The sequence below is a fragment of the Copadichromis virginalis genome, linkage group LG19, assembly GCF_057382275.1.
Source record: "Copadichromis virginalis isolate Kocher_CV1m ecotype Utaka linkage group LG19, C_Virginalis_male_GT1.1, whole genome shotgun sequence".
Classification (NCBI taxonomy): Eukaryota; Metazoa; Chordata; class Actinopteri; order Cichliformes; family Cichlidae; genus Copadichromis; species Copadichromis virginalis.
Genome location: NC_140636.1, coordinates 30,494,575 through 30,566,663, shown reverse-complemented (window position 1 = coordinate 30,566,663; position 72,089 = coordinate 30,494,575). Strand labels below are relative to the sequence as shown.

The 72,089-nt window shown below is 39.4% G+C and overlaps 2 protein-coding genes across 3 annotated transcripts in view; both read left to right on the top strand.

Annotated features, from left to right (window-relative positions):
* Positions 1-19,511, top strand: part of htr1d (5-hydroxytryptamine (serotonin) receptor 1D, G protein-coupled) — a 24,987-nt gene extending 5,476 nt beyond the window's left edge. The window contains exon 2 of the mRNA XM_085441905.1: positions 15,318-19,511. Within this exon, the coding sequence (XP_085298031.1) occupies positions 16,210-17,367 (1,158 nt within the window). The 5' untranslated portion in view covers positions 15,318-16,209 and the 3' untranslated portion in view covers positions 17,368-19,511. The remainder of the gene's footprint in view (positions 1-15,317) is intronic.
* An 18,363-nt stretch (positions 19,512-37,874) lies between these two features.
* ppp2r5ca (protein phosphatase 2, regulatory subunit B', gamma a) lies at positions 37,875-65,807 on the top strand. Of its 2 annotated transcripts, XM_085440826.1 has the most exons (16): positions 37,875-38,185; positions 38,281-38,346; positions 39,260-39,410; positions 54,496-54,695; positions 57,236-57,346; positions 57,468-57,560; positions 57,737-57,867; positions 57,952-58,011; positions 58,248-58,356; positions 58,598-58,651; positions 58,834-59,004; positions 59,103-59,230; positions 59,609-59,710; positions 59,876-59,948; positions 61,320-61,436; positions 63,227-65,807. In XM_085440826.1, the coding sequence occupies exons 1-16, from the start codon at positions 38,030-38,032 to the stop codon at positions 63,359-63,361; spliced, it is 1,857 nt and encodes a 618-aa protein (XP_085296952.1). In that variant the 5' UTR covers positions 37,875-38,029; the 3' UTR covers positions 63,362-65,807. The 2 variants fall into 2 exon arrangements, with proteins under 2 accessions (XP_085296952.1, XP_085296951.1); XM_085440825.1 differs by lacking the exons at positions 37,875-38,185; positions 38,281-38,346; positions 39,260-39,410 and adding an exon at positions 46,702-46,868.
* The last annotated feature ends 6,282 nt before the right edge of the window (positions 65,808-72,089 follow it).

Here is a 72,089-nt window from a genome sequence, read left to right as displayed (position 1 = left end):
CATCATGGGAATCCCCGGCAGCCTATGTCTATTGCAGCATAACTAAGGGAGGATTCAGGGTCACCTGGTCCAGCCCTAACTGTATGCTTTAGCAAAGAGGAAAGTTTTAAGCCTAATCTTGAAAGTAGAGATAGTGTCTGTCTCCCGAATCCAAACTGGAAGCTGGTTCCACAGAAGAGGGGCCTGAAAACTGAAGGCTCTCCCTCCCATTCTACTTTTAAATACTCTAGGAACAACAAGTAGGCCTGCAGAGTGAGAGCGAAGTGCTCTAATAGGGTGATATGGTACTACAAGGTCATTAAGATGGGGCCTGATTATTTAAGACCTTATTAGAAACCTTGAATTGTAAGAACTCTTGGAAAAAAACAAGGTCCTAGGACTCTTATGCCATCATTAAAAGACCCTTACTCTTATAATACCTTTATTAATACTACTGCAGTAATAGTTTAAAAAAAAGCGAGGCTGAAGTGCAGAGCTAGTGTTGCATGTTATTGCATGAGCACCGAAACAGCTTCACATTCTTATACTGAGTTTAGTTAAACAAAAATGGCGGTCACACAATGAAGGTTAGATACATTACACTTCTGTTCGTGCTTCCGCTCATTAAGTCCAGAAGAAGTGAACAAGTCACTGATCGCAGCGTGCAGCAAAAGGTTGAATGAACTGCACTCAGACAGTTTCAGGCTGAAATGGACTACTGATGGCCTATAATGAAAACAGTTGTGAACACGCTGTCAGCAGTCCAGAAGACAGTGGTCCGTTGAGGATGTCATTTATGAAAATATGCAGTTTTCGATATTCGAATATATCAGGACCGCTCACCCAAATATTTTGTGAGAAAAAAAAACGTTTTCATAGGACTCTATACAGTCCTGTCATAAGCTAAGTACATCTCATTAATCAGTAGCTTGCAGAACCACCTTTAGCACCAATAACTTTTTCTGTATGACTTTCTCAGTCTTTTGAAATTGCTTCAGTTCATTGAGGTTTGCAGTCATTCAATTATGCACACTCTCTTGAGATCCCATCACAGCATCGTAATTATCCTGAACTCTGAACTTTAACTCGAACATTGTAGCACCTTAATTGTTTTGTTTGTGCATGGCATTGTCCTGTTGTGTGACCCAGTTTTGGCTAAGCTTTAGCTGTTGGACAGATTTCCTCATATTTGACTCTAGAATATTTTGCTGTACAGATGAGTTCTTTTTTGATTTAGGCACTGCAAAGAATCTGGGTCCTGTGGCTGCAAAACAAGCCCAAATCATCACCCCTCCGCCGCCGTGCTTGAGAATCGTTATACGGTATAAGGTGTGTTTATTTTTTGCTAAACATGGTGCAGTATATTATGACCAAACATCTCCACTTTAGTCTAACCTGTCCATACTGCCATGTTCTTTTTAGAGAGGCAAGGCTTTCGTTTGGAAACAAGCCATGCTTTTTTAGTGTCTTTCCAATTGTGCCGTCATGACCTTTAACATTTAACATACTAACTGGGGCCTGTAGAGTCTCAAACGTAACATTTGTTTTGTTTTAGTTTCTCTGAGTATTACACAGTCTGACCTTTGGATAAATTTGCTTTGATATCCACTCCTGTGAAGATTGTGGCACAAACCTGAATGGTCCAAACTACCAAGCTGCAAAAAACTTGTGCCTTTAGAGAGGTGGTCACACTTGCTGATGATTAAAAAATACAGTGCATGTTACTAGCAGCACAATGCTACTACTTAACCTCTTAATTCCTAATTCCGAAGCACGAGTGGTGCACTTAGTGTTTCCAATTACTGCACAGAGAGCTGTGAAAACTTTCTTTTTCACATATTGGCTGACCTAACAGACACGTGTCCACATTTATTCAGATATTCTTCCTTACTACTTTGATTTATCAACTCCAGGATCCAATATGAGTCTTGTTTTGAGTTTACGTGCCGTGTTAGCTTTCTATTTCAGTTCCTCAAGTGTCAAAACATGAAAACAGCCAAATGGAAGTTAGAAGTAACAGTGCAGTTTGTTAAACTATGCTGAAAAAATCTATTTTCATTTCTACAGATAGAAGTTATTCTAAGTCAGTCTTCATTTCATGGTACGGGTCGCTTCTTTCATTAAATCCTCTTGTTAGTTTTCATGCTGCTGGGTTTTCGCTTTACACTGGAATTAAAGCAACCCAGAACATTAATGCTGTATCACTGGTAATCCTGCTGGATTTACAGGCGAGATTATTTGAAAGGGAACGCAATCAGTGTGAGATTTTTTTCACTCAGGAAATGACACGCCTCTGTCAGTCTGTCCTCTTTTTCTGTTTATCGTTTTCCACATCATTTCTCCAGCAGCGGAGACAACCCACCACGTTGTTTCAGGCCTTGCAATGTTGTTCAAGTTTTTTTTTTTTTTTTCATGATGATTTCTAACCTCAGTCACCCAAAGTTTATGTCTGTTTTCAGTCTGTTTTCCTGGCTCTCTTTCCAGGCCCTTGATTTCAAATATTTTCTGGTCTTGACTCTTTTGCTTTCCTCACTTCCTCCCGGCCTTGTATTTTTTTCATTGCTGTATCCCTCCTCCTTCAACTAATCTGCAGTCAGGCTGTCGGTATAATTAGAGCTGATTCCTAGGGTTGGGCCCTCCAGATGAAAGCTGTAATTTTAAACCATGAGAATTTGTCACTTGCTATGAAAATGACTGCAGGGGTCATGTTTGATTTCACAGAAAGCTGCACTCCCTGCTCTCACAGCAGCAACCTATCAGGCCATTAGTGGTCAGTGTTTCAAGATGGACTACTTCTTGAAAGATGTCTATTTCCGTTACTTCAGCAGCTCAGGGAAATAGTTAGCTCACATTATCTCAGAGCCTGTAATTTGCTGACTGAAAGCTTCTAAGTTAAAAATGTCAAACAAGCGTAACATAATACACTGTAGAAAAACAGTTTTTAGGTTCACTTAAAATTTTCCTTTTGCTTGAAATTTAAAAAGACAATTTAGGGTAGGAGGAGGACCAGAAAAGTTTAAATATTAGTAGTTTTACATGTTACTTGCTATAATAAAAATATTTTTAATGATATTCAAGCCATAATATGACTATAATAGCTCAAATAATGAAATTCTATGTGTTTTGGCTTCTACAGGGAAAATTCATTTTTGCATGTTAATAATGCAGAAATACAACAACAAGGGCAGACTGAATGCTTTAAATTTATTTATAGGTCCAAACCAATCTAATAGAATAGATCCAAACAGATATATGTGACAAGCATAATTTAAGAGAATTTCCAAGCTTTCTTGTACTTTGAATTTTTACTTAGATACAAACAAAATGTCATAGCGGTCCAAAATCAGCTGGAAGACGCTTACCTTTGACTTCTTTCAGCTGCTCACTTGCCACAAGTGATCACCCCAGTGGGTAGCTTGTACACAGAGATGCTCCTCCTGATGTAACCCCAAAGGGGAATTGTGCTTCTGGAGACACTTGCACCACTAAGCTTATGAAGAGAAAAAATCATATTAAGCAGAACTGAGTTCAACTGATGTGGCCCAATCCAAGTTGTAATGTTGCACCTTGGGAATGGCAAATTAATTTCCTGTCTTAATTCCCAAGTAACACAAAAAATGGGTCACATTAGCATTTATGTTAATTCACGTATTCCACAAAGTCCAGCTCAGCTGATAGCCTTCAACGTATCCAAATGTATCCTTTTAAAGATGCTTTAGCCTTCCCACAGGGCAAGCTGCAAGTCTGCAAGCTGCTTTGCAACCCCCCTTCCATTCAAGCTCTGCCTTTCATGCAGCTGCAGACTTAATCATTAGGTATCATATTCTGTGTGCAGATGAAATGGCAAAGAGGAGTGCTCTTCCTTTCGTGTGCATATGCGAAATGCAGAAGTTCAGGGAGGTAAAGCCAAATATAAACAAATAATATAAACAAACGCCTTAACGCCCACTCACATCCTGGGCCATTCGACCTCAATAAATCACATGATAGGGTGGGGCTAGGTTTCACAGTGGGTTCACCCAAAACCTTGGCTGATTGTGACCCACACCCGTTTTCACACCTTGGCTCGTGTGATTAGGTAGATAGAGACACTCCATAGGGCTTCAAATCTAGGAGTCTCCACCAACTGTGCTTAGAGCTGAAGAAGCTTCTTGGATGAGAGGTGAAACGTCTTCAAGAATACTTAAAGAAGTCCAGACGTTTTTCTTTTCAAGCTCCTTAGACAACGATGACCTGGATGTCTGAGAACCTTCACAGACACATTTTTTAATTTTTTGCTAACACGTGACTGAAATTTCACCACAAACACAGCATAATGGATAATCTTATACGGCATTAATATAATGATGAAAACACACAAACACACCTTCTCATGAGCAGGTGGCACTCCTGAGGCTAAAATCAACTCCATAAGATTGCATGTTTGAGACAGTTTTTCATTTGGAGAATAAACTTGGAATAAGACTGAAGATTTAATTGCGTTAATGTCATTTTGATATTTAAAGAAATGTTTTTGCAGATTTTTTTAAGTTTAATGATTTAGCTGAAAATGTGTTAATTGACACCATCTTTCTGTTAGAAATGTTACTCAAGTTTTGCTCAAAACATCTTCTAAATTAGATAGTCAAGATGTCAGACTATACTGATCCTTTTACTTACAAATAGGCTTACACACATATTTTCTGGGGTTCTGCAATGCTCTATGGATCCATCCAGTTTAATTGACAATAAAATCGATATGCCATCTCTGTGAGAGCTACAGCTGTCTGGGTTTACTCACCAACTAACCGTTACCGCTCCTTTTTAGGCGCACTCCGAAACCATTGTTTTGCTGTCAAAAAGTTTATTTTTCTGCTATTTTTAAACACACCACAACTTGACCATTAAAAAAACTTTATGTACATTATAGGCATGTGTTGAGAGGCTTAAAAAACAATGAAGAGTAAACAAAATGACAAGCTATAGTGTAATAAGAATGAAAGGGATTGCAGCTTTTGGATGAATACGTCTGTAACAAAGCAGCATCACAAAGTCTGAATTCAGTAAATCAGTAGTCACATAAAGTAACACGAAAATAAATCTTTTTTTTTGACATTAGGTGTAATGTAAACATTGTTTCCCTTGCTAAGTACTGTACATTACTATTTGTATTCTCTGTCATGTTTCCCATAGTATTAGGTTATACTTTAGTATTTGGAGTTATGGTCTATCTTTGGCTCTCTTTGCTTTTTTTGCCTCATCCATTTTTTGTCACTATAGGAAGACTAAACCTACTATAGGCTTTCATGTTGTCCTCTTCAGTATCAAACATCCGCTGTTGTCTCCTGGATGGATCGTTGATCCTAACCTCTGGTGAATCACTACCTCTTTACTTTTATGACTCATATACACAGTCTAACACAAAAGATAAAGATAAAAGCACTCCTGTTTGTCACCGTCAGGTGATATGAAATCCAGCTTTAGTACTTCCTCTTGCACTCTCTGTGTGTGTCTGTAACACACACACACACACACACACACACACACACACACACACACACACACACACACACACACACACTGCAAATTATACTGTTGTTACAATTATCTAGACAATTTTATTTATTTCATTTTTTTTATGCCCAAGGTAACAGGCAAAGTGAATAACACTGATTATCTCTTCATCCTGGCACCTGTTAGTGGGTGGGATACATTAGGGAGCAAGTGAACATTTTATCCTTTTGACAAGGGCCAAATTATGATGGTTGGATGACTGGGTCAGAGCTTCTCCAAAACTATAGCTCTTGTGCTGTGTTCCTGGTCTGCATTAGTCAGTACTTATCAAAAGTGGTCCAAAAGAGGAATGGTGAGGAACCAGTGACAGGGTCATGGGTGGCCAAGGCTTACTGATCCAAGATACAAGCTTTTGTAGTTCAAATTGCCCAAAAAGTTACTGCTGGTTCTGATAGAACGATGTCAGAATGCACAGAGTATTGCAGTTTGTTGTGTATAAGGCTGCATTGCTGCAGACCAGTCAGGGTCCCATCTGTCCACTACCAAAACCACCAACAATGGACATGTGAGCATCAGAACTGGACCATGGAGCAATGGAAGAAGGTGGCCTGATCTCATGAAGCATGTTTTACAACATGTGGATGTGTGTGTGTGTGTGTGTGTGTGTGTGTGTGTGTGTGTGTGTGTGTGTGTGTGTGTGTGTGTGTGTGTGTAGCTTACCTGGGGAAGTCTTGGTACCAGGATGCACTGTGGGAGAAAGACAAGCGTGCAAAGGCATTGTGAAACTTTGGGCAATATTCCGCTGGGAAGCCTTGGATCCTGCCATCCATGTGGATGTTACTGTGACACGTGCAACCTTTCTAAGCATTGTTGCAGACCAAGTGCACCCTTTCATGGAAACATTATTCTCTGATAGCCTCTTTTAGCAGGATAATGAGGCCTGCCACAAAGCAAAAATGGTTCAAGAATGGTTTGAAGAGGACAATAATGTACTTGAGGTGTTGACTTGACCTCAAAATTCCCCAGATCTCATTCCAATTGAGCGTCTATGGGATGTGCTGAACAAGCAAGTCTGTGGACTATGGGGGCTCCACTCCCCAACTTACAAGACTTAAAGGATCTGTTCCTAACATCTTTCTGCCGAATACGACAGCATACCTTCGGGGGTTGAGTGGAGCCCATGGGTCAGGCCTGTTTTGGCAGCAAAAGGGGGACCAACACATTATTAGGCTGGTGATCCTAATATTATGCCTCATTGTTGTGGCCAGACTGCTTTGAGCTGATAGAAAGGCAACAGTAGCTCAAATAATAATTTTTACAAAGTATTTAGAAGATTACACTGTGTGGTCTGTGAGCTAAGGACAGGAAACAGACTATAATTTACTTGGGCTGACCAAAATTGGGAAATTGATTGAAGATTGGAAAAGTGTTGCCTGATCTGGCGAGTTTCAGCCTCTGCTGCATCATTCACAGGGTAGGATCAAACTTTGGTATAAACAACATGAAAGCATCGAGCCATCCTGCTTTATATCAGTGTTATGTCATTGATGTGCAATCGACAAACCAAGTGTGTGACACTACCATGGAAATATATACCACACTCTCTGAGGAATGTTTCTGACACCCTACTGAATCAGTGCCACAAATTCAGTTAGTTCTGAAAGCAAAAGGGGATCCACCCTGGTACTAGCAAGGCTGGAGTATACATTAAACTATAGTAAATTATTTATATTCACAGGACATTAGCTTGTCTTTATAGCCAGGCACAGGTACTACCAGTGCACTTCACAAAATTCGAATATACCAAAAGTTTTCTCAGTCTCAGTGTTCCTCCTACAGCATCCTATAACATTTGCATTCTGATAATCTCTGCACCGTGTTATTTTTTTGGGCCAGCTTTCAATGAAGGGCATCTAAGCTGTCCCAGATTTACACTCGTCCTGTTCCACTTTCAAAGGGTCACGTACATTGTATTACTGGTGCGAAGACTGTCTGCGTGTTGATAAAGTTTATTTTGTGCAGAAATGAGGAGAGTACAAAAGTCAGAATTTTCTTTTTTAAACCAGTTTTATGAAGCTGCTATGCAGCCTGTTAAAACTAACCATTTGGATGCCTTTAATTTATAGGAATGAATTTTCTACCATCTGTCACTTTCCTTCTCAGCTACTGTAATATGTCCTGAAGTAGACACAGAAAACTATCACCATACCGCGGGTTAACCTCCTCTTCTTTCCACACTTTCTAGTCATTTTCTGGCACCACAAATCAACATGAAGCTCCTTCAGTGTCCTCTAGTGCCAGTTCACTCCAAGGACTGTGTGGTCCTTGGAGTGAACTGTGTGGGTTATGTTTTTTTTAATCTCTCTCTCTCTCTCTCTCTCTCTCTCTCTCTCTCTCTCTAAACACACACACACACACACACACACACACACACACACACACACACACACACATATATATATATATATATATATATATATATATATATATATATATATATATATATATATATATATATATATATATATATCGTGTCCCACTGATCTATAACTCTGTTACTGTTCTGCACTAAGCTGCTAAAAGACAGTTTTTCCTTACACCTGTTGCAAAGAGGTGGCTCATATAGGAGATCACTGGATATGCATAAACAATTTTTGCCTGTGTGCTGACTATAATGATAGGAAACAGCATCCAAATGCATTGGCAGCACACGCTTGGCTAGAACACAGTTAAAAGGCAGTTCACCTACTCAGATCAAATGAACAATGATTATTGTTTGAAGCCAGGCACGTAGGTTTGAGGAGTGAAATCGAGGAACATAAAATGTATATTTCTTGTATTTAAATTAATCAGGGAAGTTGTTAATTCATGCATTTATTCATTTTTGACTTTCATTATTGTGCACAAGAAAACACTGACTGATGCTAAATTATGAAATCTTTAACAACAAGTGCATAGCTGTTATGTGTACACCTTCTAGGTCTGTGTGTTTTTGTGTTCGTGTCATTGTGCCAGGAACTTAATAAATTTAACTGAGATCAGAATGGCGTTGTCTGATCTATTCAGAGATGGGCAGTAACGCGTTACTTGTAACGCGTTACTGTAATCTGATTACTTTTTTCAAGTAACGAGTAAAGTAAGGGATTACTATTGCAAAAATGGTAATTAGATTACCGTTACTTTCCCGTAGGAACGCTGCGTTACTGCATTACTAAAACCGTGATTTTTTGCGAGAATGTCTCACGACAGTGACGTAAGCGAGTGCGACGTTCGTGACAACAGCTGTGTGCAGATCAACAGTGGATCACATATCGATTGTGGGAGAGAGTATGAGCGTGCAGCGTTTAAAGCGTGGAAGTACTGACCTTACTTTGAGTTTGATTCCATAAAAAGTGACAAAAACATTAGCGTCCATTGTGCGTGGGAAGAAAACTTCTTTTTACAGCGAAAAAAACCCTAAACTTCCGAGCAAGCACCGAGTACCTACGACGTAATGGGAAACTCACAGAGAAACTCGTGGATTCTTCCATTGACCGCGGCACACCTGCACCAGGGTAAACCTCCGCCTACTGCACTCCTGCTTTACAGGTGAAAATAGAGCAACAGGACCGCTGAGTCTTTGACTTTATTTATTTTCTGCTGTGTTTTACTTGCATCTATTTGAAAGACTGAGTGTAAACACAAAAAATATTTTATTTTATGTGCTGGAATGTGTAGAAAATAGGTTTAAATGTTAAACTAATTTATTCAAGTCAGAGAATGTTGCTTATAGTTTAATTTTTACTTGATGCATAAAGTTAAAAGATTAAAACTAATAAAACAAGTTAAAAAAGAGACTTTTCCATCTGATTACATTTTGTATGATGGATTATGTAGAAAAAGTAGAATTGGGCTGAAAGATCTATCACTTTATCACCTATTCAGGTTGTAAATCGTGTTTTAAAAAAGTAACTAAGTAACTAAGTAATTAATTACTTTTGAAAATAAGTAATCAGTAAAGTAACTGGATTACTTTTTTGGGGAAGTAATCAGTAATTAGTTACTGATTACTTTTTTCAAGTAACTTGACCAACACTGGATCTATTAGTACTGAGTACTGATACAGTAATGTAGCAACACTCAGCGACTACTCATGGGTCAGATCGTCAACATTGTGACAGGATTTGTGGCTGGTGCAATCCCACTGTAAGATGATTTCTACCCTTGAGAAGGTTTCTTATTTAAGAAATGTTATACTGATTTAATGTGTATTTGTGATGCAAAAATCAAAGTTACTTTTGGTTTTACTCATGCCAGCAGCAGTAGCTTAGCCATGCTTACTGTTTTCAGGTCATAGTAGCTGGTGTGATTATATCAACATTTGTAATCAAATTAGGCAATCTCTCATCTGAATGGTCTGGGAATAACTGTGGTTGCTGGACAGTTTCCATGCATGTCCTGCAGCAATAAACTTTACCGCTGCATCTGTGAAACCAAATGTCCACCTACGCCAGAACTGATAGTAAATGGTCTTTAAGCTCTGGTCTCTCGTCTAATGTAGTACGAGCAAGTCCAGAGGATTCACAACAATAGAGTGGACAGCAAATCTTCTACCCACTGCACGATCCAACCTGTTCCTTAAACCCAAATAAAGGTCTCTTTCAACCCAGTATCACAGCAGACATGTAACAGACAAGCCAAATGAAAGTAATCATGGGAAAGCATCTAAACAGACATTACTAACACATTTGCGTGTAAATACATATTAGCCACCTATCTTAATAGATTCTTGCATTGATGGATCCTAGAATGGACTTCATACCCTTCTTTGTCACTAGCGACTTCTTGGCCTTAAATATATCATCTGCCCCTGCTGGTACATATACGTCTGCATGCCTGTCCTTTTCACGACTTGGAGAGGCAAAGCTTGAAATTGAAATGGTGGACCTGGTCTGTTACATGCTTTGCGGTGACATTGGGTTGACTATTTCCAGCTATGTGCTCGGACAAGTTCAGTTCAATTCAATTCAGTTTTATTTATATAGCAACAAATCACAACACTCACCTCAAGGTGTTTTATATTGTAAGGTAAAGACAAGTAGTAGAAAGAAACCCGAACAATCTGACCACCCTCTATGAGCAATCACTTGGTATCAGTAGGCAGGAAAAACTTCCTTTTGACTGGAAGAAACCTCAGGGTAAAGGAGGGACAATCATCTGCTGGGCTAAGAGAGGGAGGCAGGACGAAAGAGACACAAGTACAAATTTGGTCATTGTCTAGAGTTCATGTGCGATGCACCTCTACAGATACTGCAGATGCTGTCTCAGAATGTATCATTTTACACCATCACTGGGTTCCCAGATGTCTTTCTCTGTTGGCATAAATTGAGAAAGACATAAGCCCACCACACATTCAGGCACATAGCACATCCATGCTCACCTACCATTTAGTGCATGCTTGAGTAAACACTAGACATTAGCTGACAGCAAAGGTAGCAATGGCTCTGCCTCTTGGTTAAATCAATTTGTCTATCTACACTGGGCCATACGTCATATGCAGGCCTGCTGCATTTGGAGGGTATTACCCTTTCACCCAGACCAACAACCAGCCTGCCTCACATGCTGCAGCATCTGCTTGGACTTAACTCAAGCCTGAAATTAATAGATTTCTGATTTGTGAATGGCATGTGGAGCAATGGCTCCAACTGGGCAGAGATGCGGTATTGTGGGTGCTTCAGTTCTGCTTTTTGTCACACCCACATGAGTAATTGTAACTTTTTTTTTTTGCTTTTTATTATTGCAATCTTGAGATGTTGTTCCCACTAAGTTTTTTAAAGGATGATAAATGCACATTTCAGCTTAGCATCAGGCCTTACTGCATTAGACCTTCAATTTCAAAGCCAGATGTAGACATAATCGCTTTCACACAAACAGTATAGAGCTAATTTTAGGCAAGGTCTGGTCTTGATTGAAAATATTCCCCTCTTATCCATTCATTATGAATCTCATTAAGTCATTGTGCTGTAAACCAGGCCCTTAGGAGATAAGCTTTGTCCTTCACTTGTCTGATGTGTAAACAGATAAGCTGTTTAATCATCTATCATACATGCTACTAGCACATGTGTTTGTGAGTGTGTAGGTGTGGGGGTGACATTCACTAGAAACATATTAGAGTATAGCAGCTTGCATCAGGGATAAGTGAATGAATAATTCAGCGTTGTCCACAACAGTCTTATTGCAGCCTCACTCTGTGGTGCATTCAGTATTACAACACTAGGAGTAAGCGTCATTACCAGACACTCTCCGCACGAATCAGTCACTTCTGTGCTGATGCAATGAAGCACTGGGATGACTCCAAAGTAGTCATGCTGTGTGAGCTGTGTGATGTTTCACTCAGCACCTCTGACACATGTGCACATCGTGTTTTTTTTGGTGATATTTTATGTGTACTATGAATAACAATATCTTGAGCTACTCTCATACACAAGGATGACAGCGCTGTGTTTGTATGCACATCTGGGAATGAATCTCCACTCCTGTCTCTGTGTTAACCATGGTCACTGTTGTTGTTCTTCTTCACCGTGTTACTGTTTACGCTGCTGTGTGGACACTGAGTGATGATGATAGGCAGAATGCATATGCAGTAAAGCCAGAAGGAGCCATCCTAACGACTCAGTATGACGGTTTTAACAGTGGCTGCTTAGTTGTGGATCATGCATGAATCAGACCTAAAAAACAAAACAAAAATTTGATGTAACCCACTTGGATTTATAGCCAAGGCTTTTGTAAAAATTATTATTTTAGTTTTCTAATTATTAAGCAGCTGGCTTATGCTTGTAGCAACGCTCACCCTGGGGTTAAAAAACGAAAGGCAAAAATGTTCAAAACCAGCAAGTACTTACCTTCACAGTACCTTTTAATAAGGATTATTTTAAATGAAGCTGCAGTGAAGATTAGCAGGGCTTGGTTACCATTCCTTGTGTGTCTGACTCAGTTTTAGTAATAAGCTTGTATGTACAGTGAGTACTCTGTGCCCTTTTCTTTGCTGTTTAAGTGTACACGTCTTTGATGGAGGAAAGCCAGTAGTCGACTGACCTCTCAGCTATTCGAATGTCATGGTCCAGGTTTGGAGCAAAACAAAGCAAGCACGAAGAATTTGTATTGTATGATGTGAGGGAACTTTAAATAAATTATCTCAGTTTACACTAGCTGCCTTGGAGTGAAAGGAGGATCCCACAGGAGGAGATGAATGAAGTAACTACAGGCAAGGAGACTGATGACTACCCGGGCCCTGAAACGGGCTAAAGGGTTTGATCAATGAATGGATGAATTAAAACTCTTATACTTGCTAAGCAGTCCATAGGACACTTATAATGACAAAAAATGAACCACAGACCAATGAATATCAAAGCTGTCTCCACGTTTAATAGCGGTCACAGCAGAAAAATATAGAAGGTTAAGTCACTATAAGGAAGGGATGAGATGTCTTTGTCTTTAATTTAAAAAAGAAAAACAGTGGCAACTAATGTGGTTAGTACATGGTTATTAACAGTTGTTAACATGTTCACACATCTTTTCCACGTACTCTGACTAGTATTATTTTTATTTTTTAAAACAAAACTTTTAATACATTAATATATCTATGGTTTTGTACAGTAAATATACAGTAGAAAACAATTCATTTATTAAACTTACTCTTGCTAAGAAGGCATCACGGCTATGTCGCCTCACATCAACGCTAAGAGAATATCCATGATGTTGAATCAACTTTCATTTTGGAACTGTTACCGAACTATACTACGATTAGATGCTGAGACAAGGCTGCCAGCTGATGGTTATTTGCCATCAAAATAGTAGTCCTCATCCCCAACCAATCACTACAGATGGATCCCCCTCCCTGAGCTTGCTTCAGAGTTTTCTTCCTGTTTAATGGGAGTTTTTCCTTTCCACTGTTGCCAAGTGTTTGCTGTAGGGGATGGTGTGATTGTTGGGGTTTTTCTTTCTAATATTGTCTTTATCATACAATACACAGCACCTTGATTGTTGTTTCTTGTGTTGTTTAGATGTTTTAGGTTGTTTGAACTTTTTTATTTTTTCATAGGGGTCTAACCAGCTACAGTAGTAAATCCGCAAGTACGCCATTCCACATAGCTAACTGTGACACATTTACTGTTGTGCTGCGGCATTCGTTGAAATGTTGTTAAAGAGACACCATCAGTTACAGGAAAGAGAAACTGATTAGTAATGTATTTTCCTATTTTCCCATCAGAGGTAGAAAGACACAACACAGGAACTTCAGATTAGAGTCAGCTGACCTTTATTGTCTCAGTGTTTGGATATGATTCACTTTGAGTCATGCTGCCTGTGGAGCTCTGTGGAAGTCAGCGCTGGTTGTTAGATACACCATTCTAGTCTTGTTTGGAACACCTTAATAAATATTAGATGCACTGCCAATAAATTTGGTCATTCGTGGTCCTCAGATGATGGTTGTTTTTAGCTAAATGTCTCAATAACAACTGGTTTGATTGTCCTGAAATTCGTGTTCATCTAATTTAATGAGTGAACAGTTTTTGTTTTACCTGATGGTTCTTAAGAAAACAGCACATATGAGAGCAAACACTGCAAAAACAAACCTTTATAAATTGTACTGAGGATGAATTATAAAAATGGTCATGGCCGCTTGAGAGTTTGCAAATGAATGCATCAAGACTGGTGAGACTGGCACCGAGACACCAAGAATGTTTCCTTTGCTACTTAATATGCCAATTTATTGTCACAGCCCAAGCACAATAATCCCTCTCAAGAGCCCAGCTGCCAATCAACACTTCACTTAATGGAGGTGATTTGTGGAGTTGTATCAGGAACAAACATACACTTGGAAATCGGTCTTAACAGCAATAATGTGCAAGCTGAAGGATGTGTTAAATGTGAAAAGGCAAACATTTGTAATTAGCGTGGCAAACGCAGTTGTTTGTTTTCCAGCCACCACATTCCTTAACGCTTCGAAATCACTTCAAAGCTGGTTGATGTGTGAAAAATGAAATCAACAAAATCCCTAAAAATAATTAACAACTTTGTAGACTTTGTTCTGCTAGTAACTCCTCTCCCTAATCATTTCATGTTTAAATGAATAAAACCCACTTCCCACACAAAACTCAGCTGAGATTTTACAATGTGGCTTTTTCACAGTACCTGACAAGAATAAAGATTTACATGACAATTTGCCACATACGCTATAAGTGGTAAGTAAATCATGCTGTTGCTCTTCAATAATAAATGAAAGCAAACGTGATACATGGATGGAAAGCTGGAGGGTTGTGATTAGCAGACATTTGAAGTTTTCGTTCCTTCTGGGACATAACGCCACTTTTCCACATTTCAGTTCCTATCTCTTTTGTTGTATTTGAAATTGAGTCAGCTTCCATCGTGTGATAATGTTCTGTTACTGTTGCCTGGAAGAAATATTTCCCTTTGTACCGCTACACTCCAATTTCCCATCTCCCTTCAGAGTAATGTGAATAAAAAAGTCAATACTTTAAAAAGTATTGACTTTTGAAGAAACTTTTTTCATTTTTTCCATGAAATATTCATTTGTGCTGCAATTATTGGAGAGAGAATATCGTTTTTATGTAGTTGTTGACAATTTAGTCTTACAACTACACAACAGCAGTGTGGGTGTTAATCCATGGATCAAGTCACGATACTCCTTTCAGAAATCACAGTTGAGTTTGCAGTTTATTCACATGCGGTGATTCCAGGTGGTTTGTCTGTGTATGTCTCTGTTCATATAAATAATATGGTGCACAGGATGATGCACTGCAAAATACAACATTTCTAATCATTTTTCTCTCATTTGTCTCACCTAGGAAGAAAATGCCTCGGAAGAAGCTGGATGAAAATCTGACAAAACCTCGCAATCTTTACGGACTCTACAAGTGAACATCTGTCTGACAGGCGATGCTGTGAGAAGAGAGATATGGATGTTGAAGAATTACCCATGAGCTACATTTATAAGTTTTTCCTTGGTTTGATGCTGATCCTGTAACTGTAGTGCTTTGGCTTCCCAACATCATTAGAAATAGGGAGCAAAGCCAAGTTACAGTCAGAACCTGACTAAGCTTTCTTGTGGACTTCAGAAAAGATAAGGGAGAGAGAGAGAGCAAGCAAACCTTTGTATCTGTTGTCATCATCTTCCTACGCACAGTTCCCTGGTTTGCTTTATTGAAAAGGAGGAGCCCATTAAAGCATTTGATAGATAGGAAAAGCTTGGTCTGAAGGTGTGGTTGCTGGCTGGCTGCTAGTTGGAGATGAGATAAGAGCGTGGGGAAACGAGAGAGACAAGACGTGCCTTTCTGACGGGAGATGAATACAAATTAGGATTTTGCCCTCCTGCAGCTACACCAGTTAAGCGAATCAATACTGAAGTGGAGAAATGGTCAAATTCGTCTCTGATTCATGCCAACTAATCATCAGTATCATTAGTTCTAAACCAAAACTGTGGAATGAGTTGTTTGCTAACGGTTAATATGAAATAATTCTTTTGAATAAAAGGGTTGATGAATTAAGGAGAGATCCGTTTACAAATGCGGTTTCAAAAAAGTTAGAAAAAAGAACATTAAAAGACGGACTTCTGGTCAAAACCATCAGTGCCACACCATCATGGCCTTTTTCAGTGTTACACCTGAACTGATCCGTGTACAGTTGTAGATTATAGATATGAGACTGGATTCAAAGCAGGTTTAACAGAGTGGAGGCGCAATGGAGCTGGACAACAGCTCACTGGACTACTTCATTAGCAACTTCACAGAGATTCCTAACACCACTACAGCACCACCCTGGAGCGAGGCCACACTCCTCGGTTTCCAGGTCTCTCTGTCTGCTCTGTTAGCCATTGTCACCTTGGCTACTGTCCTTTCAAATGCCTTTGTCATCGCCACCATCTTTCTGACCAGGAAGCTCCACACACCTGCCAACTTCCTAATTGGCTCCCTCGCCGTCACAGACCTGTTGGTTTCCATTTTAGTCATGCCAATTAGCATTGTGTACACTGTCAGCAAGACCTGGTCGCTGGGGCAGATTGTTTGTGACATCTGGCTGTCATCTGATATCACATTCTGCACCGCCTCCATCTTGCACCTGTGTGTAATTGCGCTGGATCGCTATTGGGCTATCACGCACGCGCTGGAGTACTCAAAGCGCCGCACCATGCGCCGTGCAGGGATCATGGTTGGGGTGGTGTGGGTGATATCTATATCGATTTCCATGCCTCCACTTTTCTGGCGGCAGGCCAAAGCCCATGAGGAGCTTACAGAGTGTATGGTGAATACAGATCAGATCTCTTACACCCTATACTCCACCTTCGGCGCCTTCTACGTTCCCACAGTGCTTCTCATCATCCTCTACGGTCGGATTTACGTTGCAGCCCGCTCTCGCATTTTTAAGACACCGTCGTCGTCTGGGAAGCGTTTCACCACAGCGCAGCTAATCCAGACCTCTGCAGGGTCCTCTCTCTGTTCTCTTAATTCCTCCTCCCACCACGAAGCACACCTACACTCTGGCAATGCGGGAGGTGTGGGAGGAGGAGGGGGAGGGTCACCTCTGTTCATGAACAGCGTGAAAGTCAAGCTGGCAGACAACGTGCTGGAGAGGAAACGTCTGTGTGCAGCACGGGAGAGGAAAGCAACCAAGACACTGGGCATCATCCTGGGCGCGTTCATTGTCTGTTGGCTTCCCTTCTTTGTTGGCACGCTTGTCATGGCGATATGCAAAGAGTGCTGGTTTGATCCAGTGCTGTTTGACATCTTTACATGGCTGGGATACCTGAACTCCCTCATCAACCCTGTCATCTACACCGTCTTCAACGACGAATTCAAGCAGGCTTTCCAAAAGCTCATCAAATTCAGACGGTGCTCCTGAAAAAAAGACAAGCGTGGATTAAAACTGGCATATCCAGTGAAAAAAAATGGAGCGAAAAAGGCAAAACAAAAACAATAGATAATAGTCAGAGTGGAACTACTGTGCAAAAAATGTACCATGTTGATAAATGTGATTTTTTTAAAAATACATTAAATATCTGTGCATAGACCTTTAGATACCTACAGTATTTCAATTATAAAGACTTGTGCATGCATCCTACAAAAGACCCCCCCACCCCCACCTTTCCAGACATTGCGATGTGCCAGAATTCCCACACCTAAGACGAACTAAAAAAGAAGTTTGGGAAATCTATTTAATATGAGAGAGACATCATTGTTATTTCTTGGAGCAAGAAAAGCTTCTACACAGATAAGGACCAGAGTGACTGTTTGGAAGGAGCAAACTCTGAGCGACTGAATTCAATCGAGCCAAAAAAGAAAAGCCATGAAATGTATGTTGTCTTCATCTCTGTGTCACACTGTACGCTGCTTCTCCTATGTACTGTAAAGTTTCTGTGGAACAGTAAAGTACTTAGAAAGACTCCAACTTCTAAAGGCTCAGAAAAGCTTTGTCCATGTATGCAAGTGTGCATTAAATGTGTGTGCTGGTGGTGGGAGCTCTGTGCACGCGCATGTGAGTAAAGGTAGACGTGTTTGAAGAAGAAGTGAGGATTTTGAAAAGGAAACTGCATTTCAAGTCCAAATATTAATTCAGGTTTTTGTGATGGATTACACGTGCTTCATTTCCACCAAGGCATAATAGCTATAGTAGTCGTGCATGTATTTCCCCATTCATGTTTTAGAAACAAACAAATGAAAAACAGATCTGACATGTGATTTGACCATGACGAAACAGTAAAAAGATAAAATAAAAAGATGACTAAAAAAAACAACTTTTTATGCACACTCAAAAGAAATTCTGCCCAAAATAATGACTTGAACTAATTTGGTTATAACTTTGCTACGAGTACAATGTAAAACGTTACATTTAATGGAATCTGGTTAAATGAAATTTACTAAATTGGTATACATTCAGTTTATACCAAAAACGTTTTCCTTAACAAATAAGCAGCATCAGCATCATTGCTTCATGTTAACTGAGTGAATAAAATTAAAAAGTGTAAAAAATTCAACAATGAGGGATTTCCTTGTTGATAGATGTGAAATTATGTGACTCTACAGTTTTATATTCTGTTTATTTTGTAATTTATTGATGAACACAAATACAGGCCTGATTTCCATGACTGATTTGCAAACTTTTAGAGAATCCCTGAGCTCCCTACCATGAGGAACAGCACAAGGTGGACAGACTGCTGGCTATACACGTACATATTTGTGGTAGCTTCACTTTATCTCTAGATCAGTCTGACAATGATTGGATGAATCGCCCAGCGTAATGGACAGTCTTTGAAGATATTATGCTGAACCACCAGCTCAGACCCTTAAAATGAATATATTATTTATGTGCAATTTATTTGTTTACATTTCCTAAGTGTGCTTTTTGATACTTCAGCTCATTGTGCAGCAGAGTAAGGCTCTCTTACTGCGAAATGTATTTTTAATGAAATGCTTCTTTTTTTGTTGAGCTCAGCAAAGGCATCTCGATAATGGTGTACATTTTCCTCATTTTCTGTTATTTACATACTGTTACATGCTTGGACGTTCATATATTTTTGACATGGATGAAGTTAAAAAAACATGAAAACAAAGCAAGGCAACCATATGTATTAGGTTTGAACCAGAATTGAGAAAAAATCTGATTTAAAAACTATTAACAATGTTTGGTTGTCAAAATGTTTCTTTTACTTTTTGCTGTTTGGCATTTTGGCATAGATTTCCATATGTGGTAATTACAGGTTGGGTTAGAGGAGGCAAGGCTTATAGGCTCCAGTTTCTCTTTAAAGATGTCAGATGAAGAGCAGCCAATCAGAATATCAGTCAGTCGGTCTTTAGCCTTGTGTCACTGGAGGCAAATATGTTGATTGTTGTTTGAAAAGCTTCAGTATCAGACTGAAGTTGTGAACACCAGAAACAAACAGCTGATTCTTTGCAAATCAAGTAAATAAATATTAACATATATATAAATACATATTAGCTGTTTGTTTGTAGTTTTACACGTCCCACATGTTTCAGTATGTTCATCAGATAGCATCTATCATCTACCATTTAATGCTGGGCAGTTAGTACAGATGAGATTTGTTAGACATGAAAAATAGATGCATACTGCTATGGGAGCATTGAAATAGTAAAAGGAGGGTCAAACAATAAATGAATCAAGCTCATAACTTTATAATGTTCTGTAAAACTGACAATAACTCCAAAGCCAGGTGGTAATTGTATGTAACTTTATTACTGCATACATGCAGAAACGCGATCTAGTGTAAAAATGAGCAATCATTTTAGTCATTTTAATAGTTATTTATTTTATTTTTATTTTGCCCCAGTCATCAAAGCAGAAAAGGTTTTAGGTCAGAATTGCTGCTTCAATGCACACTGACGGCTAATAAGGGCAGAAGTCAGATTTTCCCTTTAACATTCTAGCTAGACTTTAAATAAGTAATCGTTTTGAAAGCTAATGGCCTTCACAGTGTCAAATTAATTAGACAGTGAATATACAAAGATCTCTGAAAAGAGGTCACATTTGCCTGAATTTGTCTGTGGATCATGTAATTCAGGATACAGAATTAAACATGCCACAATTAGTAAGATGGCTATGGCCTTTGGGATTTCTGAGGTCATAGATAAATGTTGAGCAGAAATCAAAACAAATCACAGAAAACTGAATTTCTGTACAAAGATAAGTTAAGATGCAAAAGAAGTGCTCAGACAGCTGAGATCCTCAGACAAATACCACATAATCTTGGGTTCAAATTAGGCTGCACGTGCCTCTTTTAACTGAGTTCTCTAAAATTATCTCCAAACATTTATATGGATGAAGAAAATGAGAAAGCCAAAAGTAGTCCTGTCACTCTGGATGAGCTTGGACAGGAGATGGCTTCGGATAACGAAAGGCTGTCTTAAGCAGTGAAACCAAAATGTCAGGATGCACTTAACCGTATGAGATGGGAACTGCCACTTCCCAACCTGAGCAAGGCTGAAAGGGAGCACAGAGGAAAACAGCTGCAAGAGGGTAAGTGGATTTAAAGCAAGTGACAGTCCTACAAGCTCACAAAATGAAAGTGTCCAACAGACTGTTGAACTGTTAACCAAGTCAAGCCAAAGTGTAATAAAGTACCACTTGGTATATAACATACACATTATATTACTTAGAAAAAAGTCAAGTTAGAAGTATTTTGGCAGATTTTCTATAAAAATGTCCTGTAGATTTGTTTAAATGGCGAACTTACGTACATAAACTCAAATTGGATGTTTTCATAATGTCATGACAAAAATATTTGCACATTCTCTCAGCACCTTCCTCATGAAATGTTCAGATCAGCACAGTGTAAAAGCTAAAGTTGGCTATTTGCTGATCTGGAGCATTCGGTTATGTGTTAAAACAGTGCCACAATCTTCCCAGGAGTGGACATCCTGCAAATTCACCCCAAAGTCAGACTGTGGAAATTGCAAGAAGCCTAAGAGCTGCATCGCAGACTCTCCAGCCTCATTTAGGATGTTAAAATGTTAAAGTTCATGACAGTACAATTAGAAGCAGACTGAGTGAGTCTGGCTTGTTTAGACAGATTGCCAGGAGAAAGCCTTTTCGCTCCAAAAGAACATTGCAGAAAGTTTCATCTGAACAAACCAAGAGATTTCTGCAACAGACAAACTCAACGTGAAGATGTCTGGTCATGATGTTCAGCACCACATTTTGCAGCACAAACGCCTTACACCAACAGATAGTGATGGAGGTGTGATGATTTGTGATGTTTTTTTCAGCCATAAAACCCGGGCACCTTGCAGCCTATGAGTCGAATATGAACTCCTCCATATTCAGAGTACTGTAGAGTCAAATGTGAGGCAATGATGATAATGACCCAAGACAAGCAGCAAATCTACAACAGAATGTGTGAACGAAAAGAATTCAGGTCCCAGTCAAAGTGCAGACCTCAACCTTATTAAAATATTGTGGAAAGACTTTATACTGTAGAGAAGAGCGAGCCAAGAGTCCTCCAGAATGATGTGAGAGACTAATAAAGTCAAACGGACACTGATTACTTCAAGTTATTGCTGCTAAAGGTGATTCTACTAGCTACTGAAGCATGGGATGTATTTACTGTCTCAAAGCACTGCTTTTTATTTGTAGGCGATGTAGTCATGAACCAAAGTCCTGAAATATAAAAAATACTGAGCCAAATGTGCCTGAAGACCACAACACATGAACTTGAAAGTAACAACTGTTCAAAAGTCTTTGCAGGTCTTTACACACACACACACACACACACACACACACACACACACACACACACACACACACACACACACACACACACACACACACACACATCTGTGAACCTTGAATCATAGCCTTATAAAAAGTGATAAACTAAGTCGACTGAGATTAGAGTCACTTGTGTATACTCGTGCTTTTCGTGTAGAAATAACTACAAATAAATAAGTAATGTGAATGGATTGTTTCAGAGATGATCTTGTTCTATTCCTTCTCTCTTGTACGTGCACAGAGACATACCTACAGATTTTTTTATTTATCTTTTTTACCTGAGCTGAGAATTCATGTTTAATGTATGAAGACAGAACAGCAGGAGTGTATAAAAATATTTCTTTAAAACATGTATGAGTTTCAGACACATTTCTGCAGAACTCTGCCATGTGGCACAGGTAAGTTATTCTTGATTATTTCAAGTGGATTGCATTGTCAAGTATTGGCATCAGCACTGTAAGTTATCTGGTGGCAGTTATGCCAGACACCCAGTTTACCATACAACACCAAATGAGACTTTCAAATTCATATAAAGAGTACACAAAGAGTTAAAATCAGGGAGTAGGGGAAAAGAACGATTTGCTGAAGAAACTGCACAGACTGAAGGTTAACCAAGCACAAAAATGGGCACAGAGGGAACACCGGTGTACGGCAGATGGGCCAAAAACATGATAAATAGCTGAAGGGGCTAAATTCAAAAATGCGAAAATCAGTACAAAAAGTGAACAAAAACCCTCTCCCTCTCTTATCTTTGAGCTGTACAATTGTACAAGATCCGTTTTTTTACAATAAGATACTGTTGGTTTTCTGGATACAACAAAATGCCATGGTTATGGTATGACATCCAAAACTCAACCATGTACTGTATAGGTTGAACAAACATTTCTTGAACAAACTACCATTCGTTAAAATGCTAGTTTGTTTTTTAAATTTAATTGGATTGCCTTGTAAAGCCAGTCGTTGTCTTAATGTTCCAGCATCCCGTCTCACTGAAAGCTGGTACATAAATAGAGTATAAACAAAACACAGACTGATACTTAGCATAGTGCAGACCACCATAAGGACAAACTATTAATCTTGTATTAAGCTTGTCTTAGTTGTGCGCTTCAATTGTTTTTCTCCCTGTGGAGATAGGCACACTGCACAAAAGCATGACCAGCCTTAAAATGAGGAAATTACTGAATGCCACAAACACTCTTAAATCTCTCGTGATAAAAAGAACAATTGTACTGAGGGCCTAACTTCTTTTGAGATTAACAACAAACGATGCTATTAACACCACTTATAAAACATATAAACATAGCATCCTCGGGGTGCTGTTACACAACGGCAACATTCTGAGTGTTTCTGTGTGTGTATTCAGCTTAGAGGCTTCATCTATCAAATTCTATTTGTGATACTACCTGATATTTTCTACGCCCAGAAAGCCAGGATTTGCAATCAGTGGAGACCACTTATCCTTTGATGTGGATTCTACAAACGCTACAAATCTTTGAGTAAATTTTCAGTAAGCACACCTTCATAGAGCTTTTTGAAGATCTTTTACTTCTTTGTACTGCTTTCCAAAGATCTGTGATACAGCGATTCATTCTCCGGTCCTGAAGGGTTTTCAGAGTTACAAAAAGTCTCATGATGATGATAACTCTTTAAAGCAGGATTAGAGTATAAAGAACTGCAGTGTAACAGTGCAAGACACACACACAGCTATAACAAATTACAGTACTGTGCAAAAGTCTTAAGCTTCAAAAAAGCCAGGCATTTTTGTCATTTAAGTCGTGTTGAGTAGTTCTCCAGGCTTTTTCTTTGGACTTTGGTTGCTTTTTTACTCATTTTCAGTTCAGTCCCCACACCTAACCATTTTCAGAAAAATATTTGTTGTCTGTTAAGCTGCTTAACACCAACCTAAGAAAAGGTACAAAACAAAAGGCAGATGCACACTGGGAAAAACTAAATGCTAAACACAATAGACAAAGAACAAAACCTTTAACATGGAAAAACCTGGAAAAACCTGGAGGCATGAAAGCATGGAAACATGATGAGAACTCAACAGACAACCTGACCAGGAAGGAATGAAAATACACAGACTAAATGCACACAGGAGATGATGAGGGGAAGTGGAAACATGGGGAAACAGCTGATTAGAATCAACAGAATGATGCCACAAGGGAAGTGAACCTAAACACAATGAACATGGGACACCAGACCTCTTCAAAATAAAACAGGAAACATAATGAGATGCACACATGACACACATGAAGGGCAAGGGAGACTTAAACACAGGCGTGAAGACACAAGGGGAATCTAATAAACAATGAACTATAACAGGGCAACATAGGCAAAATAGAAATGAACTTAGATAAGCTAATGAGTTTAAACATAAACCATAAATATCAAAATATATTAAAACTCAAAATGCTGGGTCAAATGACCCAGGAGCGTGACATACACCTCACAGAAAAAATGAGCTTCAGTGAAGAATATTGTCCCTAATGTCAGCAATTACACATGCAGTTGTGTAATGGCATTTTTGTCACGGTCCCCGTGCCTCACCGGCTGATTCCATGTTAGGCAACATGTGTTTTGATCTTGTGTTCTCTCTCTCTCTCTCTCTCCCTCTTTCACCGGCCACAGCGGTGCTCACTGTGGGCTCCGCCCCTGGCCCACACACCTGTGCTCATCATCACACCTGGCGCTGGTTACTACAATCAAAGGGCTTTTTAAGATGGCAGACCTACACTACTCATTGCTGGAACTTTGAGTCACCCGCATTAGTGCTTCAGCAATCTGCCTAAGTCTGTGAGTTTCCCTATGATCTAGTGCTAATTGGATTTTCTGTGTGTGTGCGAAGATTCCCCCCCAGACCCGTCCCTGTACCCCCGAGTGAGCGAGAGGAGCGACTGGAGTGGGAAAAGAGTGGGATTGTTGGCTGAAAGAGCAGAGTGTGGTTTTGGACCCTTCCCCCCTGGAGCCCCGGACCCCTTCCCCGAGCACCTTGTATATATATATATATAGGGGAGACCGGGGATAGTTGTAACGTGGGTCAGTTGTAACACTTCCAATTTCTCCAATCAGGGCTAAGTTTCAAATGATGTGATTAATCCTGTGCATGCCCAACTCAGTTGTGCTATCACATGTGAAAAATCAGCACATTTTGTCAAACACAAACAATTTAACACGAAAAAAAAGTAATTTGTATGCCAAAAAGTAAGTTTTTCTACTTTATTTCAATTTCTAATAGCATCATCTGCTTTGCAGTTAAACTCATCAAACTTAAATGATGTTATTTGTATGTCTATGGGGATATATTCTGTGTAGGTCTTTAGTGCTAATGTTTTAGCCGTTGGCTGTAATGTTAGCTAGTTCATGGCTATAGGAGTCTGGGTCAGTTGTAACAGCAACTGTTAGGGGTTCCGAAAGAGACTCAGGCGCAGGCCAGGGTTTCCCTTTAAGCGAAGAACAGTGCGTTTATTCACAGTGAACACAATCACCAAGTGGCTATGTACAATGTGCAGGGGAAACGGGTCCGGGTCGCCAGGGTCCGTGGGAAACAGGGTTAGGGGAAAAGGTGCTCCACACTTTCTGTACAAAAGCTCCTCCTCAGTCACTCCTCTCAGAATCCGGTTCCAAAAACGATCTAAACACAAAAGGTCGGGTTAGCGGGATAATAACAAAGGGCTTTCAAGATACAGGTTGGCAGATACACAAGTTTGACTGACGCTGATAGTTCAACGATCCAGCGAAGACTAGTGCAGACTCGCCATCTAAGTAGTGCAGTAATCAGCTGGGATCAGCGGCCGGTGTGGTGATGAGCAGGTGTGTGGGCCAGCAGCGGGAGCCCGCAGTGAGCATCGCCGTGGCGAGAGAGGGAGAGAGAGTGAGAGAGAGAGGGCGAGAGAGCAAACAAACCACAAACATATTGCCCAATAGAGGATTGACCAGCAGGGCACAGGGACCATGACAGCAACAGTCTGGGTTAGTTGTAACAATAATGCAGATGTTACAACTTACCACACTATTACTTTAACTTATATTAAACAAGTTGGGGCAACGACATCAGCAGAGAGAGGTTCACTGGTCGCATTTGTATATGCGGTTAATGCCATTGGCAACACAATTCCTCCACTGTTTGTGTTCCCACACATACATTATGCAGACCACTGTGTCAGAGATGGACCAGTAGGAAGTACTGGTAGTGGAAATAAATCAGGATGGGTGCAAGAAACAGATTTCCTCATCTTTCTGAAGCACTTTGCAAACCACACCAAGGTAAGCCATGATAAAAAGTAATGGAATTGCGATGCTGGTGAACAACTACATTTTTTCAGCTTCATTGTTATGTTCAAAATTGGTGCAAGAGTTGTAGGTTATAATGCCCACTGGACCAATGAGGCCAAACGCAAGGAAGACCAACCAAAATTAATGAAATATTCAGTTGCAGAAAATTCCATAATTTGTCTTTTTTGGGGGGTTGGAATATGTTCAAAAGTTAGATTTCTGCATTCTGTCACACACACACATAACTACATAAATGGCTCTAAGTGCATTCATGTGTTGAATAAACAAAGATTACATGTTAATGTTTTGTTAGTACCCTTATTTCATTGTGTTACATTTTACCCCAGGATATGTTACAACTAACCCAGACTATGGGGTTAATTGTAACATTTCACTCTTTGTGTTTGAGACCATACCATGCAATGGGTAATTGTGCTGCAGAGAAAATAGCTGCACTATTTAATAGCAGAGACATGTAAATACTTTGCATTACATTTTGAATCCACTACCTTAAAAGAGCTCCAATTTACAGACAGAAATGTCAAAAATGTTACAACTATCCCCGGTCTCCCCTATATATATAATCACCCGGTGACATCAGTTTCTGCAAAAGTCTCCTGGTCTGCGCCTGAGTCCGTTTACAAAACCGTGTCAATTTTTAAGTGTTGGCAATTCACAGACTTGAAGAAAAATTATTTCTGTTGCTATCTCAATGATAAAAAATTCCCTTTGTGATTTTCAGAACGGAGATGTCCAAAATCTACCTACCTTTAAGTTGTAGTGGATACGCTAATGTGGATCTTGCAGGTTTACATTGTCATGCAACAATTAACCTTTGATATTCTCTCCTCTGGATGATTCTGAGATGCAGGACAGGAAAAGGTCATGATATTAAAGGTGACTAAAGGTCACTGTAACATTTTGGTCACTGGGGTTTTAGCAATTAAAAAACACATGGCAGGTAAAGCCTTTCATGAAGGAATTGGACAGTCACCAAGGAAGTACACATTAACCTTATAAACCCCCTTTTTAAATCTACCCACCTGTTTACGCAGTGACGGCAATGCCAGACAGTAATGTCAGCTACCATAACAACAGCAAAGGACACCAATACTGAATACAGGTCACAGATACAAACACACAGTGAAGGATTGATGCACTTAAGGAAATACAAAAAATTCTCCAGTGACAGTGTGTAGGCTTGTGCTCCCAACAATGTTAATCACAATGAGGAGTTCCTGGCAGAGAAAATGCTGGGTTTTAAGGTGAGAGGAGTAGAGAGAGAAAGTGGAAGGGCGAAGGGAAGTCAGGAATACCACACATATATACAGGCACACACAAACACAACACAAGGGTTGTCTGTTCAAGATTATCTACCTAGATTAGAGCAGATGAACCACGGGTGAACCTAAACAACACGAAGCATGGAAATCATATTTATTTATAAGTCTGCAAACATGCTCATTTTTAAACATTTATCTGAATAAATATTGACAAAGTGATTTATTTTCTGCTCATAGATGAAACTGTATACACACACAATTAACAAATAGCTTCACTAATCTGGTGTTGTCATTCTTAGACTGGGTCTCCTTATAAATACAAAGAAAGATTTTGCGACAACCAAAAGCAATAATCTTCATAATAGCATGTATTATTCAGAGCCAGAATCTCTGATATTCATATGAAAAAAGCTTCACCTATAGAAATTCATATTAATAAAAACTGATATTAATGATCACTCCAAAAATATATGGCTTTTGGCATTATTATAGAAAAATAGCCTCTATTATGTCTGTCTTTGCTAATAGCTGCTATAGTTTCAGCTCTCATTTAATTATAATAGGACATAATGCCTGCAACTGCAGTGCTGAGTGGACGACCCAACCACAGTGATCCTCCTACGCTGGACAGTGACAGCTCCAATAAATACTTCATTGCTGCTGCTGCTCCTCCGGAAAACTCATCCTGGAATAAAAATGTCCTCTTTTTCAGACCTCAGGCAGCAGCAGTTGGAAATTCATTATTCCCTTAGGCTTTCTTTTCAGAAGAAGATATCCTAGAAGATATCATATTTACATTCTTTTCTTTGCTACTTACCATGTCATGCAGATATATTTGAAGCATGCTACATAATTGTAGCATACTGACAGCCAAGATTTCCATTCCTATAAACACCTGCGACTAGTAAAAATGAGTAATTCAAATAACTGAGGTAGAAATAATGAATTTATTGGATGTTATTATTCCAGAAAATCTTCTTGTCTTCCAATTTTAAAGCATGCACACAAGACATCTCAGGAAGAAATATTCTGAACAGTCCTGACCATTTGCAGCCAAATTGCGCGCGCGCACACACACACACACACTTATCAGATCATTGCGCTACCTAAAGGGCACACAAATCCTCCAAGAACTGCCTCTCTGCCTAACTTCGACAGAAAAAAAAAATCCTCCTAATTTCCAGTCTTTGTACAGTGCTGCTATGCAACCATGGAGCGAGATAAAATGGTAAGTAATTTCCATACTCGCTGTATTGCCTGAAAAATAACTGAGGGACTAATTAGTGCAGAATGACAAAAGAAAACTCTTTTTTTTCTCTGCATATTTTGAAATACTCCATTAAAGGCTAATTAAGTGAATCCATACCTTGCAAGAATCACATTTTACATTTCTGAATCTGTGCTCAGGGCTTAGGTGAAAAACTCCCACAAAACAATTTCACTGCAGTGATAAAAGGTTTTAAGCATGAATTAACAAAACCCTCATTAGCGATCCACAACACCCACACACAATTATGCAATTACCCATTCAAAGAGCTGTTTATTTGCAGACAGATGATTGATGTAAAAAGGCTTCCTATTATTCTCCTGTTATTGGTGAATTTTGTTAACCTCAAAATAACCAATATACAGCATTATCTCTTCTGTCGGTCAGAGTCTTAAAGTCAAATTTAAATTTCTACTTCTACAAAGTTATTCTGAACTTCACATTCTGGGTGATAGAGTCTCTCTAGATATGAAGATGCATTTCTCTTTCTAACGGTCAAGCACATTTATAGGTCAGGTTGGATGGTATCTGACTTGAGGCATGAGCACAGCCTTTTATCAACCAGGAAAAGCTGGCCTTTCTGTCAACCTCTGTCTTGGTCTTCAGCTGCCTGTATTCCCCAGATTATAGCCTGGGCAGCTGGCTCATTTTCTGACCTGAGTAACTCCCGAGCAGAGAGGACGGGGCAGAGGCTGAGAGAGAATGCAGAGGATAGTGTGAGGAGGAGATAGGATGAAGAAATGTGAATAGGATAGAGGAAAACGGGAAAGCAAAGTCGCTCTGAGAGAAGAGAGGAGTCAGAGGAGCCACTGACTCACTGAATGAGACAGTGGTATTTCATTTCAGAAGCATGCTTTTCACTTGAGCTTTATCTCTAATGAAATATGGGGTATGAAAGCAAGATAGAAACTCCAGAGAATTGAGGCTTTCTTAAAAGCCACTATCATGAACCACATGTTTCCCCACTCATTTGTCAAGGTACCATTAAATCTAAAAGTCAAGTAATGAAATGAGACAATTATGAATGCTAAAGTCCATCCAAGCTGGAATAATATTTTACAAGGTGTTTAGGATCACAAAACATTCAAAGGCAACATTCAAGGGGAAATATGCAAGGCATCCTGTCTTGTCTTTTATCCTGTTTTGTTTCTATGGTAACACAACCTTCGTTTCCCACCAACACAGCAGCCACAGATAAACCATCACAAGCTCTCTCTAAGGAAATTACTCAAAGCAGACTTGCACTACTTGACTGGAGCATATTTGATTTGCTGCTGTTCTCTTAAAGTCTGCTGTGTGCATTTTTCAAAGAATCAGGGTTAGGCTAAATGTTAGCTGTCTCTTTTAATTTGCACACTCGTGCGTTGCTCTCGGTACTAGTGTGTACTGAAACCATGAAAGCATCGGTTTATTTCAAATTAAACACCCGAAGGAAAGTGGAACAATGCCCGAAACTTCAAATCTTGTCATTGTTTACATTTCTGATGATGGAATTTAAAGAGATATGACTAATAGTCCCTGGAGAAGAGCAATATGAATGTTTTTAAGGACGTTTAGAATACGGTGCTTCACCCAAATTAAACATTTGATAGCAAAAGTGGGGACATTTCATAAAGTCAATTGTGGCTCCACAACCCAAAATCAGCGTGAAAAGGAAGGGATCATAATTTCAGCCAGCAGGAGGGAGAAACTTAGCTAATGCTAGCTACCTAGTTGCAGTGGGGCAAAAAAGTATTTAGTCAGCCACCGATTGTGCAAGTTCCCCACCTAAAATGATGACAGAGGTCAGTAATTTGCACCAGAGGTACACTTCAACTGTGAGAGACAGAATGTGAAAAAAAAATCCATGAATCCACATGGTAGGATTTGTAAAGAATTTATTCGTAAATCAGGGTGGAAAATAAGTATTTGGTCAATAACAAAAATACAACTCAATACTTTGTAACATAACCTTTGTTGGCAATAACAGAGGTCAAACGTTTACTATAGGTCTTTACCAGGTTTGCACACACAGTAGCAGGTATTTTGGCCCATTCCTCCATGCAGATCTTCTCAAGAGCAGTGATGTTTTGGGGCTGTCGCCGAGCAACACGGACTTTCAACTCCCGCCACAGATTTTCTATGGGGTTGAGGTCTGGAGACTGGCTAGGCCACTCCAGGACTTTCAAATGCTTCTTACGGAGCCACTCCTTTGTTGCCCGGGCGGTGTGTTTTGGATCATTGTCATGTTGGAAGACCCAGCCTCGTTTCATCTTCAAAGTTCTCACTGATGGAAGGAGGTTTTGGCTCAAAATCTCACGATACATGGCCCCATTCATTCTGTCCTTAACACGGATCAGTCGTCCTGTCCCCTTGGCAGAAAAACAGCCCCATAGCATGATGTTTCCACCCCCATGCTTCACAGTAGGTATGGTGTTCTTGGGATGCAATTCAGTATTCTTCTTCCTCCAAACACGACGAGTTGAGTTTATACCAAAAAGTTCTACTTTGGTTTCATCTGACCACATGACATTCTCCCAATCCTCTGCTGTATCATCCATGTGCTCTCTGGCAAACTTCAGACGGGCCTGGACATGCACTGGCTTCAGCAGCGGAACACGTCTGGCACTGCGGGATTTGATTCCCTGCCGTTTTAGTGTGTTACTGATGGTGACCTTTGTTACTTTGGTCCCAGCTCTCTGCAGGTCATTCACCAGGTCCCCCCGTGTGGTTCTGGGATCTTTCCTCACCGTTCTCATGATCACTTTGACCCCACGGGATGAGATCTTGCGTGGAGCCCCAGATCGAGGGAGATTATCAGTGGTCTTGTATGTCTTCCATTTTCTGATGATTGCTCCCACAGTTGATTTTTTCAAACCAAGCTGCTTGCCTATTGTAGATTCACTCTTCCCAGTCTGGTGCAGGTCTACAATACTTTTCCTGGTGTCCTTCGAAAGCTCTTTGGTCTTGGCCATGGCGGAGTTTGGAGTCTGACTGTTTGAGGCTGTGGACAGGTGTCTTTATACAGATGATGAGTTCAAACAGGTGCCATTCATACAGGTAACGAGTGGGGGACAGAAAAGCTTCTTACAGAAGACGTTACAGGTCTGTGAGAGCCAGAGATTTTCCTTGTTTGAGGTGACCAAATACTTATTTTCCACCCTGATTTACGAATAAATTCTTTACAAATCCTACCATGTGAATTCATGGATTTTTCCTCCACATTCTGTCTCTCACAGTTGAAGTGTACCTCTGGTGCAAATTACTGACCTCTGTCATCATTTTAAGTGGGGGAACTTGCACAATTGGTGGCTGACTAAATACTTTTTTGCCCCACTGTAAGAGCGGAAGATTATTTTTTTCAGGTACTAACATGATGTATTGTGACACTGAATGGTTTTTATGCATAGTAACTTATGGAATTGGGCAAAGACGTGAACATATGTCATGAAGATGTAAACATTTATTTATTGAGCTGCCCCTGGAATCCCTGGACCCCTTTTCTCCCTCTCACTGTACATATGTAAATATTCCACCTGTTGCTGTAAATAAACCCTGTTCTGTCTGCACAGTTCTGACTCCTGCCCTTGAGTCCACCCTAGTCATCATGACACATAGTGTGTGAAAGTCTGTATTGGTCCAGATCTCCTCTGGCATTAACATCAGCTGCAAAACTGTGCAAGCTTCACGGCATGTTTCCACAGCCAACCTGCTCCTGTATGTGTAATGTGTATGTGACACAGTACTTTCGTCCATATAAGTAAACAAGTAATGTCACATACACGTAAGAAAACACTGAACTGTCTCAAGAGTGCCAAACAATCAACTGACTGTTGTGAAAAGAAGACAGAAAAACTTTTATGTTAAGTCTTAGCAGTTGAATCTGATTAAAATGTTCCTCCTGTCTTTACTCTGAGCCATCGCCTTTTTGCTCTTTCTTTCTATTTCTCATTTTATGGCACTGACAGCTGCAGCTGTTACAGCCTTTTTGATCAGTTTTTCTTTTCCAATTTTTTTTGGTTTTAACAGATAAAGGGAGCCAGAGGCAAAAAATAAAAGAAAGGACTGATCTGCATAATGAAAGAGAATTCAACTTTATTCGTGATGTCCACCATGGGGTTGAAGAACTGGCAATTTTCATCCCAGTGGAGAGCAGCGCACTCTTCTTTCGCTGAAGCAGTCGGAGAAATGACTCGGGACAGCAGGAACGTAAACTGAACAAAACGTATCTCTTTCATTACAAACAAAGATTGACAGTGTCAGTGTCTGTGTGAACGTAACACTGAGATGACAGCTGTGGCTTCAAACTGACTGCCCCTTTTAGAAGAGATAGCAAGTCACAAACAGTATTACTGTATGTGATTTTAGCAATTCAGATGGTGATGCTTTTGGAAATGTAGATACTTGTCTTTCCATTAAACTGACAAGGAGATTCTGCAGTAAAGTAGGAAACCTTGTTGCACTGTGAGGTTTCTTCCTGTTAAAATGTATTTTTCATTCCCGCTGTCACCGAATTCACAGTCAAGGGGGTCATGGGAATATTGGGATTTCTATTATTGTAGGGTCTTGCAATATAATGTGCCTTGAGGTGACTTTTTTGGTGACTTGGTGCTATGTAAATAAAATGGAATTTAATCTTTCTTCTTTTGTTTTAAGTACATACAGTATAATGTAGTAAGAGAATGGATGGATGGAATCAGCTGCATTCTTCCCTTCCCTTCCCTTGCATCAATAGTATCAAAAATATGAATATGGTCGTGCAGTCCTCCCGTCGAGAGGTAACGTAGCTGGAATATATTTGACACTGACTACATACAACTACTGCTGCTAAGTAGCATAGACTATGGCTAAATAAACCCAAAATTTCTACACTATATATACACTAGCCAGTGTGCTAACCTTTACACAGTTAATAGACTGATTGTGTACATCCATAGCTACAGTACAATGGCTTCTACTATCATGACATGAATGGCCATAGAGGGCTTTAGCTAGAAGGGATGATCATAGGCCCAAGTGTAGGACATAAAGCGATATGAAAATCATTCTGCTTTTGTCTTGTGTAGGATAGTGCATGTGTTTAACCTGAATCAAGTCCATTTAGACTGTTTTTGTTTTTATCCTTTATGTATGTGATGATGTTTTAAATGTTTTATAACCAGATATATTTCTTAATTCTTGCAATCTCTGTCATGCATTTGTCTGCAGCTCCAAAGTTCATCCATATCTTTTCCTCCGAAAGAGGATTCAAAATGTTTCTGGCAACCATTATTAGTGTCAGTATCTTTATTAATTAAAGCTGCATGTCGATTTCATTTTGATTGTTTGATTTGGAATCTACTTTGGTGTTTGTAAAAGGAATGACAGACCCGACCACATATTTCACTGGTTTACACACTTTTTATTCCTGGTTGCTGCTCTTTGGGCCAATACTCAGCTGCAGCTTTTCAGCTGCCAGCCACACATCAACAACAACAAAACTCCTCCAGTCCTGACACGTTTAATATGGGAGGCATGATGAGCCGATCGAGGTCAGGTGTGTCCGCCTCCTCTGCAGCCGCGCCAGAAACCACGCCATGCCACGGTGGTGTAAAGGGACAAAAAAAAGCCCCCAAACCTATGTATGTTACTTTCCTGCAATTAAACTCATTTCTGGAGAAAATGTTTTGCATTGTCTTCACTGAAAATGTCCATTTTGCTTCCACAAATTACAAACATTAATATTTAAATTTGTTTAAATTTGAGATTCCTTCCTTTTTAATGTCTTGACAATGTTGTTGTTGTTTCTGTTTATATGGCACATGCTATCATCATTACTTAAAGGTCCAGTCTGTAATTTTTCATCATATTATCAAAATCACCTCCTGACTTTTGATTTTTGTATCAATGTGAGCGTCAGTATTATTATTATCACGTTGTTTGTTTGTTAAAGCTAAATTTTTTAGATATAAAATCAACCAAAATATGTTATGTGAACTTTTCAGGCTGGCTGATAAAACCTGTAGTGTATAAAATCTCTGTAAAAGACAGATATCAGGCAGAAACACAAACGCAAAGGGTAAAGTCCAGGTAAAAGCTATCTGGAGAGCTCTCCAAAACCCACGGGAAAGGAAAAAAGGTCAACGCTGGCGCAGCATGAGCCATAGCCTGCAGAATATGAGTTGAGACCAAGTGGAGATGGCACGAAACAACAAAGTGACTGCGGAGAATAGCTACAGGTGAAAAGAGTTAAAGGTCACCTTGAAGAAACCAGAAAGTTGAATCCCGGAGGACGATGCTGAAGAAGCAGGTGGTACATGTTGTTTTTTCAAAATCATCAAGCCAGTCATCTGCTGAAGCAAACTGAAGGCAGCGGGGTGCTACCACTATTCATGGTGTGAGAGCGCTGCATCATGTTAACATAAGTATGCCCCGATGCAATACTCTGGTTTATACATTATCGTTTTGCCATAACTACTGTCTTTCCTTTTAAGCTTTTTAGTAAAGGATCAACTAAAGACTTTTTAGTAAAACCTTCAGTTGATCCAAAATGCCGCAGTACAAATACTAACGGGGATTAGAAAGAGAGAGCATGTTTCACCCATATTAGTTTTTCTTGACTGACTTCCAGTTAAATTAAAAATTCAATTTGAAACCCTTCTCCTCTCATGCTAAATCTCAAATAATTAGGGCACCCCATATATTAAAGACAGCTTATTATCCCAACACCTCTCTGACTGCAGGTTTGCTTGTGGTTCTTAGAGTTTACAAAAGCAGAATGGGACGTTTCAGGCCCATCTTCCGGTGGAACCAGCTCCCAGTTTGGATTTAGGAGACAGACTCACTAATTTCAAGATTATACATAAAACTTTCCTTTTTGATAGAACTTATAGTTAGGGCTGGATGAGGGTATAAAAGTGAACCATGAAGTTGTAACCACTTTGCATTTAATCATTAGTTATTATTAAACTCTGTTTATAATACGAGTTAACTGGATAGCTTTTTACAACATTAAGAAGAGAATTCAGGTTTTGGTTTGAGGCACTCAACCTGCTGTGAAAGGGGAAATTGTGAGCTGGTGGTTGCACTTACAGGATCACAAAACTAATTCTGATTCATTCCAAATGAAATGAATTACCCACTTAATCAACCTGCTGAACAATCACAGTTCCCTTTCATGGTGAAAGCAAGTAAATAGACCAGCATATGAGTCCCAGCTTGTGTGACATAATCAATACACATTTGTGTGTTATCAATGGAGATCGTGCACCTGTGATAAAGCACAATGATTACAGTCAACCAAGCCATTTCTACCTACCGATTCGCTTTTGTCCTTTCAAGCAATCTTCTTCTATTATCACAAGCGGCCCATTTCTCTCTCCTGTCATTCTGTTCCCTCTCCTGGAAAAATAAACAAGCTTTTTGTTGATCAGCCCCCTAATTAGCCTCTTTTTCCAGGACAGTTTTTTTACAAAAAACCTGGTGTTATGGTAACTCTCACTTCACTGACTGTGCTACATAGCTCTCCGTATAATAGGTTCAGTGACTGTAGCAAATAATTAAATAATTTACATTAGGGCGATCTCACAAAGAGCTGTCTAATGAAGAGTCTGGAAAAGGGAGAAGAGAAGAGTGTGGCTAAGTTTTAAGTTGATAAACAGGAAGAGATTACTGGGAAGTTTAAAATGGAGAAAAAAAATCACCCTTTAAACTCCCGATAATTTGTCATTACAAGACTAAAACTACTCCACTTATTATCTTTCTTTGGGAGGAGAGGACAGATTATGCTTTCTCATGCACATTCATCCACCCAGGCACAAAAAGCAGACCCTTTTTCCCCTTATGTTGTTGCATTGCTGTTGGTGAGACAGGAAATGAAGGGAGCCGTATCATCGTGTAATAAAACTGTGATGATGAAGAAGCTCTGACCATGGACAGAGAGGGAGGGAGATGGAAATGCAATGATTCAGAGAACAGAACACTCTCACAACCTAATCAATACACGCCAGCGTGCCGCATCAACAACCAGAATAGAAAACAATCCTACTCTGTTTGTAGCCCACACATGCATTTATTACTCATGTCAATCTGCACTCTCTTCTCCAATCAGTCAGGATAAAACGCTGCGCTCACTGTATTTGCCCCAAAAAAAAGAGGCAGGTGTCAAGAGAGGTGAACTGTATCCTCGCTCTGGTTTAAGTAGGAGTTTATAAGGTTTTCAGAGACGGGGAATGAAAATAATAAAACAAGAAGCCTAATCTCCCAGAGGTTGGCTTAATTAATTTTTACTACAAGTTTACACTTAGTAATTGGTGTTTGGGTTGTCAGGGTTACATAAATATTGCTGAATTTTCTACACACAACAGAACACTCACGGATGAAAGAGTCTGTCCTCGGTTCAAATTTTATATTGATCTTCTTATTAACACCTGCTTTGGGGCAAATACATTTGACCAGGAATGAACGTTACACAACGTTCAAAAGGATGCACCACTGCCACCCTATGGACAAAAACGCCTATTACAACAACGTAGCAAGTTAAATGGGGATAAAAACAAGGGGATAATCAGCCAAGGACAGCTAGTTAATGAAACAGTTATATGCAAAAAGAATTAGTTAATTCCATTCATACAATGACTGAAGATAGCTCAGGTAAGGAGGAGGGGAAGTTGTATCAAACATGATTAGATAGACACAGTTTCATTCACGATATTTTCTGTTGGCTGAAAAACTTGAATTTCGTGTTTTTATATATTTATAGATGTGACGATTTGTCTTTGAGACCCTTTTAAAGCTAAAGTTTAAAAAATACTTGAAATTTGCAACGAGGCTGTGAAATTTCATAATAATTGTAAAAGTTATTTATTTTTTACATTTTGTTATTACTCAGTTGACTTATTGATTCGGAAGCTCAGTTACAATAAAGCATAGTGTTCAAACGTTGCATTCATGATTTAATTGTAAAAAAAAAAAAAGGAAAAATACAAGATTAAAAAAAAAAAAAACTAAACTAAACTAAAGTACTATTTAGCCAAATTCAATCGGTATTTTCTTTCATTTAAATGTGTCACCTTAAGTCCTGAGGATTTGTAGGAATGATGTTGCATTGTGGGCATAAATTGAAGAAACAAGTGCGCTTAATTATTATTTTTTATTTGTTATATGCTGTTTTCCAAAGCAAGAGATTGATTGTACTGACTGGATCCTACAGCAACTTTAGCCAAATGACTTAAAGAGCACACGGAGAGAGAGAGCTACCTCCGGTTTTCCATGTACAGCCCTGCCCTCTTGTGGCGGTGGTCCACTTTTACAAGCGACACCGGAGACACATCATTCGTTTAGGGCTGGAAAGTGCAGCTATGACCAGAGTAAGTTGGGTGTTGACAGCGGACATAGACCGTATTTGTTTCAGTTGTTAACTACATCTCTACAAAGGGTGAGTAGTGCTGTGCAGCCGTCGTAGAAATAGGATGACTGCTTGCGGCTCCGACTTAGTCACATGGTGTTTGAATGGTCAGTCGTGGAAGCCTCATTATTAGTGTATACGAGCAGACGTGTTTTAACCAGGAGCCTGCTGTCAGTGTGTGGCCACACTTTCACTGCTGACACTGGGGATTCCCATGTCAGCATGCCTCACAAGAGCAAAAAAGAAAAGGTAAAGTGGACTTGGATAGGAATGCTGAATATTTGTATTCATGTATCTGTTTCTTTCTTTCTTTCTTTTTATTAATTCCCATGCTCACTCTTTAGGACTCCTCCAAATCTGGAAGATCCAAGAAATCTGGGAGTAAAAATGGGCCTGCAGGCGACCAGGACGTAAGTTTTTTTAAACTTCTCACTGTCCAGCGAGGATCTAAAGTTAAGGTTACTGAGCATTTGTTACTACATGGATCTAATGTCTGTAGGCCAAAACTTTTATTTTCTCTGATACTTTTACTTATTGTTTATTTATGCAATTCTTTGTACTAATTGTGTTCAAATGCTTTACCAGCATTAATAAGTGACAAAGAGGAGGTTTTCTGTTGATTTATGAGTTTTCAGACGTCATGCATATCATATGCATCATGAGCACATATTATAACGCTATCTTGACTACAACTGCTTTTACTGCTTTCTGTGAGCGTTGCATTTGTGTTCTTCAAGTATAATGGCTTTTTGTCCTCGTGAAATTCAGGCAAACCTACTCATGTGACCTGTGGCATGATCTTATGACTTTATTTTCTTTGGAAAATGCTTGCATTCAATCCCTATTTTTACCCCCACTGTGCCCTGTTTGACTTCTGCATGTAATACCAGCCATCGTCGTGGCTATTTTTGTCCTTGTCATTTGTACATCGGTGATGTTGAGTGGAGTTCGGAAAAGATCTGATTGATTGACTCCTGGACCTGCTGTGTGTTCCCATTGACAGCTGTATCCTTTCCATCTATGTTCAATTATTCTATCCACTGAGGTCCATCACAATCTCTGTCAGCAGATGCAGTACAGCACACCGCCGGCTGTGATCAGGTTGCTTAATTGAGAATCGCCCGATCTGATTCAGAAAGGAACTTGAGCCTTAACTGCAACACCCTCGCCCCTTCTACTCCCTCTCCCCCTCCCCCTCCCTTGGACTCTGCAGTGACACTTGAGAAAAATAATTCCTGTGCCATTTCCTTCGGGGCAGGAACTACCTTTCCCTACCTTGCTCTAGTAACAAGAGCCCTTCCTCTATGACTCTTATTTCTGCAGGGCTCCAATAAGAAAGTGCCTCCTGCAACTCAGCTGATGAGGGTAAAGCAGCCAGGGTCACAATCGGCCGTCAAGAGGGAGAAGAGGTTCAGCACTTCCTTTTTCCCCCTCAGTGCTAACAGAGAACTACACAAGCTACCCGAGCTAGCCGGTATGCCTCCTTCAGTATACAGTATCCCAAAAAGGAGCTGTCTTTCTTTTCTTCCTGTCTTCTACAAATGCAGCTCAACTACAGTTCGCTTATATGCAGAGATAAGCTACACTTCTTCTGGAAAACACAAGCTGACCTTTATCTTAGATTGCACGTTTGGCCATTATGGATGAAGGGAATCATATTAACAATTCATAGCCTTGGTGGATCCTCATAACCATCTTTTTAACCTTGAGGTCTCACTACATAATTTATATCTAAGCAGACTGCCCATCAGCTTTATCTGTAATGCAAATGATGTGCAATCAGCTGTATCTGCAATCGTACCTGGAAGAAACAGATATTACCCACCATGGAGGGCTCATGTAAGATAACACTGAACGAATGGACTGAAAGAATCTTTGAATCTGGGCCACTGGATAACAATAAAAAAAAGAAAGCTCCAAATCAAACATTTAACGTAAGCTTGAGCATGGCCCGTAATGTTAATCGTGTCAGATAAACAATGTTGCATAAGCTAATGTTATAACACAGCCCGGCCAAGCCATGTGGATAACTGCGATGGGAGACTTGTACTTGTTTCAGTGTCAGTTCAGTATTAATATTAAACAAACCAGCAAACAGACACCTGTAATTATAGCAAGCATGTTCCACTGTCAGTTTGCCAATTTACAGCATTGACTGATTCAGTTGGTACATAGTGCACGGATGCTGACTCTGAATTAGGTTGAGGTTTGAACATTTGCATCAATCTTTCATGGCTTCTTTCTTTACACCCCACATTACAGACAGGATTTGGCCTAAGTGGTTTCCTGTAAACTATACCCAGCTATGCTTTGTTCTCATACCTGGATGAGGTGGGTGACACTACAAAGGAACAATAGAGGCGTGCAGCACAGACAGGGGTGGAGTGAGACACGCACACGGTTGGCAGAGTGTGGCAGTTTATCTAATGATAATTTGAAAAGTAATAATTAGCTTTGTGTTTCTGTTACTGAATGTTCTCTTGAACCCTGCAGTGAGGTGATCTGATGGCTGCAAATCAATAAAGCTGTCTGATGACTGTGAAAATTACATAAGTCATATTGATGGCACTGAATACACATTGGACATGTATTGGGAGTTTTTTAATAATAATAATAATAAAAAAAATAATAATAATAGAAGAAGAAGAATACATTTAATGGGATTATACAATTAAAACAGCAAACCTGAAATATACCATGACAGAGCATAGCTTAGCAGTTAGTTAAAAGTAGTATTTAAAGTTGTATCATAAATAAATTAAATAAAACAAACAGAATATGGCTAAGGCTAATATGGCTATGGTTTCAATCAAAGTGAATAAACTTGTTTAAAAAGTTTGAAGAGCAGTCTTAAATTATATCAATGAGTCCAGCGCATGAATGTGAGGAGGTAGAGAGTTCCACATGTAGCTTAAAGAAATGGCCCGAACACCCACGTTTCTGAGATTTAATGAGAGTTCTTGCAAATAAACCTGCTCATGAAAACCAGATCAGTGACATCTGCAGGGCAGAGACTAAAGAACTTTAAATGTTAACGTGAATATTAATGGAAATGCTAAAAGATATATGTACATGTTACACCTTGACTTACCGGTACATGAACTTGATTGGGATTATTATTGTTCACATTTTCATTGCAGATTTTTTAAACCAAGTTATTAATCAATGAATGAAAAAAAATAAGTGAGTACCACCCACACACTTTATTAATTACTGACTTACTCTGAGCAGGAGCTCACTGTGAAGGTCTTTCATTAGGACAATGTGCAGGAGCTTAGCCGAGGTTAGGTTGATATTCTTCACTGTTATTGGAAAGTATTTAAATGTTTTCTTCTATATTACTATATTATAAGATATGCCCCAAGATTACACTGAATCCCAATAAATTCACACAGTAATCAAATACATAAAAATAGACAGCTACAAACTACAGACAAAACTACTTTAGTCCTGTATGTATTTTGTTTGTGTGTGTATGCTTTTGAGAGTAATGAAAAGTGAAACATGTTACAAGTCTACAAAGGTCATGCATGTGTTAGAGCTGCTGCATATATGAAAGTTTTTGTCTGTTTCTTTCTTACATGGAGTGCAACCGTGGGTTCACATGGTCTCATTTGGTGAGATGGACAAAATCTTGTCAGTAGGACAACGTTGCATGTTTAATGAAGGCGAGTAAACAGCAAGTTGCTCCAGGTGTTAGTAAAACATTTAGTAGTAGCTTTGTGTTTCAGAAGCCTCTTGCACAGATGGCCCAGTCTGTGCTGCCACCTTTTGACTGAAAATGAAAGAGCTGTTATTTTGGGAGCTGTAATGTTGAGATTTTTCATTGAATTCTAGCATAATCTCAAGTCTTACTGCCCTATGGCTGACTGTACATTGAGAATAAGACAAGTAGCATTATTCAAATAGATTTCTTTTTCAACAAACGAATTACTTTTTGTATGACTTCACTGGACTTGTGACTCTAAAAAGGTGTAAATAGTATATCTGTTGAGTAAAAGACAATTTTTGTATGTGTGTCACCAAGTGCAACAATATGGCTTACTGTTGTGTTTTTAACACTTTTGTACAACAGTGGAGGAAGTAGGGGGGAGGCATAATGTATAATTGACCCATCAGACATGTTAATAGGATAAATTGTGCTGTGGGTTTTGAGTGGGAGTTTTAACAGTGAACTAATACGCTAGATCTCAGAAACCAGAAGTATTTCCCATAGAGTAACAGTGGTATTTGAAGCTTTTGAGTATGTCCAATTTGCAAGAAGTAAGTGGCAGCTTTCAGTAAATACTGGTTCCCGTTGTCATGGCTGTGGAATGTAATGGCACCTCTTGGAGAGGCTTTGGCCCCTGAGAGAGAGAACAACAAGAATAAAAACTGCAATACACTTGGCCTGCCTCGCCTCTGCCTTTGCTTTAATTGCTTAATATGTTCCTCTGTGTCACTGGGTGCTTCTTTTCAATGAGTTTTAATTCACACTGTAATGAGGTGCAGAGAACCCAAAGCAAACTTACTGTTGTACCTGCTAATGCAGAAATTACTTGCCAAGAGAAATTTTTACCTATTAAAATAATGAAGACATTTATTTTTCAGTTATAAGTGAAGCAATATACAGTGTTGTGCAAAACTCTTGAGGCATATATTTTGCTAGAAAAATGAGAAAAAGGTGTCGCGATTGATTGAAATATGTGCAAACATACATGGAATTTCAGTACATAAGGCAAATACAGAGTTTGTACAATTCTATTAAACTTGAAAGTGAATATTTGGTGTGACCACCTTTATTCTTCAATGCAGCCTGAACTCTCTTAGGCAGCTTTCTTGTCATTTCTTAAAGTAGTCTTCAGGAATTGTTCTGCAGGCTTCTTGAAGGACTTTCAAAGCTCTTCTTTGAATGTTGGCTGCCTTTTGTTCGGTTCTCTGCCAAGATGATCCCACACTGCTTCATTAATGTTAAGGTTCAGGCTCTGAGGAGGACAGTTCATGACTGATAATGTACCATTGTGTGCTTTTACTGCACTGAGAGTGTGTTTGTCAGATTAAGAAATTAGACTGTTGCCACTCAGACGCTTCCAACATCACTGGCTGGCATGCAGCCCCAAACCATGACAGAGCCTGAATGCATACTAACAATAATTTGAACCAAAAATGTCAAATTTCATCACTGTTGCCACTCATTTTGAGTCCAGTTCTTGTGTAATTTGGTGTACCTCTGCCTTTTCTCCTTGTTCTTTTCCTTAAGAATGGCTTATTGACAGCCTCCCTTCCACTAAGACCATTCCTGATCAAGCTTTAGGGAACAGTAAATGGATCAACTAAAGAACCAGATGCATTTATCCCATCTTGTGTCAGGCCTTTGCTTCATCTACTGTAGACAGTTTTTAAGCCATTTTGCTTCTGTGATCCATTTATTCAGTTTCCTCAAAATTTTTAAGGACACATTGCACAGCCTTGCGAGATATGCCAAAGATAAGATAAGATAACCTTTATTAGTCCCACACGTGGGAAATTTGTTTTGTCACAGCAGGAAGTGGACAGTGCAAAAGTTATGAAGCAAAAATTAGAATACAATAAGAATAAATACAGTACACAACTGTACAGAATAGAATAAAATAAAATACTATACACAGTAGAATAAAATAGAATAAAATATACAATAAGATAAAAATAGAATACAAATGCTATATACAACTGAGTAAAAATACAACGATGCCAGAGAAGATTATTGCACTTAGTGTTATTGCACATGTGTGGATGTGTGTGTTTGATCAGTTAAAGTCTTTATTGTGGAGTCTGACAGCAGTGGGGAGGAAATACCTGCGAAATCTCTCTGTCCCACACCGTGGGTGCCGCAGTCTCCCACTGAAGGAGCTGCTCAGTGCTGTCACAGTCTGCTGCATGGGGTGGGAGATGTTGTCCAACAGTGATGACAGCTTAGCCGCCATTCTCCTGTCACTCACCACCTCCACTGGGTCCAGAGGGCATCCTAGAACAGAGCTGGCCCTTCGGATCAGCCTGTTCAGTCTCTTCTTGTCCCCGGCAGAGATGACCAGAGACCACACCGTAAAAGATAGCTAAGGCCACCACAGAGTCATAGAAGGTCTTCAGGAGTGGACCCTCCACTCCAAACGACCTGAGTCTCCGCAGCAAGTACAGCCTGCTCTGCCCTTTCCTGTAGAGGGCGTCTGAGTTATGAGTCCAGTCCAGTCTGTTGTTCAGATGAACACCAAGGTACCTGTAGCTGTCCACAGCCTCGATGTCCATACCTTGGATATTCAGTGGTTGCAGTGGAGGATGTTTGTGCCTGCGGAAGTCTACCACCAGCTCCTTGGTTTTACTGGCGTTGATCTGGAGGTAGTTCAGCTGGCACCAGTCCACAAAGTCTTGGGTCAGTCCTCTGTACTCTTTGTCGTCCCCATCAGTGATGAGGCCGACTATTGCAGAGTCATCAGAGAACTTCTGCAGGAAGCTCTGGGTGGAGTTGTGGGAAAAGTCTGCAGTGTAGATGGTGAAGAGGAACGGAGCCAGAACCGTTCCCTTTGGGGCCTCCGTACTGCAGACGACCCTGTCCGACACACAGCCCTGAGTTCTCACATACTGTGGTCGGGTCAGTGAGGTAGTCCAAAATCCAGGTAGTGAGGTGATGGGCCACTCCAGAGTTCTCCAGCTTGTCCTTCAGAACCGAGGGAAGAATAGCGTTGAAGGCACTGGAGAAATCAAAGAACATGATTCTCACAGTGCTTCCAGCGGTCTCCAGGTGAGCGAGGGAACGATGTAGGAGGTGAATGACGGCATCATCCGCTCCAATGCCAGGCTGGTAGGCAAACTGAAGTGGGTCCAGTGATGAGCTTGTTAGGCGCCGAAGCTGAGCCAGGACCAACCGCTCCAGGGTCTTCATCAGGTGGGATGTCAGAGCCACCGGCCTGTAGCTGTTGAGGTCCTTGGGGCGTGAAGTCTTTGGCACTGGTACAACACAGGGTGTTTTGCTAAGTTGTCTGTTATGTGTGGGGACAACTCTTTTTCATCCCTTGTGTTAGGGGCTTTTTTTATGCTTGAATGATTCATAGGTCAGTGCTAAGTGGCTTAGTGAAAAAACATGACCATTCCTTTGAAAATGGTCCTTTGAAAAAACTTTGAAAGACCTTCAAAATGCCCGAAGAACTATTTTTCAAGACCACTGTAAAAGTAACAAAGTCTCTCTCATTGGAAGCAAAATATACGTGTCTTTTAAATAAAACATTTTTGTGCAACAAATGTCCTTTAGAGTAAATCCATTTTCTTCTATGTTTGCTTAATTGTGATTTGTACATTATTTGAACGTGTCCAACATTCATTAAGTGGCATCAGGATGGGACGAACACTGACTAATAAGAGATTCAGGATAGCTGGAACATACTGTACATCTTGGCCTTTTTGTTGGACTCTTCATTAAATTCCAATTAATTGTCTGACTATGTCCATTGTTGCAACACAGCATGGTCCCTTTGTTTTTAAATGACTGTGAAAATGGCTTTGTGAAGCCCTTTCTGTTATGAAAAGCCTAGTCTGTCTTGTGGTGTGAATGTGGTTTCACTGTGTCCTCTGATAAATCACATGAAAAGCAGGACAGCCTCTTCATTATGTAAAGATGAAATGCAGATTAATCATTCAGTGTCTGCAAGAATTACTTGTGCTGAAGTAAACATTCCCAAAGTAATTATTCACAAACAAAAACATTTGTCACGTTATTAACAGTAACTGAAGAAATAAGCATAGCCGACTACTACATTTTACAGATTAATGTAGAACATGGCATACTCAGATATGTAGTATTTATCTCATATTTCTAATTAACTTTAACATTTGTCTGATCAGGTAAATTGTGAGACAGGAAACCACTGCTGTTTGGAGTTTCTATTCTGTGTCTCTATGCATTTAATTTTCTGTGTTCTCGCTTTCATTTCCTGCTTACAGCTAATTGTACTAAGAATGCCGGCATCACTCACAACATAATGCTGTATGTCCTGCCATTGCTCAGAACAGTGTGGGATTCGTAAGGCACTTTCACAAAGTATGTCAGGCACCAACTAAATTTTATTGTAGCTTCATCTTATTTATATTTATTTGATTTCACATTGTTTTACATGCTATAAATGGGTCTTTCATCTTGTGTGCAGTGCCTCCACTGGCTCTCTGTGGCTCTTCTTGCTGGAGACCACTGTTGTTTCAACCCTGAGCCGTCCAGGTCTCAGTTCTCATGTGGTTTCCGCTTGTCTGTGTTGCTCATTGAATCCAGAGCCCCATCTGACCCTCTTCTCCAGCTCCCTTTGATAAAGAACCAAGGAGAAATGACAGGAGGAAACAATGAAAGACTTTGAAGATTGAGCCAGGGCCTCTCTCTCTCTCTCTCTCTCTCTCTCTCTCTCAGAGTAAGTTATTTCCAGCTGCTTATCCTAAGTCAGATTATGCCAAACCCGCTGCTAATGGCTGAACTGTAGAAAAGATTCAAGTTAATCTGATCTAAGATCTGTAGCAGGGCCTGCTTTGCAGAGCGTCACAGGAGAGCAGTGAGTGGAAAGGAGGAGCAAAACCAAAAAATAAAAAAAATAAAAAAATCCGACGTATGACCCACCTCCTATGCAAGCTCTCATCCAATCATCTCCCTTCTCTCGAAGCAGTCCTCGTCTCGATTGAGCCAGAGCAACATGGACTCAGCCAATCAGCTGGCTCCTTCGCTGTTTACGTCACTACCTAGCCAGTTCCCTCCAGCGGCACAGAGCTTCATTTTCTGATCTGCTTTTGTGCTAAAATGGAGGCTGGCCTCTCGCCCTGAGTGGAATCGCCTTCCTGGTTGAGGTTTAGATGTTGACATGCAATAAATCTGGAGACAGGATGGTTGTGGATGCACCCAATTCCAATGGGCCGTTTCAGCCGGTGGCTCTTGTGCACTTCAGAGGTATGTAAGGACAAATTATTCTTCCTGTATTGTCCTATGGAAATTAAGAAGAGCGAGAGAGAGATGTGTGTTGCTGCGCTCCTGTTCCCCTTCACTGGCCTGGCTAGTCAGCCGTTTAGTGTACGCTTATTGCGTCTTAGTTTTAGAAAGCGAGCGGTTTTATCGGAGAAGCAGTCGTTGCTTTTTAATGTTTCGGTGGTTAGCCGTGAGATCCGGGAGCTACATAAAAAAAATCTGGTTTTAGTAGCTAGCTGCCCATCCCCCCGCCAAGCTAGTGATGTCAAAGGAAGTGAGGTCATAGCCTAGGGAAGGGTCTCTTCTTTAGTTTTTCTTGTGTTTGGATGTAATTGTGTATTTCTGGGTTTGTTGTGCAGCTGGTAATCGCTGTCCGTAAGGCAGAGATAAGTGGAAGTCAGCTATTGTATGATGGCTTCACCTTCTCGGTGACTCTTAACTGGCCTAGTGTATTCTGTCATCTTATAGTGAGTGGGCTATAGGCAGCCACTGCTCTGCAGCAGGCTGCAACCCCTTTCTCCAGCTCCCCCACCCCTTTCCCTTGTTACCGGCTTGCCAGTGGCATGCTTAAAGGCAACCTTTTGCTCAAAACAAGAAATTCAAAACAGAAGGCATCTCACGGGTGCACGTCGTGTAAGCAAAACACTGTGACCCAGCCATTTTTGTCAGAGCATAGCAGCAATATTTTAGGATTACAACATCGGACTCTGCCTCTTAATGCCTGTACAATGTATTCAGTCATGTCTGAAAGGGCCAGCCTGTTACCACTGTACTCCGGGTGCAGCCCAGCGTTAGATGAAGCCTTAGGCAATTATTGATTACTCTCTATTGAGCCAAAGAGGCAAATGCCTTGAATGACAACAGTGTTGTGGTACAATCGGGCTTTCTTTCTCATTCTGTTTCTTCTCTTTGTGAGTCCATCGTTCCAGCCGTGTTCAGATCAAACATCTCTTATCCCAGCATTTGCAAATTTAATCCCGATCCAGCTGAAACTGATTGCCATTCACGCTTGGCATATGAATGAATCAGGCTAATTGCTGTGTTTCAATTCAGTTCTTCCTCTTGCGTTTTTTTGTGAGATACTTATTCTGTTACTAAACAAAAAACGTATTTACACTTGTATAGGTGTGTAAATGCATATGGTGACTCATCTCGGGGATAGACTTGAAGACTTGCATCTATGTTTGCCTAGTCTTAGAAGATTAACTGAGCCTTCCACGCACTACACTACAAGTATTGTTAGCAGAGCAAATGCATTCACACTAGAGCTGGGCGATAGAACGATAACGATATGTATCGCGATATAACTTTTACTCGATAGAGAAATTAAGCTATCGCGATAGACCTCGCCGCTCTTGTCCTCTTAAAATAAAAAAATAAAATAAAAAAAAAGGTCAGCCAATCCAAACTAAGTAGCGCAGAGCCGAACCAATCACAGCCGCAGCGTCACGTCGCGTGACTTGTTATGTACAGCACAAGTGCCAAGCCGCACGTGTGTTTGTTTGGGAAGCAGCCAGCGGGTAATGGAGCCAGCGCGTAATGGAGGAAATGAGTGTGCCGACTAGAAAAATCAACCGAGCGTGACCGAAGAGAAAACAGATGATGGTTCCAATGCCGGAGAGATTGTCAAACGGAAGAGCCATAGAAGTTCCGTAGTGTGAAGGTATTTCGGCTATTTCAAGTCTGACAAAAAACAGAGTAGCGTGCACTGTAAATTGTGCCGAAAGCAAGTCTGGAAATACAATGAACTGGTGCATGCGTCACACTGTGCGCCACGTTATTGTTTCGGTGAAATGAATTTCTACAATACTGTTACTGTTAATTCTACTCTCTGCAGTGTTTAAATGCTTACATATACACACAGTTACTGTCCCTCCACACATACGACTCGGTTCTGCTTCTATGCCCCAGCTTTGTTTACTTTTTCCCACCGAGGCTTCTAGACTTCTGATTGGCCAGCATTTCTGCACGGTTAGGAATCTAGCGCCACCTGCTGCTTTGGCATGTTCACAGCAGCGTTTTCCTTCATTTCTGCCTTTATGTGTGGACGGGATTATTTTTTTAAAACGAAAACGGAAAATCTCCGTTTTCAAAAATACCCGTGTACGTGTGGACGTAGCCTCAGTCTCTGACTGGAAGCGCTAATTCATCATTCGGCTTTTGTCAGACTAAAGTAACTGTTAAAACTGTTTGAAAAGCTAAGCTATACAACAAGGAGAGATTGAGAATTTCCTTTTAGTTCTCAGTTTATTTGATATTGACAAAAGTTAGTCAGTTTTGTCTGTTCTTCTGTAAAACAAACTAAGATTTATTTTTAGAATTAATATTTTGTTTCTAAGTGGAATTGACAATTTAGTCTGTTTCGTTTGTTCTATTTTGAAACTTAAACGCTTTAGTGGCTGCCTTTTGTGTAGTTTGCAATATTTGCCTTTATTTATCTGAAAAAGTCTCATGTTCCTTAAGTACATCTACCCTGTTGAACTTATTATGGGAAATAAATATTTAAATAAAAACAAGCTGCTGATTATTTCACATTTTACTTGTGAGCAACGGCACATTTAAATCTTACAAATATAGTTATTTGGCTTATATCGTGATAGATATCGTTATCGCCTGAAATGAAAAAAACATATCGTGATATGAAAAAATCTCATATCGCCCAGCTCTAAATTCACACTATACTTTGACACAGTTAGCTGAACAATGGTAAATTAGGCACTCCACCAGTACTTTGACAGAAATGTGGGTTTATGTGCTTAGTTTGTGAAAAATAAGCCCAAAGTAAACAAATGAAATGTGTGATGATACATTTTGTCTCTCAAATATTCTGAAAACATGAACATGGTGCTCGATCCAAAGCTATGTTTATATGTGAAACTTTATTTGCCTCCTTGTCTGTTTCGTCAGACATTATTTAAACAGCAAGCGCTGAGACGCACTCCTCGCCATTATTAGTCACAGTGGAAGCTCGAGCTATAAATGTGTCTCAAGGGTGTCAATGATGCATATCTTTTAACTGTTACCAAACAATAAAAGGGACCTTCATCCAGGTGCTGCACTTGACAGCATCTATATCATGGATGTATTTTTAGGTGTTGCCTACAACCCATTCAAATTTGTTGAAATGGTAGAAAGTGGCCAAACTGGCTCCTCCTACACTGTCACACCTATGACACAGTTTCTTTCTGTGGTGCTATAAATAGTAATTGGTCAGTGTTTACATTGATCATATCGTACCGTCAATAAGGCAGGTTGCCAAACCCGTCCCGGCTTCAGACTAGCAGCTGTTCATTTGACCCATTTACAGAGGAAACCGTATTGACTATGGCTCCAATGTGACTCCCACTTATTTATTATCTTGGATTGAATTGAGGGGTATTAAGATAAATCTTTCTCTGTTCTCCACAAAACATGATGCTTGGGCTTGTGTGTTCATGCACATGCTTCTTCCCACCTAAGGCTTCTATGAGTTATATTAATAGAAGTCACACTATGGTTAACATCATTTTTGAGACCACAACACTGGGCCTTTTTATGTGTTACACAACAACGTGGTTTGTACATTAGGAGTGCACAGAAACTTTACAGTATAGACAGACAGACAGGCTTATGTAATCCGGTTGTTCAGTGATGACGCGACGAATCCTACTTCCGGGTCTAAAGTAGTCTGCGTTTAATATGGCTTTTGTGTTGTTAACATGTTTAATGTTATGTATTTTCTTCTATTTGATCTCAAAAAGCTCCTAAAACAGTCAGTGATCCCTGTTGACCTCCCTCGGCTTTTATTACCGCTAATCATTTATTTAAGCTCAGTTTTTAAAACCTTAGGATGTAACTACAGCCCAGACCATGCAGCAGTATATGAATGACTAACTTCGTATTGTGGATGGATTATCTCAGTTGTTCTCCTGGCTGAAGTTTGGTCCTTTTACAGCATCCTGCCATGCGATTACATTTGTTCCTGACCACCGAGAAAACTCACGTTAACTTTTATCGAGTGGAAAAAAAGTTAGCTTGTTTATATTATGCTAACATAGCTATGTCGCTAGCGGTCACGTAGCAAATCATTATATACCAGCTAGCCCAACTTCAGTAACCCTACAAACGTCACTGCTGTTTAGTTTTCTGTCTTCATTTATGCTGGAAGTGATAGCAGAGCTGTACGTTTTAATTTGTTTCCAAAACCCCGCAGTCAGGACATGCTATATTGTATTTAGATAGAAGCTAGCGAGCTAACTCCCTGCTAACTTCTAACTCCGTTAAATGTCATAAATTCCGTTTTCATGGATGTCTGGATGCTAAACTCAATTGTTACACCTGGTAGAGCAGAACGCTGATCATTTTATTAAAGATGAAAGACTTTAGACAGTTTTTCAACTCTCAGTAATGCCATAGTGATCGTTTGATATATGGACCTGCAGCGGAGTTTAGACCCAGACACGGCTAGTGACGTCAGACTGAACAACCGGATAGGAGTGCCACAAGCCTGGCAACTCATCCCTGGACAGCTTTGTGTCCTGCAGGTCCAATTACCAAATATGTTACAACACAGTTCTTATAGGCTATAGATAGAAATGGTTCACTTAAGGACTTTGGTGCTTAAAAAGATAATAAATGTTAATTTAAGCCTTCTTACAGTTCCACTTATCTCAGATTGGGAGTTTAAAATGCTGCTCCTCAAGTTTAGTCTACAGGCTTTTTTCTAAAAAAAAAAAAAAAAAACCGCTGTGTCAACTTTGGGAAATGGTTTTCACCTGCTTTTGACGGGATAATGAAAAAAGATGTATATCTTGGATGAAGCTCTCATTCCTTGTTATTTCCATTGACAGCCCCGTCGACTGCCAAATCTTTATGGAAGTGGCTGATAATGGCTGTGCACACACTTGCCCTCTCCTCTGGAATTCCCAATCTGTTACTGTCATCAAGATAAATTGGCCAACTTGAAACTGACACTGCAGAAGTGTGTGTGTGTGTGTATTTGTGTGTCCGAGCCAAGTCTCCATTATGTCTGAATAGAAGATCTCTCTTCTTACCTAGAATCTGCCTGTTTGCAAGAATGTGACACACACAGGCTTTGTGTGCACGCGTGCATGTGCACCATCCTCTATAGTGTGCTGTTGACTTAGTCGCTCTTTGTGTAGGTTCAGTAAAAGTAGGGCAAAGCTGAATATGTTTAGCTGTTTCCTCCTAAGTGTCTATCGAGTCGCAATGATTGCCTGCTTGTTTGTTTATTTGCTAATTAATTGAATTGTAATTAAAAACGAGATGGAAAAACATAATGAGACCAGATGGAATTAATTAATCTCAGAATAATATGATTATATGTTGATTTCAAGTAACCAGTTTGCAGTGCTCAGTTTAGTGTTATCAGCTGGTAGCTGGTTGGTGCATATGCACACCTTTTTCTCATTTTAGTCCTCTGCTAAATTCATAAATCATAATTTGCCTCACAACCTAATTTGCTTATCTCAGTAATAGTAAGCTCTAAGCCCACAAGTTGCAGTACACTCATGGAAGACAAATGGGATTCCCCCCTCCCCCCCTCCCGTTGCTGTGCATATATATGATGTACCTCTAGTCACCCATAGCGTCATCAGCCTCCCCCAGTGCAGGCTGCATCCAAGTCTTAAGTGCCAGCCCTCAGTCAAGGCTTCACCTTCACTGATTAGTTCTTTTTAGGCTTGTCAGCATATATGGTGTATTTTGGGGGCATGGGGGTATTTTAAGGTGCATTTATTTGTTTGTTGAAAAAGTTGGACACTTAACTCATTCACTGCCATTGACGTCTATAGCCGTCAATGGCAGTGAATGAGTTAAATAATGTTAAGTCACATTTATGAATCCCTGACTTCTTGTTCAAGTTCACTTCAACAACAACATTTAACTATCATGGTTCTGAAAAAAAAAGAGCTCCAGAAACAACCACACAAGAAGGGAAGGAATACGACAACACCACATAGAAAAGACAGATCAGGGATCTTGGGTTTGAACAGAGGACTGTGTTACTGCAAGTTGCTCATCGTGTATATTAAATTAGACTGCATTAAACTTCATACTCAAAAAAATACTATTTGTGATGCCACATGGGGTTACAAAAAAAGACTAAATTAAGAGGCAAAAGTTTTTTTAAAAAAGGACTTATGAGAGACAGACCACATTTTAGGCAAATAATTATTTTTTTGCTGTTATTTAACATTTATTTATTAGTGTTGCACATGGGCATTATGAAATCTGAGTTGTTGTTTTTTCTTTTGGTACAAAACACATTAAACTAAATGTAAAAGCTTTCTGAATATGAAGGCTGTAAGTTCTTCTCAAGCTGTTGCATCATGCCAGACTAGTTTGCTGCCTAGCTTCAACAGTAATAAACGGTCACTTTATTATTAGCCATAGCCACTAGTCGCTGCCTTAATGATAGAGGCAGCTCATGTGAGTAATAGCTAATAGTTAAATGGTTAATTTTAATGTATCCACCACCCCGATAATGTTTAGTACTTAAGTGTTGTTGAAATGGAAGCTTTACTGACCTCTCAAATTATTTTAGAGCCCAGGCTGTCGGTCTTTAAGATGCTTCACCCAGTTATGCTAATATTCAGTGTTCAGCTGCTAGTGGGGGCGGAGCTTTGTGCCTCCCTGACTGCAGCATTGCTGTATGTCAGCTGGAGGAAGCAAAGATGCCACTATTGGCATCAGTAAGGTTGCAAGTGAATATCTAATACCACTGTAAGTTTTAGTAACTAGGTATGTTTATTTTATTTATTTATTTATGTATTGCTACTGTAGATGCCTACAATATTTAAAAAAATACAGTTCTGTTTTCAGAATTTTGGTCTGCATTTATGGTTTTTGGATAAGCAGCTGGTTTCTGTTGGCATTGGGGTTTTGTGAAGACTTTTCTTCAGTTCTGACTTTCAAAGGTAACATTAAACATCATAAAAGAGGAAAAGAAATGGGCTACATCAAAGTTGTGTCAAGTAACTACATAATTATGGTGTCACTATGTGTTATTACTGCACCCCATGAGCAGGTAGCACTGAAAATGGTTATTTCCTCCTTGGGTTTTCATGTGTGAAGTGTGCACTTTGGCAAAGGTTGTTTGTTTGTAAGCCTGTGCTCTTGAGCTCAGCTGGAATCAAAGCAAAACAGAGAGTCCTCAAACCACCATGGACAAATGTAATGACTAGCTAAGGTTCCTTTAGACATCTCTCAGTGTGTGTGAAATGGTTAGTGTGACCGTTCACCTAGTTCCCAAATCCTTCTCCCTCTATCCTCCATCCTGTCTTTTCTGCTCTGCTCTGCTCTGTTAGCCTAACCATCTTAGTCTTTCTCTCAGCGCCCTCAGTTTTCGTGACTCATTTGCTACTCTTCACTTTGTTGCCATTTTACATGTTGCAGTTTTAGCTGTCATCCTTGACAGATAAACCGCCTCCCTTCCTTTCTCTTGTGACCCCCTCACTCACCCTCATACGTCTCCTTTCTTCTATATTCTCAACCACTTTATTTCATCACCACTTTTCAGCCTTCAACACTCGTTCAGTTGTCCCAAGACTCTTCTCCCTCTGCCTTTTCTTCACCCACCTAATTTTTTCCTCCCCTCTCCATGTTTCTTTAGATGTGGCCCCTGCGGAACAGGAGAAGCTCTTCATCCAGAAGCTGCGACAGTGCTGCGTTCTTTTTGACTTCCTGTCTGACCCACTGAGTGACCTGAAATGGAAGGAAGTGAAGCGGGCGGCTCTAAGCGAAATGGTGGAGTACATTACCCACAACAGGAACGTCATCACAGAGCCCATCTACCCGGAGGTGGTTCACATGGTCAGTAGAGCTGAAGGGAGTTAGGTTTGTCCCTAATGCTAAAGATGAGGCAGAAACTTGGGCTAAAAATATTGATACTCTGCTAATGTTTCCAATAAGATTTCAGTGGAGCGTTTGTGTAGTACATCATGTTTTGGTTTTTTTTTTTGCATTCATCCGGGTTTTAAATGTTTTTTACGGAGGCTTCTTCCAGTATTTGTTTTTCCAGATAGGAAACTGAAAGGTTTTTTCTTTTGTTTTGTTTTTTTACTGATGACTTAGTAAAAAACGAGCAATGTGAGGTTTTTTAACACTATAAAATATATATAAAGAAAGCATCCTAAGTTGAAGGCGTAAATTTGAGTTTTTGCTTTCTTCTAGTATTAACTTTGCATTACTGATGTGTAAGCCTTTTCTAAACAAGAAAATCTCTTCTCATCACTTGTATGAGTTTTTTTTTTTTTTTCTTCTAAAAGAATGAAGTAGGTTAAAGCCACTGGGAATGAGAGAGAAAAGGCACATGAAAGCTCTTACATTAAAAGGGGTCTTTTCCAGCAGAGGACTTTCTCTTGGCACACAGAGGGATGCATTTTATATTTTCAGGAGCTACAGCGGTTTGTTTAGGAAGTAATGAAAGGATGGCCTTCTCATTTTTTGCAGCAGCAACTTAACCTTTAAAAAGAATCAAAGTAAAACAAGATTGTTATGACAGGAGGAATTGTGCTAACTAGAGATGCACTAATTGATCAGTAAGTAAGTGAGCACCACACATATTCGATTCCATGCGGATCCACCACATCCTGAGATTTGCCTGCCCAGAAATGTTATTGCACGTCACGCCACCGCAGACAACAACTGTTGTCATTTTGCTTGATAGCATTATGCCAAACACGTAATCTACATGTTTGTTTACGCAATCCACTTCCTCCTGAAAGCAAAATGTAACATGTAAAGACCTGCATTGTACGTGGTTACATTATAGGGTTAATGTATTCACCAGTAATCGGCCATTATTTGTAACCTTTTCCTTATTTCTACAGGCGTGTCAATCTGTATATTTATTCAGCGGGTTGGTGGTCTAATGTCTATTTGACTTGTACCCAATTTCAGTTAAATTAACCGTTTATTAGTTCATATTGTGCAATGTGACAGGTCCCGGGTTCAACTTCCGGAGGAGCCCCCAAATATGTTATGGCCTATCTAGGGGTGGCCAGACCACAAAATAAAGCTGTTTCATCCTAGGCTCATCCCAACCAGCAGACCTTTTATCACTTGCCCAGTGCTGTTCGCCTGTCCACCTAGGGATGGACTGCCTTTTTGTTTGATTATAGTTTTGTCATGTTTTTCTTAGTTGGGGAGGCAAGTTGCTATCATTTGGTTTAATAACGAGTCAACATATTGTAAATAAACCATTATCAAACTTTACCACAATTGGTAAAGTTTGATAATGATTTATTAAACATCATTATCAGATTTCTGATAATGATGTTGCTGCTTGTGGTCTGACGAGGATGGATCACCCTTATGTTGTGGTCTGGCCACCCCTAGACGGGCCATAACACTGCTCATTAAGTCCTCATTGTTTGATGTACATGAAAGAGCTGAACATAACATGGAAACACCATTGTCAGCCAGCTCATTTGTCTGAATGAAGGCCCTGTTGAGTTGTCGGTGTTTTATGATAAATATGAATTTAAATTAAATTGTTTATGATGGAAACAATATAATTGTGAATTATTGTATCCAGTTGCGTTCATCTGTTCACGTCAACAATAAAGCATTTAACTCGGTTAAATGGAGCATAAAAACAAAACAGAATATTTGAGTTTTACGCTCACTTGTTGTTTGAGAGAATAAAGCTCAGTTGTTTCATGAGTTTTATAACTTTGTTCCCATTTTGAAAAGATTACCTGTAATGTTCAGAAATGCATATAGAGGTTACATAAAATGCAGTGCCCTCTTTTTATTTGTGGCTTTTGTTCTTGTTTTTGTTTTTTTTTTTGTTTTTTTTTTTCCCTCGTCTTTTTTCTCTTTTTCATCTTAAAATGAAGAAAGTGCCCTTGGTTATTGGTTGAAGTGCAGTGCAGCACAGCACAGTGCAGACAGTCTATCTACCTTGTAGCCTGTCTTTTCTAACAAGGCACTCAGTGTTTTAGTAGGCCACCTGCACTGTCCCATGATCTGCTTTGTGGGGAAGAAGCCCACAGGGGAGTCAGTTGACACTGAGAGACCAGAAACACAAGATACTTGGATTATTGTGGGCTAAACCCTTGGGGCCCAATTACAAGGACAAAGCTACCATTACCTAGAAGGAAAACATATTTTATGGTCAATCAGTCTTTTTTTCTTTTTTATTTATTTGAAATATCTTTTATAACTATGTTTAGTTTAACGGTGGGCAATATTTTATGTCAAAAATATCTCTTTATTATCCTAAAGTTGTAGTTCATATCGTTCCCTAACAAAACGACAAATGGAAGTCTGCTTAAATTGCATGCAGTCATTTACAGTAAACATAAACATTTACAGTAAGCTATCGTTTTCCTTTTTACTTGTTTCAGTTTGCTGTGAATATGTTTCGAACGTTGCCTCCATCATCCAACCCAACTGGAGCAGAGTTTGATCCTGAAGAGGATGAGCCAACACTTGAAGCTGCATGGCCTCACCTCCAGGTTGACATTTTATTCATTCAGTTTTCTACACACAAGTCGAAAAACGTTTATTTCTAACCTAGAAGACACTCAGAGATTGATTATAATGTGCTTGCATATATTCTGCTTTTGTCTGTTGCAGCTCGTCTATGAATTTTTCCTTAGGTTTTTAGAATCGCCGGACTTCCAGCCAAACATAGCGAAGAAATACATCGACCAGAAGTTTGTTATGCAGGTAAAAAAGAGGGCCTAATATTTTTTTCACGGAACTCTGAAAATCTATCATGTGGTTAAAAATAAATCATGAGAATGGTAGTAACCAAAAAGTTTGTAAAGCAAAATAAATAATAATAATAATAATAATAATAATAATAATAATAATATTAACATTTCACTTTTCATCTCTCAAAGCTCCTAGAACTATTTGACAGTGAGGATCCCAGAGAGAGAGACTTTCTCAAGACTACCCTCCACAGGATCTATGGAAAGTTCCTGGGGCTGAGAGCATACATCAGAAAACAGATCAATAACATTTTTTATAGGTGAGTTCATTTTGGATAAGCTAATTGCTCCTTTATCAAGAGTTTGTTTATTGCTACTGAACAAGTCTGAACTTGTTCTTACAGGTTTATCTATGAGACAGAGCACCATAACGGTATAGCTGAACTACTGGAAATACTTGGAAGGTATGGCGCTGGTGTGCGAGCTTTGGCTTTCATAATAAGCACAAGGTGTCCTTGTGCTTATTATGAAATCTGAGTTGTTGTTTTTTATTTTAGTACAAAACACATTAAACTAAATGTAAAAGCTTTCTGAATATGAAGGCTGTAAGTTCTTCTCAAGCTGTTGCATCATGCCAGACAGTGTTTTAGATGTTCTAATGATTCTTTAATGGGTTTTTCTTTTTTTCCCTCTTTGACAGCATAATCAATGGATTTGCCTTACCACTAAAAGAAGAGCACAAGATTTTCCTGTTGAAGGTTTTATTGCCTCTGCACAAAGTCAAATCACTCAGTGTCTACCATCCACAGGTAAGCCATACAAGCTTTTTTAATATTTTTAATTAAAACTTTTAAAAAAAATATTTACGTATACATATTTTCTTGTCCTTATATGATTTGTGTAGAGACTCCTCTTTTCATGAGAGCAGCAGGTCATTCAGTCACTACATGTCTCAGCCAGTCGACTCGTGTCCCCTTTCCTTTTAATTTGCTTGTGCATTGGTTCAGATACTTTGACTGTCCAATGAATGTATTTGTTTGTGAATTGCAGCTGGCCTACTGCGTGGTGCAGTTTTTGGAGAAGGACAGCACTCTAACTGAGCCGGTATGTCTAATAAAAACATGCTAGGGTAGTTCTCATTTAGCTTTATGCTGTTTGTCGAAACTTTGTAATTTATGCGCCTGTTTGATTTTTACACTGTGATGCCTTGTTTTTATTTCAGTGTATTTTCCTTATTTTTAAGCTCAAATCTGCTATCTGTTTATTCTTCCTGATTGGTTATTTAGGTGGTAATGGCTCTACTAAAGTACTGGCCGAAGACTCACAGCCCCAAGGAAGTGATGTTCCTCAATGAGCTGGAGGAGATCTTGGATGTTATTGAGCCCTCTGAGTTTGTTAAGGTGCAAGAGCCTCTCTTCAGACAGCTGGCCAAATGTGTTTCAAGCCCCCACTTCCAGGTACCGGATGGATAATCACAATTTTCATAACCCTGCAAAGAAGTGCTTAAGTTGTAGTGGCTGTGACTCCTAAAAAACACTGTATATGTTCTCTTTAGGTGGCCGAGAGAGCTCTGTACTACTGGAACAACGAGTACATCATGAGCCTGATCAGCGACAACGCAGCAAAGATTCTGCCAATTATGTTCCCCGCTTTGTACCGCAACTCAAAAACCCACTGGAACAAGTAAGCTGCATCTCGTGTGGAGATGGTTCTGTGTGTACTTTTGATTACACATAACATCAATCTGACATGATGCCTGGCACAGTAGTTCACATATTTCCCTCAGTTACTTTTCATCTGCTGAACTTTCATATCTCAACTCTATTCACATCACTCTAGACTCAAATTAAAACTGGCTTAAAGGGCGCGTAATCCCTATATATGTTTGCACTCATTCTGTCAATATGCTTCATTTAATGCCACCTGTTTAAAATGTATGTTTTAAATTTTAAGTCTGTCTGTAGTAATAATTTTAGGTTTGATCCTCCAGGGCAAAAGTGACCTTTACACAAATGCTGCTGCTCTTATTTGACTCTCAATACCTATTCCTTGTGTTCATAGGACCATCCACGGCCTCATCTACAACGCTCTGAAGCTTTTCATGGAGATGAATCAAAAGCTCTTTGATGATTGCACACAGCAGTACAGGGCTGAGAAAAACAAGTAAGCATCAAAGTCTCATCTTCCTTCAGTCTTTTAAAGCGATGCTGAAGTGGGGCATAATTACAGTAAGCCTTAATGCTGCAGATGAATTGTTGTGTTGGATTTCACATTAATCAGAGGATTGGAACCGTTTAGTGACAGGAGGGTTGGTGCTTTGTTAAACAGGGAAAAGGCAAAGTCAAAAGAACGCGAAGAGGCTTGGCTCAAGATTGAGAACCTCGCCAAATCAAATCCACAGGTGAGCAGTATGTGAAGTTATTTAAGCACAATCCCTTCTTAACTGTTTGTGAGTCTGTTTGTGTGTCAAACTATATGATATGCACTCCTGACCCTAACTGTTTGGACAGATAGTCTCTGTGCTGAAGTGCTGCCGGTAAATTGGTAAATAAATAATAATAAATTCAAGGACCAGATTCAGTCTCATAATATGCAACTGAAGTCAAAATGCATAATATGGCTTAAAAACAAATGCTACATATGTTTTCCTCATAAAGAACTAAGGCCAGGTTGTCCTTTTAAACCCCTAGCATTTTTTGTAAAAATAATGGTTTTGATTGAGTGAATGGACTGTTTTAAAACAGTCAAATACAATGTTCTTTCTGTGCTAGTGCATACACACTCCAATTAAGCCAATTCATTGGAATTTATTTTACCATCTGTGATGTCATTACCGAAACACAGAGCCTAAAGGAAAAACTGAAAATGTGTAAAACTGTCCAAATACTTGGGTCCAGGTGTGTTTTCTGCGTGTCCTGTGTGTAAAATTGTGTTGCTGAATTGTAGTTTCCTTTCTGTTCTTTCCTGTTGAGGTTTTGTTTAGTGGTATTTGTTTAAAACCCAGCTTAGAGATTCATTTTTCCCTCCCTAGTAATACCACTAGTAACAGTGGAAAGATCTTTGAGGAACAGTGTGTAGTTGTGGTGAATGGTTGAATTGGGAATTTCTATCCTTCTACGAGAGATCTAAAAACTATGGGAGTCATTTTAATTTGGCTAGAAATGTGGTGTTAGGAATCCAAAATAATTTCTTTAAAACTAAAATCAGCATGAAATACGATGGTGTTTCGTTGTTAGGCGTCATTAAAGGAATATTTCAGCATTCAAGTGTAAAAATTGATATCACTTTTATACCTTTAGACTAAACTGGGAACTAAAACTAGCATCTGATTACATTAGCTTAGCATAAGACTGGCTAGCGGTTTCATGCTAAGGTAGTTGCTACAAGCACCTGCTAGCTGTAGCTTATTTACAACATAGCCATGAGAGCTGGTATTAATATGAATGAGTATATTTCCCAGATACACTCAGCAAAAACGTAACATTTCCACCCCAAAGAGCACGACTTGGCTTCATTGTGCTTCAGGTACAATCAAATATTTAGTTTAGTATCTTTTTTTTTTTTTTAATTTTCTAAATCTGATACAATATTTTTCATATTTCCTTAGTAAAAACTCAAATTTCTAAAATCATTACTTAATGTTTTCAATCATTTTGATTCCGACACACTCTTATTCCTTTTCTAAATCATTCACTGACTTTTGGATTAATTCTTCTTTGCATGCAACTGAAAGTCTTTTCTCCATTCTTTTTGTTTCTTTTTTTCATCATAGTTCTCTATCTATGTTCATTCCTCTGACCTCAATAGTCCTGTAGCAATGGAGACGGATGTCCCTTTGATAGAAGATGTTCAGAGGTTAAAAAAGACAGTTGAGGAGGGCGCAACTCAGGTAAACCTGACTTTCTCTCTGTCTCTTTTTCCCCTTAAAATTACCAAATACTTTAAACACAACTAGCTACAGATAGCAGTTTTATTCATTATTACTATTGCAACTCCAATTCAATAAAAGTTGGGAAACTGTAAAATGCAGATAAACCCATTTTTTATTTGCGGTAGAGCACAAAAAATATTAAGTATTTACACTCAAGAAATATAATGTTAAGAAAATTTTTATTTTTTTTATTTGATGGTAGACATCATTCATCTCAGACAGTTGGGAGAGGGCCATGTTTAACACTCTGTAGCCCCTCCCTTTTTTTTTTTTTCTTTTTTTTTTTAAAACTGTAAATGTGAGGCGACCCCGTTAATGGACTTTCAGGAGAGGAATGTTGTCCCATTATTGTGCCTTATAGGATTCCAGCTACTGTCCTGGGTCTTTTTTGTCTTTTCCTTTTTTTGTGTGTTTGTTTGTCTTTTTGTTTCATGGTGCACCAAATGTTTTCAGTTGGTGAAACGTTTAGGCTGCAGGCAGGCCAGTTCAGCTTCTACTATGAGCTGCGGTTGTATTCGAATGCAGTATGTGGTTTAACATTGTCTTGCTGAAATATGCAAGGCCTTTACTGAAAGACATATTCTGAATCTGACCACTTGTTACTCTTTTAACATTGAGATTGCCTTTTCACATGTGCAAGCTGTTCTCTAAAAAGAATGTCACATTTCGATCTGTCTGACCATAGAGCAGTTTTCTGGTTTTGGTCCAGAGAAGACCATAGTATTTCTTGATCATGTTCACATATGGCTTCTTCTTTGCATGATAAAGCTTTAATCTGCATTTGCGGCTGGCACGGAGAACTGTGTTCACAGACGGTGAATTGTAGAAGTGTCCCTGAGCTCATGCACTGATTTTCATGGCAGGGTCATGTTTGTTTTTAACGAAGTGCTGCTTGAGGGGTCAAAAGATCCCAGGCATCCAGTGTTGATCTTCAGACATGTCCCTCGCACACAGAGAGTTCTCCAGATTCTGTGAATCTTTTGGTGGTATACACTATAAATGATGAGATCTCCAAGGTCTTCACAATTTTACAACGAGGACAATTATCCTGAGATTGTTCACAATTTGTAGATGCAGTTTTTTTGCAGATGTGCCCATCTTTATTTCTAAAAACAAAACAAAAAAAAACAACCCTCTCTGTTAGAGGCTTTTTTTTTTTTTTTTTTTAATGCTCAGTCATGTTACTGATCTGTTTCCAATTAACCCAATTAGCTGCTAAATGTTCCTTCAGCTGTTTCTTTTGAAGTACCACTAAGTTTCTAGCCTTTTGTTGCCCTCTCCCAACTTTTTGAGGTGTTGCTGCCATCAAATTAAAAACAAGTCACTTTTTTTTTTTTTTTTTCTTAGCATTATCCTTTTTTTTTCCATTTGATATGTTTTCTATAGTCTACTGTGAGTGAAATGTGAGATCAGCAACATTACATTGTTTTTATTTACATTTTCCCCAGCGTCCCAACATTTTGGAATTGGGGTATCATTGTTGTTATTATTAGCTACAATAGACTACTGGAAAGTGTGTGTGTGTGTGTGTGTGTGTGTGTGTGTGTTGTGATGGTAGTTTAGAGTTCAGTATTATGCAAATGACTAAAAACTGTGTAAAGTATATTGCATTAAATCTTAACTCAGCTATTGTGTAGTTTGTAACTTGGATCATGATATCTGTCGCTGTCCTGAAGATTATTTAATAATCCTGAAAATAAAAATGAGCCCAACTTTTCGGCTATTGTTCTTTTCTGTTATTCGAACAGTTGCAGCATGAGCAGCGGAAAGAGCGACCCATGATGCGACGCAAATCGGAGTTGCCTCAGGATATCTACACCACAAAAGCCTTGGAGTCCCACCGCAGAGCTGAAGACATGTTGACCACCCACGATGGACTCTAGGTCCCACAATCTGCTGGCTCTTGGTTCAACTAACCCTCCTACACTCTACAGCCATGGACATCTTTTATGCCCGGGTGCCAGAGTTACACTGGTGATCCAAGCTGGGCTTTCCATCCCTCCTGTCAGTCCCCTCCCCCAGAATACTTAGTTTTCCTTATTCCTGCTGCTCCAGCACAGAAAACCTGTATCCACCTCCCTCCAATTTCTGCTTTCTCAGGTTTTTTTTTTTTTTTTTTTTTCCTTTATTTGAAGAGGAGTAGTAGTATATGTGTGTGACTTTTAGACTCGTATTTTCTCATCATTTTCCTCATTTGTTCACCTTCCATTCTCCTCTCACGTCACGGTGCGCTCACTGTAAATGTGGAACCTGAGAGTACAGACAGCACAACACAGGTTCTTCATTCCTTCTTACAAATGTGTTCACAATGGATGGATACAAAAAATTAGGAACTGCCTGACTAAACGTCTGAGGATCGTCTCTTAGTCTTTTCTTTGTTTTCTTTCAAAGGGAACAAAAACAGACCCGATTGGTTCAGATAGAAGATGCAACTTTCTGTTACCTGTTGTATGTTTTCTTTATTTTTGCTGTAACACGCATCTTGTCAGTGCCAAGACTGTTGTGTTCTGTTCGATTCATGTTTGTATCTGTGACTTTAGCAGGGACACCTGACGTTGTTTCCAGTCACTGGTGTTTTGGGGTTTGTTTGTTTTTTTTATTTGTTGTTGTTGTTTTGGTTTCTTTTTCCACTTAAGACCAAACTGAGGCCTGTCCTTAGCCTTGCAATCTCCCGAAAAGATGGATAGTAAAGACTTAGTTGTCCTGTGGACATCTTGACACTTTTCATTTATTGTTTTGTGCCATATGCCGTTCTTTTGTATGCTTGCTAATTGACATTCATTGGCAATATTTAAAAAAACAAAACAAAAGCAAAACAAAAAAACAGACCATGGTGAAGCCTACAGTTCAAACAATGGTACTGCATGAAAATTGTGTATTTGCTGCCTATATTGTTGGAATTGGTTGTAGCAAGGTGTTGTAAGCTCTCAGTCACATGTAACAGGTGCCTGCTGACTAGAAATGCAGAGCATGGTGCATTCACGTGATGATGTAAGATAGGGTATGAATATATTTATATAAAATAAATGGGGAAAATGTAAAGGGAATGCAATAGAGGGTGAGTTTTTCCTGTGTTGAATAGAGAATTTACACCTGCAACTCAACTTGTTGGTTTTTAGCATTACTCAGAACATTTGCTCATTATGTTTATTGAATAAGTTGGTTTAATATCCTCCAAGAATTAAATATGGAATTGGTTTATTATCGAACAGAAGTTATTCCGATTTTTTTGTTTGTTTGTTTTGATTTTTCAAGCCCTACCACAAGAGTTACCAAATGTAAAGACGTAGCATGTTTGTTTTGCTACCAGTCCTACTTTCACTTTTCTAGTTTGTAGGTTTTATAATTTGTGTCCTTCTCAGCGAGGAAGATTTTAAAAGTTCAGGAAATATTTTCCAGTCAGTACCATTGTTTAAACCAAGGTCTGCTAGAGGTCTTCATATTCGATGTGTTGTATTTCTTTGTATTGTCTCTGGAGGTTAATAGTGTGGATGTCAAGTTCTGGATTTTTATTATTTTTTTTTCTTTCTTTTTTCCGGCCGTTCGGATTGCTCCGCGCTGAAACACGCCGGCGTGAAACGGCCGCAAAAATACCAGATGCTGAAAATAAACTGACATTGTGACTTGGCTTGTTAACTGTATTAATACTGTATTTGCTTGAATGCAAAAAGATGTAAATTAAAACTACCATGTTAAACATGTACCTTTTACCCTGGAGGAATGCCATTCACCAAACTGATTTCTGTTTATGAAACAGTCCTGCTTGCTGGGAGAGATGTTTTAATGAATTTTAATGAGTTTGAGTCAGAGGTCGGAGGTTTCCTTTTAGTGCTGAAAAACAAGTCAACCGTGACGAGAAGAGATGATTTAAAAACGATTTGGTGGCTTGTTCTCTCTGCAGGATCTTCTCAGATCTTTTAATTTTAACATATTATTTCCAAAACATAACTTAAAGTGTCCTTTTTGTATGTCACCTGTACTATATGCTTCATTTAATATTGTATATATGATTTACCTTGTTTCATGTAGTGTTATATATATATATATATCTAGATTAATTTTGTACAAATTGTCCCTCTGTACAGAATAAAACATCAATAGCAAGTGAAAGAAGTCAATCTGGCACATACCGTCTTATTGCTCCTCTTTTTGGCTGTACTTTCAGCATCATGAGAATTTAGGAAATGGCTCTTATTTTTATTAAAAGTTTCCTCCTCCATCAAATAACTGAAAAATATCCATGCCCATTGTGTGAACCTATCCCTGTCTTTAGTGGTGTAAAAATTCAAATGAATAAAGAGATTATTTGAATATATATTTTCAACCATGCATCCATTCTGACTTTACTATCCAGACGTCTTGAATGAAATACACGTGATATGCACATTTACCACAGCAGCGATGAAGAGTATCGGCTCACAAAAAACTCATTGATTAATCAGGGTGTTGCGTTACTTATTCTTTTTTACAAATTTACAATCATGCGTTTAAATCTATACACATTATAATAGTGTGCCACACAGGGATGCGCTTCCAAACACCAGATTCAGCAGCTTAAATTTCTGTTACTATAAACTGAAATGAGGATAAATCTGAGGTAATACAAAATATAACTAAAGGCACAATTTGGATAACTTTTATATAGCATAATAATATATATTGAATACTTTTTGGCATAAAAATACATATTTTACATGCATAAGTTTGTGTCAAATGCAGTGTTGGGACTAACGCGTTATTAAGTAACGCGTTACAGTAGCTACGTTATTATTGTGGTAACGAGCACTGTAACTAGTTATTATGCCAAAACCGGGAACGCGTTACCCGTTACTGGGATTTAGATAGGCTCGTTATTCGTTACTTCGTGTGGTGTCTATCGCGGAGCTTCCACAGATTCAATAACATTAGCAAGTGGTGGAGGCCAGCAGGTGGATGAAGGAAAAGGGAGGCAAGAGGAGAGACCCGAAGCGGCCGCTGGTCCGAGAGTGTCAGGTGAACTGAACTTCAGGTAAGAAGTTATGACCTGCAGTCCATCTGAGTCACATATAAACCAAGTTTAGGTGGAGTTTATTTTCGTTATGCTGACTTTTTCGTACTGCGTGCTAGCTAGCATGACGGAGTTTCTATACAGCTGGGTGGGTGCTATGTTACTGATGTTGAACTTTATTTTGTTCATACGGTTAATTATTAGAGTTGCCAACCCTCCCGTAAAAAACAGAATCGTCTCGTATTCAGAGAAAATATCACGTGTTTCGTATTGAGGTGACATTTTGTCCCTGACTTCAGCTACAATGGAAAAGGCACAAAGCTGGAGTTATTCTGTGTTTACGCTGCACAGCTGCCTCTTCTTCTCTCATTCTCTGCCCCTCCCTCTCCTGTTTCTACTTCAATCATGAAACTGATCAATGATCAGCTGATCGGCTTTTCTCTCTTGTTTATTTATCGCCCACTTTGCGCCAGAAAGAGGAAACCAGTGGATGTCGCGCTAAACAACAGCAGCACTTTTAAGCTTGATCAGCTGTTGTTAGAATTTATTTAATATTAATTTCTAGTATCAGCTGATGTTTGCTGGAGCCACAGCTGTAAAGCTGCTGGTCATGATGTCGGTTTGGTTATGTAGTGAGAGGGAAACATGAAGATGAAACCAGGAGATGTCCTTACTGAATCATCAGAGCTGAAGAGGTGATGGAGAAACAGGTTTACCTTTTAGGTGACATGAATGAGTTGAAGGGAAGTTATGAACTGTTTCTGAGAGACAAATAACCCCAGGATCCTTTTTTTACTTAGCTGACAGCTGGTAACTGTGCAGGGGCGGATCTAGCAAAGTGTTGCCAGGGGTCCATGTAGGGCATTAAAAGGGGAAGGGGGGCACAAGGAAATACTTTCTTATTCTCATTTAAAATGTCTCACTTTTAAAAAAATAATTATCTGAGTCTTGCAACAAACAATTGATAGATTGATACATATATACCATCAGAACAGTGTACATCACTGTCACAACAGGCTTTATGATTTTTCCTATAATGGTGGCCGGTCTCTAGTCAAAATGCCCAGGACGATTTTTTTGTCCCAGTCCAGCCCTGTAAGCAGCTCATCTGCAGTCGTCTGTTACTTACATCTTCCTATTCAGAAGGCAGGATTTCCAAGTTCTGAGTACAATCGAAAGCACCACGACTGCAGTTTTTGTGTTGGATGTACAAAGCAGGCTAGGATAGAATCAGACGTGGGATTTCTCTCATGGAAATGTGCACATTATTTTTTCCTTTCTATTGGTAGGTGGCACAGTGCACTTGTGGCAAGTAAGCAAGTTAGAAGACTGTCAATCTTGCTGGGTATCCAGTTACAGAAGCAACACATTAACAAGAGAATTCTGAGTAAAACCAAAGTTACTTTCCCTAGTAACTAGTTACTCTGAAAGTAACGAGTAACTTGAAGTAACTGAGTTACTTTTGATAGAAGTAACTAGTAATGTAACTAAGTTACTAATTTAAAGTAACTTACCCAACACTGGTCAAATGGCATATAGCTGTCTTTAATTTTCCTGCATGTTCTATTTAACCCTTGTGTGGTGTTCATATTTTTGTTACTCAGCCAGTGTTCATGGGTCTGGTGGACCCGCTAGAGTTTTGGCTTTCCAAATTAACACTATCAAACAATTTTATGTTAAATTACTCAACAGATGTTTACTTCATCCCAATTACAAGCCATATGAACAGCAAACATGGTTAATTTTTTCCCTTTACCTTTGTTAGATCACATTTATGAATCAATGTGCTTCTCGTTTTTTGTTTTTTTTTTATAAAATGTTATAAAAAAATAAATCAGTTATAATCAAGTGGAGTGAGTGGAAAGACACAACACATTTACACGTGAAGCAATATGTTTCACAACTAAATGGGATCAGCTGCTCATCAATGGTGACATTAGGCCCAGGTTTGTAAGACAGGGGGAGGTGGTGCACACACTTATCCCACACTGTCCTGATGGCAGCTAGCTTGTCTCTCTGCCGTTGAGCTGGTCTGTCGTCTCAGTTATCAAAACGGATAATCCTGGAAATTTTGTGGAAGTTTTCCAGAAACATTGATGCACGGAAAGGTTCTTGCCGGTTTCTGCGTCCCACAGGGATTCTGTGGATTCCCCTTTGGACCTGAAAACTCCTGCAAGGATAAGAACCCCAAAGTAGGCCTTTGGGGTTCTTAGATCTCCTTCCACCTCTCTCCAAAAACACACCTTCCTTCTAGATTACTGGAATCTAGAATAATTTTCTGGATGGAATCTGGGATGAAAAGCTAAAATGAAGACTTGATGTCCTGCACATGAGTAACTGTCAGCCGTGTTGGCCCTGGCTTATCACAGTAACAGCTCTGCAGGGTGGCTCATTTCTTGGGCAAGAAGACCATTCAGTTTCACCAGTTATTGACGTCCATATTTCTTCACTTGCTGTCTGGTGGGCTTGTTCTGGTCCTGGAGCTGGCTGAAGATGGGGTACTCGTCTTCGTTTTGTTACTAAATGGTGCTCAACCTCATCCTCTTCTTCAAAATCACTGTAAGACTCTGAATTTTCAGAAATGTGAAATATTCTGAAACCTCTTTGTCAACATCATCATCCGAAGCCCCTCTCTCTTCCAAAATTAATTGGATGGCCCTCGCAGCAGATAATCTTTTGCCATCTTGATCAGTTGTGATAAAGAACCACACTGGCAAAGTCTTATTTATAGTATTATGCCCCTAATTTGCAGGAGGGACAGGGAATGATAAAATAAAATTTGGATCCCTCAAGAAAGAGGGCAAAATGTGTGGGAATGTCAGAGCAGACGGTGTTGATAGTTGAATTTTTAACAATGTTGCAACTTTGTGCGGAGCAGGAGGGGAAGAAAACACTATCAGCAGCACCAGAAAGGAGGAAGACAGAGTGTGGGAACACAGGACCTACACTTTCAACACTTTTATTAGACCTGGGTCCAGTGGACCCGAACACCTTGTATGTAATGTAAATGCGTGGGGGGAGGTACAGTATGAGGTCATTGAAAATTAGTTCGGATTTATGTTCTTCACAGAAAATAAGCCAAAGCCAATGAATTTCAGGTTGAAAAAATAATTAATTGTTGAATTTTTCTTTTGAGAAAAACTGAAAACGGGTCTCACAGACCCGAACACCATACAAGGGTTAAAAGCAAAAAGGGACAAAATTACAGCCAGCATCAACTTAAAACATGTTGATTAAATTTTTACGTCAACAGGCAAGTAAAACCTCTGGCAGAGCGTTGTTTTGGCCACAAGGGGGAGGTAGATCACTGAAAATCGCTTGCTGTAGTCGAAGAAGATGCACAGAAACATCTGCAGTACCACTTAAAACTATAAGCATCTCAGCACTGATGCAGAAGTGCAGGCCATCCAGACTGTCTGGATGCATTCGCAGTAAATAAAAGCCAATATCATTCACATCTCAACCAAATAGAAATTTCTCATAATCAATCCCTCACACACACATTGCAAAGAAAATGTCGGTCTTGCTTCAAACAACAGCAGCACCGCAATACGACGAATTTATCAGTGCTTACTGTGAAGCATGTTTGCAATCAGTGTTTGTCATTATTATCATTATTATTTTTATTGATGTTTTTGTTATTTTCCAATATAAAAACTGCAAAAAGAGAGCCAATATATTACCTGACTTGATTATGTGGAGATTGTTTGTTTTTCCTTGCCAGTTGGCTGTGTTGCAAACGCACATATTTTCCACTTTGCAATTTCTTTAGCTGAAACAAAAACAAAAAAGCCAACTATAAAAGTTTGACAGGTGTGATTTTTTTTTTCCACCAACAACGTGATTTCCAAAAAGCTATTAGCTGACAACTTTGGATATTTCAGCACGATGTGCAGTATGTCATTAAAAAATGAAGGAAACAAAACAAGAAGTGGCAGGCCTAAAAAGAAACTACAGTATATAGACTAGTACTAGTAATGTTAACTAAAGCCTCATCAAAAATCATCAGGGAGAAAAGGCTGAATTATACAAAGGCCAGTTTATACCAGAATTGGACTGAAAAACCAGTGACAACAGTTCAAATCATGGTGGAGGTCACGAGAGAGGTAAAGCAATGAGTGTCTACAGCCATCTGTAAAACACTGTGGAGACTCTATCATGATCTGTGGCTCCCTTTCAGCCAGTGGTGTTGGTGTTATTCCCAAATTTGATGGGGTCATAAAAAGAAACGTATCAGATTTTGATCCACCGTTGATACCATCTGGTATTGTATCTTATCTGCTATATTTCCATATTTGTTTACACATCTTCCAATAAATCACTGCATTTTCCAGGTAAAATATGATATCATAAAGAAATGAGGGGTGAGTTTTTACAGCACTGTAAATGAATACCCAAGATTGTGAGAATTTATCATATTTAGGTGGCAAGTTTTAAATATTTTCTATTTATATTAAGTAGATATCATACTTGTTTTTTACTTAAATATATGTGGCATCACATCAAACAGAAATAAATGAATATCTTTGTTAATAGAACAGAATAGAATAGAATAGAATAATCACTTCTAGGATATAGAATGTATAAGTTATGTACACTTAAGAATATAAATGAAATTTGTCTATATTATTAGTAATAAAAAACAATTTATTGTGTAAAAGTAGGTTAATACTCGAAATTTAACTGGAAATTCTGTAACTAAAAATCAAGAAAATCTTGCAGAAAGAGTCAACATGTGATTTATTTCATTATTTATATCTTATTTCATCTGCCAGTTTTAGTTATGCAGTTATTCAGTGTAGTGACTTCATGCTTCTGCACTGAACAGATTGGATTTGAGAAAGTGGTGTGTACGTATGTGTGTGTGTCTGTCTGCAAATTCTCTTCACTTGGAAAGATAGAGAGAGAAAATAGGGACTCACTCTTTTTTTATTACTGCACGTGCTTTCTGGAAAACTTCCTGTTAGTAATGAGTGTTTTGTTTTTGATGTCATTGTCTTCCTGTAACAGTTGGCTGTAGTAGCTTATCTCCCTTTGCAGAAAGAGTATTAAATCTTGATCTTACTAAAGGTGAAGATGAAGTCACGAAGGATTGGTGAGCGGAAGGCCAACTGTAAACAAGTCTGTTTGTTTTTCGCAAGAGGATGATTTCAAGGAAAATAGACATTGGTTGTTCCCCAGAGACATTTCGGGAAGGATCTGCTGCCTTGTCCTGAGCTGACACCGCTGATGAAAATAACCCCGAAGTACAAAGTTGGCCCGAGGGTCCAATGTTGTAAACTCAGACTAACTTCATTAATAGAAGGTAAGTTAGGTAGAGAGCGAACAGGGCGCTGATTGTACTTCAGCATTTTACTTGTTGAGGATGCAGCACTAAAACCATCGGTACATAATCATCAGCCTATGTGTGTCGTCTCTGTGTGACTGATGCGTTTATATGATTACAATCTGATGGGTCATGATCGCAGTCATGCACAGTTTATATTATTGCAGCACCTCCAGAACAATTGGATAATAAGGTAAAATTAGATTTTTATTACATTAAAAGTTACCAAAACAATCGACTTGGACAGTTTACATCTTCTCACAGTATGTTTGACGTTATTCTGTTGTGGTTGCGAAGA

Bases quoted from the DNA above. Each gene is read 5' to 3' on its own strand.
- ppp2r5ca (XM_085440826.1), top strand. From the start codon at position 38,030: ATGGTGTTTGAATGGTCAGTCGTGGAAGCCTCATTATTAGTGTATACG. The intron at 57,868-57,951 runs GTGAGTTCATTT...TTGTTCTTACAG, and splicing joins ATCAATAACATTTTTTATAG to GTTTATCTATGAGACAGAGC. The intron at 58,357-58,597 runs GTAAGCCATACA...TGTGAATTGCAG, and splicing joins TCAGTGTCTACCATCCACAG to CTGGCCTACTGCGTGGTGCA.